At 50.2% G+C, this 71,466-nt stretch overlaps 8 pseudogenes; 2 read left to right on the top strand and 6 right to left on the bottom strand.

The window, feature by feature from the left end:
- Nucleotides 1–17,849: 17,849 nt before the first annotated feature.
- Nucleotides 17,850–18,020, bottom strand: LOC144669209 (U2 spliceosomal RNA; annotated as a pseudogene).
- Nucleotides 18,021–37,735: 19,715 nt separating this feature from the next.
- Nucleotides 37,736–37,911, bottom strand: LOC144669148 (U2 spliceosomal RNA; annotated as a pseudogene).
- A 3,352-nt stretch (nt 37,912–41,263) lies between these two features.
- Nucleotides 41,264–41,443, bottom strand: LOC144669029 (U2 spliceosomal RNA; annotated as a pseudogene).
- A 3,352-nt stretch (nt 41,444–44,795) lies between these two features.
- On the bottom strand, nt 44,796–44,973 carry LOC144669022 (U2 spliceosomal RNA; annotated as a pseudogene).
- Nucleotides 44,974–52,447: 7,474 nt separating this feature from the next.
- LOC144669026 (U2 spliceosomal RNA) lies at nt 52,448–52,628 on the bottom strand (annotated as a pseudogene).
- A 3,354-nt stretch (nt 52,629–55,982) lies between these two features.
- Nucleotides 55,983–56,160, bottom strand: LOC144669020 (U2 spliceosomal RNA; annotated as a pseudogene).
- A 10,650-nt stretch (nt 56,161–66,810) lies between these two features.
- Nucleotides 66,811–66,989, top strand: LOC144669051 (U2 spliceosomal RNA; annotated as a pseudogene).
- Nucleotides 66,990–70,341: 3,352 nt separating this feature from the next.
- Nucleotides 70,342–70,515, top strand: LOC144669040 (U2 spliceosomal RNA; annotated as a pseudogene).
- Nucleotides 70,516–71,466: the final 951 nt, after the last annotated feature.

Below are 71,466 nucleotides of genomic sequence, written 5' to 3' on the forward strand. Positions count from 1 at the left end.
TCCATATGCAAGTCCCTTTTTTGACCCTAATCAACCCTACTCTTTCTTTTACCACCCTTTTATTATTTACATGCTTGTAGAAGACCTTGGGATTTCCTTTTCTGTTCGCTGCCGGCCTCTTTTCATGCTCTCTCTTTGCTTTTCTTATTGGTTTTTAAATTTCCCCCCGGTCCTGCTATATTGAGGCTGATTTTACATTGTATTTTCGACCTGACATCTGTTGTGTGCGCACTTTCTCCTTTTCATCTTCTATCTCTCTCATCATCCATGGTTCTCTGGATTTATTTGTCCTAACTTTCCCCTTCAGGGAATATCCCTTGACATTTGCTGCAATACTTTTTCTTTAAAGGTGGCCCATTGTCGGCCACCGTCTTTTCTGCCAACATTTGATTCCCACTCACTCATCTCAGATGCCTTCTCATCCCACCGAACTTGGCTTTCCCACAATTAATTATCCCCGCTCTGGATTGTTCCCTGTCCTTTTCCATGATTAACCTAAACCTTATGATACAATGGTCACTGTCCCCTAGAGGCTCTCCCATTGATATTTGATCCACTTGGGCCAACTCATTCCCCAGAACCAGGTCCAAAAGTACATGTCCTCTAGTTGGACTGGAAACATACAGATGCAGAAAATTATCTTGAACACATTCCAGGAACTCTTGCCTACTTTTCCCTTTGTACTATTCCTATCCCAGTCCATATTCGGATAATTGAAGTCTCCCATTCTGATTACTCTATAACTCTTGCACCTCTCCATAATTCCTTTGCAAATTTGTTTCCCCATATCCCTTCCACTAGTTTGTGGTCTGTGTCGTATATAATCAATGTTACTGCACCTGTTTCATTCCTTACCTCCAGCCAGAGAGATTCTGTCCTTGACCCCTCTGGAACATCTTCTCTCTCCAATCCTGTAATGCCATCTTTAACCAGAATTGCCACTTCCCACTGCCACCCTAACCCCCACCACCACATTTTCTTCCTTTCCTGTCTCTCCTGAACACCTTGTACCAGGAATATTTAACCCAGTCCTGCCTTTCTTTCAGCCAGGTCTCTGTTATAACAATAGTATCATAATTCCATTTGTTAACCTGTGCCTGCAGTTCACCAATCTTATTAACCACACTCCGTGCTTTCACACACATGCACAATAGTCCTGATTTAGGCTTTTTATCCTCTCCCCCTCATTCTGGCCCCATCTAATGACTTGCTGTTGCCTACTCTAGTTCTAACAAACTCTCCAAGGTTCTATTAACCTTGATACAACTGGCTGATATATCCTTGGTATCAGTTGATGCTTCCCTACTCCCCACTGCCAGTTTTTCTCCTCTCCACTCTGAATTTCCCCTCAGGGTCCCATCCCCATACCAATCTAGTTTAAACCCTCCCCAATAGCACTAGCAAAGCTCCCCGCGAGGACATTCGTCTCAGTCCTATTCAGGTGTAGATCGTCCAGCTTGTACAGGTCCCACCTCCCCCAGAACCTGACCCAATGCCTCAGAAATCTAAAGCCCTCCCTTCTCCTCCATTTCTCCAGCCACGTGTTGAACTGCTCGATCTTCCTATTCTTGTGCTCGTTGGCACGTGGCACTGGGAATAATCCTGTCATTACTGTTCTTGAGGTCCTGCTTTTTAATTATTTTCTTAACTCCCTAAAATCTGGTTTCAGGACCTCATCCCTTTTCCTACCTATATCATTGGTACCAATGGGGACCACAACCTCTGGCTGTTCACCCTCCCCCAAAAGCATGTTCTGCAGCTGCCCTGTGACATCCTTGACCCTGGCACCAGAGAGGCAACGTACCATCCTGGAGTCATGTCTATGGCCACAGAAATGCCTGTTTGCTCCTCTAACTATGGAATCCCCTACTACTTTAGCACTCCCGCCCTTCCTCCTCCCCTCCTGTGCAGCTGAGCCACCTGTGGTGCCATGAACTTGGCTCTTGATATCGTCCTCCGAGGAACCATCTCGCTCACCAGTATCCAAAATGGAAAAGCAGTTAGAGAGTGAGGTAGCCTCAGCAGATTCCTGCACTACCTGCCTGCTTCTCCTAGATACTCTGGCGGTCACCCATTCCCTCTCTGTGTTCTTCGAACCTGCTGTGTGACTACCTCTCTAAAAGTGCTATCCACGTAATCCTCGGCCTTGTGGATGTACTGCAGTGACTCCAGCAGCCACTCAAGCTCCGCAAATCAGAGCTCAACTTTCTGCCACTAGTGACGCTTCCTGCAGATATGATCATTGAGTCCACTCTGTGCCTGCACGACTTCCCACATCCCACAGGATGTACATTCCACATGGCCGAGCTGCGCTGACATACCTTAAACTTTGTATGAAGCATTTACTACGGTATTTATTTCATAATTTATTCTAAATTACTCATTTAAAACAATTATTTTCTTCATTAATTTGGAATATTTCCCACGTATAGTACAGTACTGTGTTTATTAAAGGCTAGCATCACCCACAATTACAACTAAAAGTTACACATTCCTTAATTACACGGGAATGTGTTTTAAGTATTTATTTTAATTATTTTATTTTAGCTATTTTATTTTACTTATTTTGCTGTATATATATTTTTTATTTTAAAGTTTTACTTCTTGTTATTTACAAGACCTACTTTAACTCCTGCATTCTAAGCTGGCTTTTAACACACTAACCCTTACACCAAGCTCTTACCAGCCAATCAGCTTACTGGTTTCATGTGATGTCACAGTTGCTTTTACCACTCAGCTTCTACAGAAGCTGAAATTCTCCTGGTTCCAGACTTGCCTCTGCTCCACTCTCAGGCAGGAAAGGCTGTGCTCTGAGCAGAAGTATCTATTTATGCTGATCCTGGTTCCTGACCGGCCTCTGTTCCGCTCCTATAGCCACACCTTTTAGTTGGAGGAAGTGAGACAAGTTAAAGGAAAAGTTATTCAGTGGGAGAACAAGTTCAGCCAGACAGAGGAGAGTGGTGGTGGATGAGGATTGTTTGGCCCTTGTTTCAATATATGACTGAATTCAATAACAAATGTTAAAACCTTAATAAGTTCTCAATCAAGCTAGCAACATTGCTCTCAACCTGATGTATTTTACCCCACTTTATTTTCCTTCTTCACAGTTAACTTAATGGCGATTCGAATACTGTCTCAGCAAAAGTGTGGTCTCTCCAAATGTGTTACTTGCTACCTGGTGGCCATGGCAGTGGCAGATCTACTGGTCATTATCCTGGACCTGATATTAAGACACATACCAATTGTTTATGGGGAGCAGTTCCGGTTCCTGTTTTCCATTCCCGTGTGTAACATACACGCTGTTTTCCTTTATGCAGCCACTGACTGTTCTGTCTGGTTCACTGTCACTTTCACCATTGACCGATTTGTGGCCATTTGTGGCCAGAAGCTGAAAAGTAAATATTGCACTGAAAAAACAGCGACTGTGGTTCTGGGAACAGTGACTGTGCTGAGCTGTTTAAAGAACATTTTCTGGTATTTTATGTTCATAGGTGAATATTTGCTGTTGAACGTCCCCTGGTTTTGTGATGTAACAGGGGGTATTCAGTATTCTCAAGTCTGGGGATCAATCGAGTTCCTCCATAATATTCTAAACCCAGCGGTCCCATTTGTTCTGATTTTGCTGCTCAATGTTTTCACTGTCAGACACATTTTAGTGAGCAGCAGAGCCCGCAGGAGACTCCGGGCTGACAGCAGTGGGGAGAGTCCCAGAGACCCAGAGATGGAGAGTCGAAGGAAATCCATCATTTTACTGTTTGTTATCTCGGCAAATTTCATCCTGTTATGGACGACGTTAATGGTTTATTCCGTGTGGTACCGGATGTGGGATTTGGGATATGGTTCTGTTTGGATTGATGAAGTTGTGCTGGAACTGGGCTTCATGCTGCAGCTCCTGAGTTGCTGCACAAACACTTGTATTTATGCCGTGACCCAGACTAAGTTTAGAGAACATCTGAAGGATATGCTGAAATATCCCTTCACCCAAATTGTTCGACTCATTCATTGATCAGAAAAACGGAATCACTGAGAGCTTCAAGCACCTTCTCATTTTATTTCACATTTCCAGCAGGGGCCATGTCCTGTTCCCCATGGTGATAGGGAATGGGGGTGGGTCCTGTTTCCCACAGTGACAGTGAAGTGAGGGTACAGCCTGCGGCCAATAGTGATGGGAGACTGAGGGTGGGGCCTGTTCCCATGGTGAAAAAGCATTAGGGGAGAGGCCTGTTGCCAAGGTGACAGGGGACTGGGAATTGGGGGATTTCCACATGGTGACAGGACGTAGGGGAGGGTATTGGGTGATCTCTGGCACGGGATCAGCTCACTCAACACAGGCCCGGGATGGAGCCAGGGCCCATCCTGCTCCGTGTGGCTCGCTATCACACCAGGAGACTTCAGCTAACACAGCATAATCTGGAGCCTGGGCCTGTCCTGCTCTGGGGGCTCAGTAACAAACCCCATGAGATGAACTTTTAATAAACACTGCGGTGTATTTAACTCCTTGTCCAACACTGTGAGGCATCTTTCAGTTTTTAGGTTGATTTCACAGGCGATCTCCAGCTCTGAATTCCTCAGCAGAGAGCTTCTGATCTTCGGATAGTCGGAGTCCGGATGGATGTACCCCGGAAGATGCGCCATGGGACATTATCGGAAGTCCCAACGCACTGACTCTGCGGGAACTGCCAGGGAAGTTTGAACATCTGATGGGCAATTCACCTGCTCACTGGGACCCTCCGCAAAAGTCTCCAACTTCAGACAGTTCCCACGTACTTACCTGAATAGATACCCAGGAAATGTTAGACCGATGAAAACCTAGTCTAACTCCTGGGTAACTGCACAGCTGACCGACCAATCACTCACAATGTCCCCCCAACTTGACTGCCTCGTGACCCCCAACTACCCCCGACCCCTGACTCCCCATTGACCTCCCAAAACCCCCAACTCGACCTGACTAGCTGCTCCACCCGACTCCGCCGACGCACCCTATTCCCCCGACTCAACCTGACCACCCTTTGCCCCAGCTACCCGCTTACCCACCTGCCAAACTACCCACCTCACCCACCTGCCAACCTTCCCAGCTTCCACCTTACCTACCTGACACCCTATCCCCTTACCCATTTACCTCACACAACCTACCCCCTTGCCCGCCCACCCCTATTATTCACTTACCTTCTCTCCGTAGCTTTCCAAAGAAGCTTTGGGACATTTAAACTCTTTACTTACTGGTCAAAGTCCTGGAGCTCCCTTCCTAACAGCGCTGTGCGTGTACCTACACCACGTGAACTGCAGTGGTTCAAGAAGGCAGCTCACCACCTCCCTCTCGAGGGCAACTAGGGATGGGCAATAAATGCTGCCCCGGCCAGTGAAGCCCACATCAAGTGAATGAATAAAAGAAAATCCGGCAGCTGGTGTTGTAAAAAGGGGGCGTGGCCTGTCCTCTCCCAACGATCCGACGCTAGGAAGAAGCAGTTCCATTTCAGACTCGCTCCGCATTTCTGGAGAAGCCGGGATGGGAAGACCTGGTCAGGAACGCCGCGCTCCGGTGTGCTGGAGGAAAGTAGGAGTGGGGTGGCAATCCGACAGTGATTGACATTCCTCGGAAGACTCCGGCCTCATCTTTCAATTCGATACTTTACAGCCTTCCAGAATCAACACTGAGTTCAACCATTACAGACTGGAATCTCTGTCTCCATTTCTTTTCATGTTTCACTCTTACTCTTGTTCTCACATTCGGAATGCAGCACAACTGCTCGAGGCACATCTTTTGTTTCTTTACTTGTCCCATTTCCACTCCCTTTGACTCCGCACGACTAGCTCTTCTGTCATTTAATCTCTCCCTGTCTTACACCCAATCACAGAGCTTCCCTATTGTCCTTTTTCTCACCCTCCTGTTGCTTAAAGTCGATGACATTTCAAACTTGTCCAGTTCTGATGCCTGAAACGTTAACTCGATTTCTCTCTGTACAGATGCTGTCAGACCTGATGAGTATATCCAAGGATTTCTGAATGTATTCAGAGGAATTCTCTGTTACTCCAGCCCGGGATCACGGATGCAATGGATGTTATTGAAAACAAGTTCCCTGGGCCATTTTGTTAGAACTTGTTTGCTTCTAAAATTGTATTTTTACTCTTCTGACATTGTCTCAAATTAACCATTAACCTTCTGACATGGATCCATGTATCCATTTAGCATGGGTGGATGATTGGACAATGGAGAAGTAGCAGAGAGTAGGGATAAACGGGACATTTTCGCTTTCTCAGCCGCTAACTAGGGGATTTCTGCAAGGATCAGAGCTGGGGCCTCAACTATTTACAATCCCTGTTAATGATTTAGACAAAGAGATCAAGCTGAGAGAAGTAGGGAAAGCGGAGGGGTGAAATCAAAAAGGAAATTAGGACAGTAAAGAGAGGGCATGAAAGAATATTGGCAAGCAAAATCAACACAAAGATGATTGATCAATTTAGAGTAAGAGGATCACGAAGGAAAGAATGGAGCTCATAAAACACCGAAAAGGTAACCTGTGGGTGGAGGCGGAGGATGTGGGTTTGGGTCTGAATGAATACTTTGCGTCTGTCTTAACAAAAGAGGGGGAGAATGCTGACATTGTAGTTCAGGAGGAGGAGTGTGAAGTATTGGATGTGATAAACGTAGGGAGAGAGGAAGTATCAAGGGGATTAGCATCGCCAGAAGTGGATAAATCACCAGGGCTGGATGAAATGTACCCCGGGCTGTGTCCGCTCCAGTCAACAAGGATCTGACTACTCTAATCCCATTTTCCAATGCTTGGCACATAGCCCTGGAGGCTATGTCAACGCAAGTGAATATCTAAATACTTCTTAAATGTTACGAGAGTTTCTGACTCAATCACCCTTTCAGGCAGTGAGTTCTAGACTCCCACCACTGTCTGGGTGAAAAAAATATTCCTCAACACCCCTCTTAGCCTTCTACCTCTTACCTTAAATCTATGCCCCCTGGTTATTGACCCCACTACTAATGGAAAAAGTGCCTTCATATCCACCCTATCTATGCTCCTCATAATCTCATACACCTCTATCAGGTCCCTTCTCAACCTTCATTGCTCCTAGGAAAACAACCCCAGCCTATCCAATCTTTCCTCATGGCTCAGACACACCAACACAGGCAGCATCCTGGTAAATCTCCTCTGCGCCCTCTCCAGTGCAATCACATCCTTCCTATAATGTGGTGACCAGAACCGCACACAGTACTCCAGTTGTGGCCTAACCAGCGTTTTATACAGTTCCAGCATAACCTCCCTGCTCTTGTATTCTATGCTTCAGCTAATAAAGGCAAGTATCCCTCATGCCTTCTTAACCACTTGATCTACATGCCCTGCTACCTTCAGGGATCTATAGATATGCTCACCAAGGTCCCTCTGATATTCAGTGCTTTTCAGGGTCCTACCATTCATAGTGTATTCCCTTGCCTTGTTAGCCATCCCCAAGTGCATTACCTCACATTTTTCTAGGTTGAATTCCATTCGCCACTGCTCTGCCCACCTGACCAGTCCATTGATATCCTCCTGCAGTTTATGGCTATCCTCCTCGCTATTTACCACTCTACCAATTTTCCTCTTATCTGCAAACTTCTTGATCATACCCCCTACATTTAAATCTAAATCATTTATGTACACCACAAACAGCAAGGGCCCCAGTACCGAGCTCTGTGGAACCCCACTAGAAATAGACTTCCAGTCACAGAAACATCCCTCTACCATCACACTCTGCTTCCTGCCTCTCAGCCAATTTTGGATCCAACATGCCACTTTGCCATGGACCCCATGGGCTCTTACTTTCATGCCCAGTCTGCCATGAGGGACTTTATCAAAAGCCTTGCTAAAGTAAAATGCATTATCCTCATCAACACTCCTGGTTACCTCCTCAAAAAATTCGGACAAATTTTTCAAACACGACCTTCCCTTAACAAACCCATGCTGACTGTCCCCGATTAATCCTTGTCTCTCCAAGGCCAGATATATTCTGCCCCTCAGAATTCTTTCTAGTAACTTCCCCACCACTGAGGTTAGACTGACTGGCCTGTAATTTCCTGGTCTATCCCTTCCTCCCTTTCTTAATATTGGAACAATTTTAGCGGTCCTCCAGTCCTCTGGCATCACACCTGTGGCCAGAGAGGATTTGAAAATTATTGCCAGGGCCCCTGAAATCTCTTCCCTAGGCTCCCTCAACAGCCTGGGATATATCTCATCCGGGCCTGTGGATTTATCCATTTCTAAGGCCGCTAGACCTGCAAGTGCCCCCTTGCTCTCTATGTTAATTTCCTCTAATATTTCACAGTCCTCCACCCTGATATCTGTATCTGCGTTGTCCTTTTCCATTGTGAAGACCGACGTAAAGGATTCATTGAGGACTGCACCCATGTCTTCCGTGTCCACACACAGATTACCTCTGTTATCCCAAATTGGCCCTACTCTTTCCCTAGTTATTCTCTTCCTCTATATATATTTAAATAACCCCTTTGAGTTTTCCTTTATTCTATCCACCAATGCTTTCTCATGCACTCTCTTAGCTTTCCTAATTTCCTTTCTAAGTTCCCTCTACACTTTTTACATTCCAGGAAGGACTCAGCTGTATTGAGCCCTCGGTATCTGCCATAAGCTTCTCTTGTTTTCTTCATCCTAACCTTTATGCCCCTTGACATCCAGGGTTCTTCAGGATTGGTTCCCCCCACCCGTTGCCTTTATGGGAACATAATTGCCCTGTGCTTTTGCTATTACCTCCTTGAAGAAGCCCCACTGCTCTGACACAGTTTTATCTGCAAGTAGCTGCTCCCAGTCCACTTGTGCCAAATCGCATCTCATCTTAGTAAAATTAGCCTTTCCCCAGTTTAGAACTTTTATTCCTGGCCCAACCTTATTCTTTTCCATAACTATCCGAAATCTAACTGAGTTATGGTCACTATCTCCAAAATGTTCCCCTACTGATATGCCTTCCACCTGCCCGGGCTCAGTTCAGAATATTAGGTCCAGAACTGCCCCTTCCCTTGCTGGGCTTTCTACGCACTGTCTAAGAAAGTTCTCCTGGATGCAACTTCAGAATTTTACTCCCTCCCTACCTTGCACACTGAAACTATCCCAGTTAATATTTGGGTAGTTAAAATCCCCTACCATTACTGCCCTATTATTCTTACACTTCTCTGAAATTTGTCTACATATTTGATCCTCTATCTCTCCCTGACTGTTTGGGGGCCTATAGTACACAGGTCATATCTGACTAATTAGATTGAAGTTTTTGAGGAAGTAACAAGTAGGATTGATGAGGGTGGTGTAGTTGATGTGATACACATTGATTATAACAAGGCTTTCGACAAGGTTCCACATGGCAGACTGCTTAAAAAAATAACAGCCCATAGGATCCAGGGGAACGTAGCGAGCTGGATACAAAATTGGCTCAGTGGCAGGAAACAAAGGATGGATGTTTTTGTGACTGGAAGGCTGTTTCCAGTGGGGTTCTGCCGGGCTCAGTACTGGGCCCCCTGCTTTTTGTGGTCTATATTAATGATTTGGGCATAAAAGTAGAATGATCAAGAAGTTTGCAGACAGCAGAAAAATTGGTTGATAGCGAGGAGAGTTGCTGTGGACTGGAGGAAGATATCAATACACTGGTCAAGTGGGCAGAAAAGTGGCAAATGGAATTCAACCCAGAGAAGTGTGAGGTGATGCAATTGGGGAGGTCAGACAAGGCAAAGGATTACACAATAAATGGGAGGAAACTGAGAGGTGTAGAGGAAGTGAGGGGTCATAGAGTGAATGTCCACAGATCCCAGAAGGTAGCAGGACAGGTTGAGAAGGTGGTTAAGAAGGCAGATGGAATCCTTTCATTTCTTAGCTGAGGCATAGAATATAAGAACAGGGAGGTTATGCTGGAACTATATAAAACATTAGTTAGGCCACGACTTGAGTACTGTGTGCTGTTCTGGTCACCTTGTTACAGAAAGGATGTAATTGCATTCGAGAGGGAACAGAGGAGATTTACCAGGATGTAGCCTGGGCTGGAAAATTGCAAATATGAGGAAAGATTGGAGAGGCTGGGGTTGTTCTCCTTAGAACAGAGGAGGCTGAGGGGAGATTTGATTGAGATGTACAAAATTGTGAAGGGCCTGGATAGACTGGATGGGAAGGGCCTATTTACTTTAGCAGAGAGCACATTGACGAGGGGATATAGATTTTAAGAGATTGATAGAAAGATTAGAGGGGAGATGAGGAAAACCTTTTCTCACCTAGAGGATTGTGTGGGTCTGGAACTCACTGCCTGAAAGGGGAGTAGAGGCCGGAACCCTCAACTCATTGAAAAGGTGTCTGGATATGCACCTCAACTGCCGGAACCTGCAGGGCTACGGACCAAGTGCTGGAAAGTGGGATTTGGCTGGGGGGGGGGGGGGGTTCGTTCTTCAGCCGGGGCAGACACGATGGGCCGAGTGGCCTCTTTCTGTGCTGTAAACATTCTACGATTCTACGGTACATTCAGACGGTTGCTATGCAGCCATTCACACCTCATCTGGACACATCTTTTGTTTCTTTACTTTACCCATTACCACTGCCTCTGGCTTTTGTACCATGAAACCTTTTATCCTTTAATGTCTCCTGCCCTCCACCCTATCACACACCTTCCCTTTTGTTCATCGACATCATTCCCTCCCCAGACCAACTCCTATTGGTCCAAATAAAATCGGCCTTCCTGGTAATAAATCCATGAGTTCTGTCATTGGTGGAGATTGTGGCTGGTTAATTGGTTCAATGTTGCTGCTTCTGGTCTCACTGGTGTCAGGTGAGTGCGGCTTGTGTGTATAAAAGGTGCTGCTCGGTGGCTGAAGGGATGGTTGAGTTGTTTGGTATCATGGGGGATTTTGTAGTGAGGGCTTTGTTCCCAGGGCTGGTGTTAGTTGGAGCTGTTTGTGGCTCTGATACTTGGCAACTGTTTCTCGGCCAGAGGTTTCCATGGAGCAGAGTCAAAGCCACCCCTGTGCCTCAGACATTCTCTCCGCCTGGGCCTCCCTTTGGTTCCCATTTCCGTGTGTCTGAGGGTGGAAGTGTGTCTCCACTGCAGACTGTGATGGTGCAGTGTGGAGAGGACAAGCTGCTGCTCAGGGTCCAGCTGGATTTATTTGGAACCTGGCACCTGATCAAAGCTGCTGACCTGACCCTGGGGACAGCAGGTTGTTGGCCAACCAGGATCTACTCTCAGAACCACACTGTCCTCTTTGACTATGGACTCCATGAGTGTGGCAGCAGGTTGCAGGTAATGGGAATCCTCAGCTCTTGCTCTAAGCTTGGGCTGTAGGTTGTTCCCCACTCTTCATTCCAACACTGGGTGAGATGTCAATGATATTGAGGAGATAGCTGTCTCCTGCTTTATAAAACTACAAATTAGCTTTCTATCTTGTATTGTACTTTACTTTAACTGATCCCTGAGTCTCTCCAACCTATGACATCAGCCCCATTGGTCTTGAACCTTCTCTTTGGATCCTCCAAGCTTTTCCTTTTGTTGTTTTGAGGATTTTCAGCTCTATTCCCCTCATTCAGATCAATCCAACTGGAGGTTTCAGTCCAGTTTAATCGAACCAGGTTTAGCATGAGATGTGATGAAAATTTGCTTTTTCATATAAATTTGGATAGCTTGAATTTCCAAGCAATGGTGGGATGTGACACCCAGCTTTCAGAAACTAAGCTGAAGTGTTAATTTTTTTCAAAAGGTTATTGATAAATTAGTACTAAAGTTTTATATTATGAAAAGTGAAGTTGCAACAAGATATGGGAACAATGGAATTTACCTGTAGAGAGGATGAGGCTGAGTCAGTATTGAAGACATCCTAAGATCTTTCATAAATGTGAGAAGCCTCCAGCCTCTGCATCAAGTTCCTGTCTAAAGGAACCAAGGATGTGTCAACTCGTATTGAATTCTCCTGTCCAGGTGGTGTTGCTTTGCCTGGGTCTGTACAAATCTGTTTTTTAACTGTTGCCTTAATGAAGGTGTCACTGGGAGCCAGATTAATCAGAATTTTGGGAGTTCTTATAGTAATTTGTAGACATAATGGATGTGCTTAATCTTTTCTTTAAATGTTTACATTTTTATCTAAACCTCCTGAATTTGTGGCAGTCTTTGCTGTTCCTGAATTCCGGGCACTGATCTCAAAATAAAATACTAATTGCAAAACAGTTGAGTGCCTGATCAAGTTTCCCTCGTGGATTTGATCCACCTGACTAGCATCATCTGCCACATCATAACATTCCCTTCATTCCCCAAAATAAATCCATCTGTCTCCAATGTACTCGGTGACTGAGCATTCACAGCTCTCTGGGATAGAATCCCAAACATTCACCACCTGCTGTATGAAGTAATTCCCTGTCACATTAATCTTAAGTGACCCCCTGACCTGAGATGCCTACCCCTAATAATCAACTCTCCTCCGGCTGGGGGGAAGCAGCCTCTTCACACTGATCCTGTCCATCCCCCTCAGAATTGTTTTCAGGGGATGGGATGACTTCATTGTTAGCCCCTGTGGAGAACATTCTCATTTCAGATCAGTTCTTCATTCCTTCACCTGATTCTTTCAGATGATTGGAGATTTCCTCATCTACACCACCCACCTGAACCACACCCCAGAGTATCATGGATCTGTCATTGTGAGAACAAATGGAGCTGTCGTTCCCATTGAGTGTCGTTATTTGAGGTGAGAATCTTTATTCGCTTTGTCAATAAGATCTACAGCTGCTGGTGGTCTCTGAAGATGTCCTAAAATGACTCCCCTGCCTTTCCAGGAAGGGCAATGTGAGCAGTGACCCCATCAAGCCCACCTGGATCCCATTCAGCTCCACCAAGTCTGGAGAAGGGCATCTGTCATTCTCTCTGCGCCTAATGAATGGTATGTGATGGGTGGATGGGGAGTGATTTCCTGTAGTCACTCACTGGGAGTTACAGCCACTGTCTCTAACCCTTGTCCTCTTGTACTTCAGGTGACTGGCTTACAGAGCGCACTTCGACTGTCTACTACCTGGGTGAGCTCATTCACATTGAGGCCTCTGTTTCAATGATCAACCACATGCCCCTGAAGCTCTACATTGACCGCTGTGTAGCTACACTGAGCCCAGACAAGGACTCCACCCGGAGATACAGCTTTATTGACCACAATGGGCAAGGATCTCTCTGCTTTCTCCAGCTGGTCCCATCTCAATGGCTTCACTTGATTCACTTCCTGTCCCTTTTTAATCTTTCTTCAGTTGCCTCCTGGACAGCAAAGCTGAGGACTCCTTTTCAACTTTTGTGTTGCCAAGAGACGAGCGGGAGCTGGACAAGCTCCGCTTTGACCTGGATGTGTTCCGTTTCCTTGGAGATGACCGTTCCTTGGTAAGAGGAAGCTGATCATTGGGGTCTCCATGTTGGGAGGGAGTCACTGAATCATGACTTGTGTTGAATGTGTCCCTCAGATTTTCATCACCTGTCACCTGAAAGTTGCTCCATTGGATCAGAGGGATTCCAGGAACAAAGCTTGTACTTTCCAGAAGGTGCAGAATGTGTCAGTTCCCCCTCTCTCTCCCTCAGGGATGTTGTGTGGGGATGTGATGCACAACCTGGTTGATGGGCTCTTTCTCTTGTTTAGCTGGACCCCATTGGAGGAATCGAGCATTGACATTTGTGCCTGTTGCCATGTGGGTAACTGTGGTGCCACAAGGGAGTTGTGGTTAGGTCCCAGAGGAAGGAGAGATCTTGTACCTGAAGCTGGTGGGACATTGATCCTCTAGATGTTGGACGTCCCCCTTTCCCCTCTCTAACTGGAATGTTTGATGTTGCAGAGAGTGAAGCTGGATTGAAGTGGGAGGGTGAGGCCTCACTTGGACCCCTGCAGGAGATGAGAAGTGGTATCGCACACTCCTGCAGAAACAACAGGTCAGCTTTGACCTTGGCAAGGTAGTCCAAGGTCGCAACACATCGAGTAGTAGATTTAATGCTACGCACATTTCTGGATACAATCTTTACACCCATTTTAAAGCATTTAGTGTCTTACCAAACCTGTTGTCTCTGAGAGTCCGAGACCTTTGGTCTGCTCCTGCATACCCATAGTGTTCACAAATTGCCTCACTTTGGATGGGCTGAGGAAACTGTCCTGAACCTCCCCATTGGAGATGTTCTGCTCAGGTGGCATCTGGGGATTCGTGTAGAGGACGGGATTTGAAATGTCCTCTGTTGGAGAAGCTTCCCCAATCCTCTCCCCCTCTGGGGCGTCGCTGCTCCCGGCTTCCCGGAGCTGGGGTGCGCTGAGCGCTTCACTGCTCCCAGATTGCTGGGGTTGGGGTGCACTGGCCTCTTCAGGTTGTGGGCAAAGTCGGGGTGCGCTGGTCTCCTCATTGTCGCCAATGTTCTGGAGCTCGGGTGTCTCGTCCTCCAACTCCCTAGAGCTTTTCCGCTTCTTCTGTAGGTGCCGCCCTTACCTTTCTTCGTCTGAAGAGCAGCTGTCCTTGTCATCCGTGTCGGATAGGAGACGCCTCTTGCCACTTGTCTGGGAAGTGGCTTGGTCCCTTCTTAGCCCCTTCTTCCTTTTGGCTCTCTTCACCAGCTGCCACTCCCCCTGCTGATTTTCCGCTGCTTCCTCCTCCATTGATTCGCTCTCCTGAGGAGTGGGAGGTTCAGGGGGCAGTGCTGTTGATTGGCTGTCTGCTGCCTCAATCTTATCCTCCACCTTGTCTCTCTCTGTGTCCTCCTTTGTCCCGTTGTTCTCACTGGGGGCCATGGTGTTTGGAGTGTTACAAGAGTCCTTGGTAGTAGTGACACGAAGCATTTCTTCTGCTTCCCCCTCATTGGCGTTGGCTGCCCGTGCATAAGTGAGGCAGCGTTTGGGGCAGGTCCTGTAGAGGTGACCTGCCTCGCCACACAGGTTGCAGCACTTAGTCTGTTTGCAGTCCTTTGTCTGGTGCCCTTCCTGTTTGCAGTTCTTGCAGAGGGCGGCGCTGCAGTTGGCCGCCACATGACCAGACTTGCCGCATGAGTGACAAAGTTTGGGTTGTCCAGCGTAGACCAGGTAGCCACGGCTTCCCCCGATAGCAAATCTGGAAGGAGGGTGGAAGACGGCTCCCTTACCGTCGGTCTTGAGCGTGACCTTAACCTGGCGATGGCTGGTCCAAATCCCGAAGGCGTCTCTAACCTTGGTGCAGCTCCCAACCTTGTCGAAGTACCTGGTGAGGAAGGTGAGCACGTCGGCGACAGCGACGTGGGGGTTGTAGAGATGCACCGTCACCACACGGTCCCGTTGCAACGGCAGAGCAAAGAGCGGCTCCACCGTCAGGATCTTCATCTCCGGCTGGTGTCTCTTCTTCTCGAACACCTTCAGGAACTTGACGCAGGCAGCAACATTCCTGAAGGTCACGTCGAAATATCCAGCGCTGGGGAAGTCTTGCAGGGAGTAGATCTCCTCCGCTTCCAATCCAAACGCCTTCAACAGGATCCGCTTGATGAAGAAGGCCCGATCCATGGGTGCTCCTCCTTCACTGTCCTTCACTGTCACCCGAACGGTGTTACGTACCCCCTGGTTTGGGGCTCCTTTGGTTTTAGCCGTCGCTTCACTACAACTGATCTTAGCCAAAAGGCCGAGAAGCGATAACCCAGAAACCCATGCACCCGTCCCGTCTTCCTCGGCCTCCGGCTTCACCGTCCGTTTTGCTGCGTGTGGCCGAACACGGGCTGAAGACCCGACAGCCAGCATTGAGCATCAGGACCTTTCTTGCTTGATGCTGCCTCCCTGAAGCAGCGCCTGCAACAGCTTCAAAACCCAACAGGGGGCATCGTCCAGTCCCGGGCTCCGCCCTGACAAGCAGCACAAGTGCACACCAGCAGCAGCCCTGCAGTTGTACCAATATCCAACAGGGGGCATTTTCCAGTCCAGGATTCCACCCTGACAAGCAGCACAAGTGCACACCAGCAGCAGCCCTGCAGTTGCACCAAAATCCAACAGGGGGCATTGTCCAGTCCCGGGCTCCACCCTGACAAGCAGCACAAGTGCACACCAGCAGCAGCCCTGCAGTTGCACCAATATCCAACAGGGGGCATCGTCTAGTCCCGGGCTCCACCCTGACAAGCAGCACAAGTGCAAACCAGCAGCAGCCCTGCAGTTGCACCAAAATCCAACGGGGGGCATCATTCAGATATAAAAACAAAGAACTGCGGATGCTGGAAATCCAAAACAAAAACAGAATTACCTGGAAAAACTCAGCAGGTCTGGCAGCATCGGTGGAGAAGAATAAAGTTGACGTTTCGAGTCCTCATAACCCTTCAACAGAACTGAGTAAAACTAGGAGAGGGGTGAAATATAAGCTGGTTTAAGGTGGGGGGGTGGGGGGAGAGAAGTCGGGCGGGGGGGGGGTGTGGTTGTAGGGACAAGCAAGCAGTGATAGGATCAGATAACCAAAAGATGTCAGAGACAAAAGAACAAAGAGGTGTTGAAGGTGGTGGTATTATCTAAACGAATGTGCTAATTAAGAATGGATGGGAGGACACACAAGGTACAGCTCTAGTGGGGGTGGGGTGGGGTGATATAAGACTAACAGGGCATAAAAGGTATAAATTTAAAAATAATGGAAATAGGTGGGAAAAGAAAAATCTATATAAATTATTGGAAAAAATAAAAGGGAGGGGGAAGAAACGGAAATGGGGGTGGGGATGGGGGAGGGAGTTCAAGATCTAAAGTTGTTGAATTCAATATTCAGTCCGGAAGGCTGTAAAGTGCCTAGTCGGAAGATGAGGTGCTGTTCCTCCAGTTTGAGTTGGGCTTCACTGGAACAATGCAGCAAGCCAAGGACAGACATGTGGGCAAGAGAGCAGGGTGGAGTGTTAAAATGGCAAGCGACAGGGAGGTTTGGGTCATTCTTGCGGACAGACCGCAGGTGTTCTGCAAAGCGGTCGCCCAGTTTACGTTTGGTCTCTCCAATGTAGAGGAGACCGCATTGGGAGCAACGAATGCAGTAGACTAAGTCAGAGGAAATGCAAGTGAAATGCTGCTTCACTTGAAACGGGTGTTTGGGCCTTTGGACGGTGAGGAGAGAGGAAGTGAAGGGGCAGGTGTTGCATCTTTTGCGTGTGCATGGGGAGGTGCCATAGGTGGGGGTTGAGGAGTAGGGGTGATGGAGTGGACCAGGGTGTCCCGGAGGGAACGATCCCTACGGAATGCCGCCAAGGGGGGTGAAGGGAAGGTGTGTTTGGTGGTGGCAGAACTGTTTTTGAAGGTAGCAGCATCAGAACAGATGCGACGGACGCAAAAGAACTGAGAGAATGGGATGGAGTCCTTACAGGAAGCAGGGTGTGAGGAGCTGTAGTCAAGGTAGCTGTGGGAGTCGGTAGGCTTGTAATGGATATTGGTGGACAGTCTATCACCAGAAATTGAGACAGAGAGGTCAAGGAAGGGAAGGGAAGTGTCAGAGATGGACCATGTGAGAATGATGGAGGGGTGGAGATTGGAAGCAAAATTAATAAATTTTTCCAGTTCCCGACGAGAGCATGAAGCAGCACCGAAGTAATCATCGATGTACCGGAGAAAGAGTTGTGGGAGGGGGCCGGAGTAGGACTGGAACAAGGAATGTTCCACATACCCCATAAAGAGACAGGCATAGCGGGGGCCCATGCGGGTACCCATGGCCACACCTTTTATTTGGAGGAATTGAGAGGAGTTAAAGGAGAAATTAAAGGTAAAGGGGGCATCACTCAGTCTGGCACCAATGAGCCTGTCCTGCCACTCAGCACAAGTTCAGTTCAACCAGATCAATGATGGAAAGCAGGACAATGCTCTGAATGACTTTTTCTTCTTTTCAGTTTCCCTTTCACCCTGTAGAGGGCAAAACTGCACCATTCCTGAAGACGCTGCAATACCAGGTCGATGTGTGGAATGGACGGAGAAAGATCCTGTTCCATCTCCCTGCTCCAAAAATAAATTTAATATTTGGTCCCCAGATAAAGGACGTATCGGATATTAAACTGATAAGAACAGATTTTTTTTTGAAAAATATACTTTATTCATAAAATATCTGGAGGAACATTCCAAAACATTTCAAAATCACCATCACAAAACTACAATCAGATTCAACTTTTACACATTGATCACAAGGTGCATCGATACAATCAATGAATATTACAATCATTTCAATATGGTCAATGCAGACAATCAGACAAAAGTATTGGAGTTATCAACATACATCATGTTGCTCTCTGAGGTGCTTCAATATAATTAGTATTCACTGCAGACATTCATTTGGAGCTGTACAGCCCGAGGGGCTCTCAACATTTCCCAGTCCCTGGGTGCACTGTGGCAGAAAGGTCTTAGACAGCGACCCTTCCCCATTGCGCCTTTGCGGTGGCTGCCCCAAGCTTTAGTGCGTCCCTCAGCACGTAGTCCTGGACCTTGGAACGTGCCAGTCTGCAACACTCGGTCGGGGACAACTCTTTGCGCTGGAAGTCCAACAAGTTTCAGGCAGACCAAAGAGCGTCTATCACCGACGTCCAGACCTTCTTTGCAAAGGCACAACCACAAGGAGGTGAACAACGGTCTTGTCCCCACCACAGCCACCTCAAGGGGAACGTGCAGAGGGGGTGAGACTCCTGCCGTGTTGCGGAATCCCTCCCCAAATCTCATTTTGAGAGCACATCCACCATGTTTGTCCAGACTCTCCCATGTACTGTCATCAAAGCCCTTTGTAATGGAGGACAGGAAGGACTGGGACTCCGTACTGTCTGTGGGCTTCACGTCATACAATCCGACATAAAAGGATTTGCTGATCCTCAAAATGTCGGACTGCGATGACTTTACTGAGCCGTCTTCTTCCTTCAGGCTGCTGATCACAGAGCTCTCTCTGTGTACCTTTTGGAAGAAGAAACGTGAGCACGTCTCATCCTGCTCCACGGAGCGGACTCTGGACCGGAAGATGATCTTGGAGGCCTCCGAGGCAAAGAGCGAGGCTTGCTGGCCCTTCACCTCTTGGAGCTCCTCCTTGACATCGACCCCCATCGACTGCAGCTGGAGCAGGTTTTTCTGGAGACAGGAAACGTTCCCCCAGCCTCTCCCTCTCTCTCTTGCCTTCTGAATACCTTTGAGGGTGAAAACCTCTTCATGTTACTAACAAAAACACATGAACATATGAATTAGCAACAGGAGTCGGCCTCTCAGCCCTTCAAGCCCACTTTGCCACTCAATAAGCTCCCGGCTGATCTGATTGTAATCTCATTTCCACATTACCCCCTACCCTCGATAACCTTTCACCCACTTACTTCTCAATAATTAAAAATATTCAACGATTCTGCTTCCATCGCCTGTTGAGGAAGAGAATTCCAAAGTCTCACGACCCTCTGAGAGAAAAGAATTTCCCCTCACCTCTGTCTTAAACAGTGGCCCCAAATACAAGATTCTCCCACAAGAGGAAACATCCTCTCCACATCCACCCTCTCAAGGCCCCTCAGCTTCTTGTATGTTTTAATCAGGTCGCCTCTTACTCTTCTGAACTACAGCAGATACAGGCCTAGCCTGTCCAATCCTTCCTCATAAGGCAATCCGCCCAATCCAGGTACTAGTTGGGTAAACCGTATCTGAATGGCTTCCAACGCATTGACATTCTTCCTCAAATAAGGAGACCAATAGTGTACACAGTGCTCCAGATGGGGTCACACCAATGCCCTGAATAACTGAAGCATCAGCTCTCTACTTTTCTATTCAACAGTGAGGCCCGAGTGCGCAGGCGCAACTGTTGCTGACGCCTTTCCAGTCAGCGGAAGGAGTTACAGTATTTTCAGTGGTAGCAATAGAATCAACATCAGTGCTGCCTCTATTAAATAGCTCAAGGAACGCTGCTTATGGAAAACAAAGAAAAGATTGCTTTCTATTATTCTGCCTGATTGCGTTGGTTGATCTTAGATTTTTCCTTTCTGATTGTGCAATTTAATTAACGGTAACTCGAAGCATAACCATACCAGTGCACTTTCAAACGCTATTTGGGCCCAATTTCCAGATGACAGTCGAACCGGAATTGTCCCGGCCTGTTTCTGTGCTGTAAACTTGTGTGCAGACGACTGAGATGATATTTACACCAGGGAATGGAAAGAAACATTAAAGAATTTCAAGACATCAGCAAAAAAAATGTCAATGTGAAAAGCTAAGACACTGATGTGAGGGGGGCAGTGAGACAACTGAAAACAAAGAGGACATGTCGCTAAAGTCTGAATTTAAAATAGAAAATTCTGGTCAAACAGGTTAGGGACAGTTGTAAAAAACAACACAGCTTCCCCCCCTCCCCCACCCACCCAGCCAAAAGCTGTTTACAGAATGTCTGTGAAAAGAGCTACGCAGAGATTTAAAGAGACACTCCATTCAGCTGACTAAAAGTATCTTCACTTACATCAGTATAGCTCCAAACTCACGATCCAGCTCCATTTACTCCTGTGCTTCACTTGCTGACTCTGTAGCCTCTCAAGCAGAAGGTTGTGGGTTCAAATCTCACTCCAGAGATTTGTGCACTTAATCCAAGCTGACAGTCCTGTTGGAGGAGATCGGAAATCAAGGCTTTAACAAGTAGCTGAAAAAGATCCCAGGTACGATTCAAGCTGGGGAATTCTCCCTGGTTTCCTGCTGAACATTTATTCTTCAACCAACATCAGTTAAAAGAGGTTATTTGTCATTATCCCGCTGTTGTATATGGGTCCTTGCTGGGTACAAAATAACTGCCACACTTACAACAGCAAAACACATTTCAACACTTCAAAAGTGCTTCATGGAGTAAAGTGTTTGGAATATTCAGTAATGAGCAGAAACAGAATATCTCTGTGATAATACACACAGAAAATGATGGAAATACACAGCAGGTTTTCAGCCTCTGTGTGGAGTAACAGAGTTAACGTTTCAGGTTGTGATGAAAGGTCATTCACCTGAAAAGTTCACTCAGTTTCTCTCTCCAAAGTGATCAAGGGAAGCATCAAGAGGTTTTTCATCCTCAAAGGCACCCAGAAAGCTAGAAAGGAACAGAGGGAAATGTCCCGACTCCAGAAAAACATGCAGAATCTGCTCTGGCTGCAGTCGATGGGGGTCGATGTCAAGGAGGAACTCCAAGAGGTGAAGAGCCAGCAAGCCTCGCTCTTTGCCTCGGAGGCCTCCAAGATCATCTTCTGTTCCAGGGACTAAGGCCCTTGAGTCCTTCGAGAAGAGTAAAACTCCTGGAAGCGACGGCTTGCTGGCGGAGTTGTATTCGGCTCTGTGGGACTTGATCGGCCCAGACCTGCTAGGGGTGTACGAGAGTATGCTCCTGGCCGGCAGTATGTCAGAATCCATGAGGAAAGGCATCATCACCCTCATCTACAAGCACAAGGGGGAAAGGGAGGAAATTAGAAATTGGTGACCCATTTCACTGTTGAATGTGGACTATAAGCTTCTGTCCAAGGTCATCGTCAATCGGGTCAAATCCGCTCTGGAATTGGTGATCCACCCTGACCAGACCTGCACTGTGCCGGGCAGGAAGATCTTTGACAGCCTGGCGCTGCTCAGGGATACGATTGCCTATGTACAGGACAGGGGTGTGGATACCTGCCTCATCAGCTTGGATCAGGAGAAGGCCTTTGACAGAATATCGCACACCTACATGGTGGATGTGCTCTCCAAAATGGGGTTTGGGGACGAAATTCGCAACTGGATCCAACTGCTCTACACTAACATCAGTAGCGCAGTCTCAATCAATGGGTGGGAAACAGATAGCTTTCCCATTAAATCTGGAGTCAGGCAGGGCTGTCCTCTCTCGCCTGTCCTGTTTGTGTGTTGCATAGAACCCTTTGCTGAGTCCATCAGGAAGGATCCGGGCATAAGAGGAGTGACGATCCCAGGCAGTGGAGGCACTCAGGTCAAAGCCTCCCTGTACATGGACGATGTCGCCGTCTTCTGCTCGGATCCACTGTCGGTGCGCAGACTGATCCACATCTGCGACCAGTTTGAACTAGCCTCGGCAGCCAAGGTAAATCGTGGGAAGAGCGAGGCCATGTTCTTTGGGAACTGGGCTGACCGATCCTTTGTCCCCTTCACCGTCAGGGCTGACGGCCTGAAGGTGCTGGGGATATGGTTCGGAGGGTCCGGGGCATGTGTTAGAAACTGGAAGGAATGAGTGGCAATGGTAATAAGAGCACTGGGCATGCACCCAAACCCATTCTTAGGAAGGATGAGTGCCCATGAGTAGCATGTTGGCATGGGTCAGTGTGGAGAACAGTTAGGGGCTGGCCATCCCCCATGGACCTCAGGGGTGTTACAGTCAGTGGCAGCTGCCAATGATGCCGAAGTTCGCCAAGGGGGTGAGCCCTGGCTGCATGGACTGAGTGCCTTGCGGGTCGAGTGCCACGAATCGGATGTGCCCTGCGAGATGGTCCTCAGCTGGGGTTGGACTGGCTGCAATGGCGCTGCAGGTAGAGAGTGGACTCACTGCTCCTCTATACTTTCAGGAGAAGACATCCCATAACAATATTGAGAGGTCACAGACTGGCGGGGAACCCCACACCTCCTCATCCTCACTCACTATAAGCAGAAGGCCTTGGAACTCGAGGGGCAGCAAGTACCTCGGTCAACCAGCCATGGTGAGGTTGGGGTATCAGACGAAGGTCAGAGTGCAGCGCACTGAGGTGAGAACTTCAGCTTGTGCAACCATTCTAGTGTAGCCTCTTCATTGATGTGCGCCTCGAACCTGGAGTCCCCATTGACAATCAAAAGACGAGGGCACCATGAAGCAGATCTCCGTTGTCTCACCAGGGTGCCTGGCATGTACAGTGAGAGTCTGATGACTTTCACTAACAACATGTTCATCTTCTCCCTTTTGGGTTCAGCAGCAGGCGCTCGCACTCAGGACCCTGAAGGGCCACCCCTGACCCCGGAAGATCACCATGTTCCCCACGCGCCTGCCTCACACCCGCTCTGTCAAGCAGGCACCAGCGCAGATACCAGCATTAAATGGCCGTCCAGTATCTCAGTGCACATTGGTGAGGGAACTTCACACTCGTTTGAGGTGCAGGCAGAGGCAGAGAGTGCCCAGGGTGCTGGCAGTCGGAGGACTGCTGGAGACCAGGACGATGCTCAGTCGAAGGCTGATGATGAGCCTCTGGAGTCGTCCATTAGGAAGCAGATGCTGGACGTCCAGCGGGGTGTGCGGGAGGATCTAGCGGAGATCTATGAGGGTATGTGCGCCATGGTCTCCGTTATGGAGGAGTCCATGCGGAGCATGACCACTGAGCGCACTGCCTCAGCCAAGGAGAGAGTGGCGACTGTCAGGGAGAGGCTGCCCCAGGGACAGGATCAGGGGTCCCTGGGGATACACTCGGACCTGCAAGCGCTCACACCGGCAATGACCTCAGGTGGTCAGTGTCCGTGTGTGAGATGGATGGGGTACCCAGTATACCAGCTAGGTGCCCGTCCATCAATGGTGAGCAGGGAGGTCCTGAGTGACCTCACGTTGGCGCACGAGCTGCCTGTTGTCTCTGCGGGCTCCTCTCAGGGCTCTACGGATGATGGCAGCAGCCCCTCTGCCCCTCTGCCAGTGACCGTGGCATCTGATGAGGCTGCGGCGACTGGGGAGATGGCAGCCATGGCACTGGCCGCTCCCTCCCAGGTGGGGACAGCACAGGCTCCACTGGCCAGAGGACGACCGCCAAGGTCACCCAGGCCAACAAGGCAGCAGAGTCAGCAGGCTGCCTCCAATGCCAGTGCCAGCGAGGGGGCAGCACCTAGACATAGCACCCACAAATGTAAATTTAAAGCACCTTAAGCACAAGATGGTCTTGTCACGGGTGATGTTTTGTTCCCCCATTTTGCTTTGAGTTTTTTAATGGTGTGACAAACAACACCGGTTAATGTTCAGTTCAGGAATCTGTCACCTGCAACATTAAATGACATTTGATTTTGTGTTATTGGCCTGAGTTTGCTTCATTTGTTCTGCAGGTGCAGCGTAGGCCAATGTTTAATGATGCACCGAAATATCGCGAGAGTGCGCGTTGACGTTGGGACGCTCGGCTGATGTCAACATGTTTCATTTCAGGCTCGAGCGAATCGGACACGCGCCCGCCCACCAAGCCAAAAATTCTGCCCATTGAGTTCAGTCTTTAACCTATTTTGGGCAGTGAAAGAAGTTGTTTTGGACAATGGAGCCCCAAATCCTGGAAAACCGTTCATACAAAAGCACCATTCACTTGCAAATACACCTCTCCACCACTCTCTCTCTCTCTCTCTCACTCCACTGCAGCTTTTACCTCACAACATTTTAAACCAGTTCTCTGCTGCCGCTGCTGATACCGCTCTTAAAAGTACAGCAAGCTCCCAGCTCAAAGCTCATAGACTTTACACAGCTGCTGACAAGCGTCTAAATTCACGATCACACAATGGTTACGGTGCATAAGCAGGCCAATCGGCCCATCGTGTCTGTACTGGCTCTCTGAATGAGCATCTCAATACCCAGTGCCATTCTCCTGCCCTCACCCAATAACCCTACAGATTGTTTCTTTTCAACTAATTATCTAATTCCCTCTTGAATGCTTTGATTGAACCACACTCTCAGTCAGTGCATTCCGGACCCTAGCCACTCACGGTGTGAAATCGGTTTCTCTTATGTCACTTCTGCTTCTTTTACCCGTTGCTTTAAATCTGTATCCCCTCATTTTCGATCATTTCACAAGTGGGGACAATTTCTCCCTATCTACTCTCTCCAGACCTCTCATGACTTTCAATACCTCTATCAACTCTCTTCTCAGCCTTCTTTTCTCTCAGGAAAACAGTCTCAACGTCTCCAATCTTACTCCGTAACTGATCTTCCACATCCCTCTTCGGCACTCTCTCCAATGCCTTCACATCCTCCCTAAAATGTGGTGCCCAGAACTGTACGCAGTACTCCAGCTGTGGTCTAACTCGTGTCTTATACAAGCCCCTATTAATAAAGCCTAGGATACTGAACGCTGTGTTAACTGCTCTCTCAACTTGTCCTGCCACCTTTAATGACTTATGCAAATACACACCCAGGTCCATCTGTGTCGACGCCCCCTTTATTTTGTGCTGTCTCTCTATGTTCTTCCTACCAAAATGCATCAGCTCATATTTCTCCACACTGAACTTCATCTGCCACATATCCGCCCATTCGACCAACTAGTCTGTGTCCTTTTCAAGTTCTCCACTGCCCTCTTCACGGTTCACAGTTGCTTCCAAGTTTTGTATCGTCTGCAAATTTTGAAAAATTTTCCTCTACTCTAAGGTCTAAACCATTCATATATATCAGGAAAAGCAAGGGTGCAATACTGACCCCTGGGGAACTCCACTACAAACCCGCCTCCAGCCCTAAAATCATCCATTAACTATTACTCTCTGTTTCTTGTCACTCAGTCAATTTTCTATCCACATTGCTACTGTCTGTTTTATTCCATGAGATATAACTTTTCTCACAAGTCTGTGTGGCACTGTATCAAATGCCTTTTGGAAGTCCATGTACACCACATCAACAGCATCACCTTCACCAACCCTCTCTGTTACCTCTTCAGAAAATTTCAGCAAGTTAGGGAAACGCCATTTTCCCTTAAGAAATCCATGCTGGCTCTTCTTAATTAACCCGCATTTGTCCCTGAATTTTCCGTGCCCGCTGGTGGTGGGCATGATAGGTGGCGCGATCGGTTTCACGATGGTGGGAAGGCAGGTTGTGATTGTCCGCTCAGCCCGCCAACGACAGGCCGCGTTTCCCACCATCGGTCATCGGGAACCTCATTGTAATACACCAGCATATCATTATCAGGCCATCCCGCCAGGCTCTTGCACCCCCGCTGGATCATCCGTCCACGTCAGCGGGAAAGCACGCTGACGTGTTTCACAACAGCACAGAGGTGACGTGCACTTGGCGGCTGCACTTTGGGTAAACTGGAGGTGAGTGAACAGCTCACTGGGGTTGCCTGTTGCTTTCCAGGCTTCAGGGGCACAGGGGGGGTCGGGGGTGTGTGCTGCCCTGCCTCGGAGGCGACTTTTGTGGGTGAGGGGGAGTGGGGGGCAAGTGCAGCCTTGCCGTTGAGGTGACTGGTGGCTGAGGGTCATCGTTTGCTGTGCCCTTTACAACCTGGCGCTCCAACAGGGAGACGAGCTGGCTGAGGAGGAGCTGGAGGAGCTGCAGACCTCCTCCGATGAGGAGGACGCCGAAGGGGATGAGGCTGAGGAGGTCCTCGGAGGCGGCGATGACGGGGATGAGGACCTCGCACAGGCTAGACGAGGCAGGCACGCTCGGGAGGCCCTCATAGTTGCTAGATTTGTGGAGGATGATGATGACATGCAGTGAGGAGACACCATAGTCCCTCACATCACATTTGTGAACGTTTGGCTTCCATCTGGCTTATGGCAGAATGTGAGAATGCTTCTGTCATGGAGACGCAGGGGAGGCCCTAATAGTCACTCAATTGCAGGGAGATGATGATGACCATGCACTGCGCACACTCCATAAATCTTCACACAGCTTCTGAGAATGTTGCTCCAGCAACTGTGACATGAACGAGTCCTTTGCAGCCCCTGCCCTGAGCTTTAGTGCGTCCCTCAGCACATATTCCTAGACCTTGGAATGTGCCAGTCTGCAACAATCCGTCGGGGACAACTCTTTGCACTGGAAGACCAATAGGTTTCAGGCCAAAGAGCATCCTTCACCGAGTTGATGATCCTCCAGCTGCAGTTGATGTTTGTCTCAGTGTGTGTCCCTGGGAACAGCCCGTAGAGCACAGAGTCCTGTGTCACAGAACTGCTCGGCATGAACCTCGACAGAAACCACTGCATCTCTCTCCAGACCTTCTTTGCAAAGGCACAATCCACAAGGAGGTGAACAACGGTCTCTTCCCCACCACAGCCACCTCGAGGGCAACGTGCAGAGGGGGTGAGAATGCAGGCGTTTGGGAAGGATGTGACTTGGGGGAGGTTGTGACAAAGCGGTATTGTCACTGGACTAGTTATCCAGCGACTCAGCATAGTGCTCTGGGGAGCCGGGATCAAATCCCATCACGGTAAATGGTGGAATTTGAATTCAATAAAAATCTGGAATTATAATTCTAATGATGACCATGAAACCATTGTTGATTGTTGTAAAAACCCACCTGGTTCACTAATGTCCTTCAGGGAATGAAACCCGCTCTCCTTAGTGCTCTGGCCTACATGTCACGCCAGATCCACAGCAATGTGACTCTTAAATACCCTCTGAAATGGCCCAGCAAGACACTCATTGTATCAAACCGCTAAAATGTCAAAACAGAATGAAGCGGGACTGACCACCCGGCATGGACCTAGACACCGGAAATGACAATGGCAATCTCAGCGCTGTCGACCTGGCAAAGTTCCCCTTAGTAACCTGCGGGGGCTGGTGCCAAGATTGGGATAGCTGCCTCACAGACGAGTCAAGCAACAATCTGACATGGTCATACTCTGAATCATAGCTTACAGGTAATGTCCCAGACACCAGCATCACCATCCCTGGTTATGTCCTGTCCCACTGGCAGGATTATACCCAGTAGAGGCAGTAGCACAGTGGTATACAGTCAGGATGGAGTTGGTCTGGGAGTTCTCAACATTGACTCTGGACTCTGAAGTCTTATGGCATCAGGTCAAACATGGACAAGGAAACCTCCTGCTGATTAGCACCTACCACCCCTCTCAGCTGAAGAATCAGTGTTCACCAATGTTCAGCACCACTTGGAAGAAGCACTGAGGGTGGCAAGGGTGCAGAATGTACTCTGGGTAGGAGACGGCAATGTCCATTTCGCCAAGAGTGGCTCGGTAGCACCACTACTGACCGAGCTGGCCGAGTCCTAAAGGACATAGCTGCTAGACTGGGTCTGTGGCAGGTGGTGAGGGAACCAACAAGAGGGGAAAGCATACTTGACCTCATCCTCACCAACCTACCTGCTGCAGAAGCATCTGTCCATGACAGTATCAGTAGGAGTGAGCACCACACGGTCCTTGTTGAGACAAAGTCCCATCTTCACATTGAGGATACCCTCTATTGTGTTGTGTAGCACTACCACTGTGCTAAATGGGATGGATTTCAAACAGACCTAGCAACTCAAGACTGCATCCATGAGGCTCTGTGGGCCATCAGCAGCAGTAGAATTGTACCCGAAACAATCTCTAACCTCATAAACCGGCAAGTTCCCTGCTCTGCCATTACCATCAAGCCAGGGGTTCAACCCAGGTTCATTGAAGAGTGCAGGGGGGCATGTCAGGAGCAGCTCCAGGCATACCTAAAAATGAGGTGTCAACCTGGTGAAGCTACATCACAGGACGACTTGCGAGCCAAACAGCATAAGCAGCAAATGACAGACAGAGTCAAGTGACTGACCTTGATATCAAGACAGCATTTGACCAAGTGTGGAGCGGAGCACATCAGTGTAAAAGATAAGGCTGAAGCACTTGCAATAATCTTCAGCCAGAAATGCCGAGTGGATGATCCATCTCGACCTCCTTCTGAGGTCCTCAGCATCACAGATGCCAGTTTTCAGCCAAAGCGATTCACTCCACTTGATATCAAGAAATGGCTGAAGACACTGGATACTGCAAAGGCTATGGGCCCTGACAATATTGCGGTAATGGTACTGAAACTTGTGCTCCGGAACATGCCGTGCCCCTAGCCAAGCTGTTCTAGTACAGCTACCACACTGGCATCTACCCGTCAATGTGGAAAATTGCCCAGGTATGTCTTGTACAGACAAATCAGGGCAAACGCAACCCAGCCAGTTACCGCCCCATCACTCTACTCTCGTTCATCAGTAAAGTCATGGAAGGGGGTCATCAACTGCGCAATCAAGCGGCCATTGCTTAGCAATAACCTGCTCACTGACAGGTTTGGGTTTGGCCAGGGTCACTCAGCTCCTGGCCTCATTACAGCCTTGGTTCGAGCATGGACAAAAAAGCTGAACTCCTGAGGTGACGTGAGAGTGACTGACCTTGATATCAAGACAGCATTTGACCGAGTGTGGAATCAAGGAGCCCGATCAAATCTGGAGACGATGGGAAATGGGGGGAAGCTCTCCGCTGGTTGGAGTCATACCCAGCACTAGGGAAGATGGTTGTGGTTGTTGGAGGTCAATCATCTCAGTTCCAGGACAACAGTGCAGGAGTTCCTCAGGGTAGTATCCTCAGCTCAACCATCTTCAGCTGCTTCATCAATGACCTTCCGTCCATCAAAAGGTCAGAAGCGGGGACGTTCGCTGATGATTTCACAATGTTCAGGACCGTTCGTGTCTCCTCAGTTACTGAAGCAGCCCATGTCCAAATGCAGCAAGACCTGGACAATATCCAGGCTTGGGCTGACAAGTGGCTAGTAACATTTACGCCACATAAGTGCCAAGAAATTACCACCTCCAACAAGAGAGAATCTAACCATCACCCCTTGACATTCAATGGCATTGCCATCGCTGAATCACCCACTATCAATGTGCTGGGGGTTACCATTGACCAGAAAATGAACTGGACTACCATCTCAATACTGTGGCTGCAAGAGCAGGTCAGAGGCCAGAAATCCTGCGCCGAGTAACTCACCTTCTGACTCCCCAAAGTCTGTCCACTACCTACAAGGCATAAGTCAGGAGTGTGATGGAATACGCTCCAATTGCCTGGGTGAGTGCCGCTCCAACAACACTCCAGAAGTTTGACACCATCCAGGACAAAGCAGACCGCTTAATTGGCACCCCATCCACAAACATTCACTCCCAACACCACCAACGCACAGCGGCACCAGTCTGTACCTTCTGCTAGATGCACAGCAGGAACTCCCCAAAGTTTCTTAGGCAGCACCTTGCAAACCCACGACCACTACCATCTGAAGGACAAGGACAACGGACACATGGGAACACCCCCACCTACAGATTCCCCTCCAATCCACTCACCATCCTGGCTTGGAAATATGTCACCGTTCCTTCACTGTCGCTGGATCCAAATCCTGGAAGCGCTCCCTAACACAATGTGGGTGTATCCACAGCACATGGACTGCAGCGGTTCAAGAAGGCAGCTCAGCACCACCTTCTCAAGGGCAATTAGGAATGGGCAATAAATGCTGGTCTAGCCAGTGATACCCACGTCCTGTGTAAATGAATGAAAAAAGACTGGAAGAGCCTTTCTCACCACCGGCCAAGCCAAGTCTTGCTGGAAGCTGTGTAAAACCCCTCGGGCTGTATGTTTAACATGAAATGAATGCTGTAATGTAACCTGTAACTCTAAGTGTAGTGAGGCACCCTGTATGGAATGAAACTGATGTGTTAAATTTGAACTGTTCTGGAATGTAGCTTTACACATTTTATGAAACAAAATGTACTTTTTCACAAGCTTAGAGATCAACAGCAAATCAAGTACAGTGACTGTTGTTTACTGGGCTGAGGGGAGGAGTCAAGGTGTTGGGCTTCTCTCTGTCCCTGATATCTGATCGATTCAGCAGCCTGGAATGTTTATTCAAATTCAGTGTGAGGAAAAGACCAGACTAGGAGCAGTGAGCGAAGAGAGTAGCGGCATTTTAATTTCCGCATGGATGTTACTGATACAAGCCTTGATTGAAACAATCAAAGGTGAGCAGCCACTGCTGAGGACAGAAATACCGAGTGTTGATCTATCACGGAGCACTCACAAGAATTGACCAGCCCAGTGCATTGCCAGGAGGAACCTGAAAACTGTGCTAAGCACAAGAGACCAAGACAAATTCAATTGAAAAGAGGAAAGCTGAGATCTGGGAGAATTGAGCAGCAAAGACACTCAGGTAAGCATGCTAGTTTGAAGATCAAGTTCAAAATGTTGTGCAAGATGTATTTACAGCGCAGATAATTTTCACTTTCCTAGAACAAGCCTTTTCCTTTCTGCAAGTTGCTCAATCTGCACGGTTGTTCTTTTCTGCTGCCCCTTCCCACTCACCTTGCCTGTCGCACAGGGGCTTCATGAAATGATGGGGAGATGATTAAAAGTAAAGTGAGAGGAAATTGGTGCAACCTGGCAGATATTGTTCTGTGCTCACAAGTGATTTTGTTCCCAAGTTTGCCTTGCATTCAAATGCAGGTTGAGGTTGAAAAATTCCTAAAATGTTGTAGAAAATAACCTTGGAGAAGGACGGATAAACATTGTAAAAATGGAATCTCAAGTGATTGTGAAGGAAATAATGGTGTGACGGCAAAAGTTGATAATTTGTCTCATTGTATTGCACGGCCTCAATTGGGCTGAGCTGTGTCATGTTGCAGCTTCTGTAATTTTGAGATTGTTTTCCGAATGTCCGGCAGTAAAGCTTTTTTTAATAGTTTACTGTCGGCCCCACATGAAGCGTCTGGGTCCTGATTTGCACATGTAAGGGAGCCATCCACTCCAACAGGTCTTGTCTCGCTTTAGCTGTTGCCCCCATCCCCCACCAGGTTCCACCTCATGGCTAGGGGAGGGGTGCTGCTGAGGTGGGATTCTTTTGAAGAACCGAAACGTTTTTTGTGAAAAATATACTTTATTCATAAAATATCTGGAAGAACATTCCAAAATATTTCAAATTCACCATCACAAAAAGTACAGTCAGATTCAACTTTTACACATGGATCACCAGGTGCATCAATACGATCAATGAATATTACAATCATTTCAATCTGGTCATTACAGACAATCAGACAATGGGGTTGGAGTTATCAACATCCATCAAGTTGCTCTCTGAGGTGCTTCAATACAATTATAATACAATTAGCATTCAATGCATTCAATGCATTGTGAGCTGGACAGCCCGAGGGGCTCTGATTTAAAGCAACTGGCAGAAGAAGCAAAAACGATTTGAGAGAAAGCTTTTTCACACAGAGTGGCTAGGGTCCAGAACGCACTGACTGAGAGTGTGGTTCAATCAAAGCATTCAAGAGGAAATTAGATAATTAGTTGAAAAGAAACAATCTGTAGGGTTACTGGGAGAAGGTAGGAGAATGACACTCGGTATTGAGATGCTCATTCAGAGAGCCAGTACAGACACGATGGGCCGATTGGCCTGCTTATGCACCGTAACAATTGTGTGATCGTGAATTTAGACGCTTGTCAGCAGCTGTGTAAAGTCTATGAGCTTTGAGCTGGGAGCTTGCTGTACTTTTAAGAGCGGTATCAGCAGCGGCAGCAGAGAACTGGTTTAAAATGTTGTGAGGTAAAAGCTGCAGTGGAGTGAGGGAGAGAGAGAGAGAGAGAGAGTGTATTTGCAAGTGAATGGTGCTTTTGTTTGAACGGTTTTCCAGTATTTGGGGCTCCATTGTCCAAAACAACTTCTTTCACTGCCCAAATGAGGCTAAAGACTGAACTCAATGGGCAGAATTTTTCGCTTGGCGGGCGGGCGCGTGTCCCATTCACTCGAGCCTGAAATGACACATGTTGACATCAGCCGAGCGTCCCAACGTCAACGCGCACTCTCGCGATATTTCGGTGCATCATTAAACATTGGCCTACGCTGCACCTGCAGAACAAATGAAGCAAACTCAGGCCAATAACACAAAATCAAATGTCATTTAATGTTGCAGGTGACAGATCCCTGAACTGAACATTAATTACCGTGAATTAAATTGCACAATCAGAAAAGTAAAATCTAAAATAAACCAACGCAATCAGGCAGAATAATAGAAAGCAATCTTTTCTTTGTTTTCCATAAGCAGCGTTCCTTGAGCTATTTAATAGAGGCAGCACTGATGTTGATTCTATTGCTACCACTGAAAATACTGTAACTCCTTCCGCTGACTGGAAAGGCGTCAGCAACAGTTGCGCCTGCGCACTCGGGCCTCACTGTTGAATAGAAAAGTAGAGAGCTGATGCTTCAGTTATTCAGGGCATTGGTGTGACCCCATCTGGAGCACTGTGTACACTATTGGTCTCCTTATTTGAGGAAGAATGTCAATGCGTTGGAAGCCATTCAGATACGGTTTACCCAGCTAGTACCTGGATTGGGCGGATTGCCTTATGAGGAAGGATTGGACAGGCTAGGCCTGTATCTGCTGTAGTTCAGAAGAGTAAGGGGCGACCTGATTAAAACATACAAGAAGCTGAGGGGCCTTGAGAGGGTGGATGTGGAGAGGATGTTTCCTCTTGTGGGAGAATCTTGTATTTGGGGCCACTGTTTAAGACAGAGGTGAGGGGAAATTCTTTTCTCTCAGAGAGTCGTGAAACTTTGGAATTCTCTTCCTCAACAGGCGATGGAAGCAGAATCGTTGCATATTTTTAATTATTGAGAAGTAAGTGGATGAAAGGTTATCGAGGGTAGGGGGTAATGTGGAAATGAGGTTACGATCAGATCAGCCGGGAGCTTATTGAGTGGCGAAGTGGGCTTGAAAGGCTGAGAGGCCGACTCCTGTTGCTAATTCATATGTTCATGTGTTTTTGTTAGTAACATGAAGAGGTTTTCACCCTCAAAGGTATTCAGAAGGCAAGAGAGAGAGGGAGAGGCTGGGGGAACGTTTCCCGTCTCCAGAAAAACCTGAACAAAAACAAAAATACCTGGAAAAACACAGCAGGTCTGACAGCATCTGCGGAGAGGGACACAGTTAATGTTTCGAGTCCGAATGACCCGTCAACAGAACTTCTCTGTTGAAGGGTCATTCGGACTTGAAACGTTAACTGTGTCCCTCTCCGCAGATGCTGCCAGAACTGCTGAGTTTTTCCGGTCTTTTTGTTTTAGTTTTGGATATCCAGCGTCCGCAGTTTTTTGCTTTTATCCAGAAAAACCTGCTCCGGCTGCAGTCGATGGGGGTCGATATCAAGGAGGAACTCCAAGAGGTGAAGAGCCAGCAAGCCTCGCTCTTTGCCTCGGAGGCCTCTCTAGATGATCTTCCGGTCCAGAGTCCGCTCCGTGGAGCAGGATGAGACGTGCTCACGTTTCTTCTTCCAAAAGGTACACAGAGAGAGCTCTGTGATCAGCAGCCTGAAGGGAGAAGACAGCTCAGTAAAGTCATCGCAGTCCGACATTTTGAGGATCAGCAAATCCTTTTATGTCGGATTGTATGATGTGATGCCCACAGACAGTACGGAGTCCCAGTCCTTCCTGTCCACCATTACAAAGGGCTTTGATAACAGTACATGGGAGAGTCTGGACAAACATGGTGGATGTGCTCTCCAAAATGGGATTTGGGGAGGGAATCCGCAACACGCCTGGAGTCTCACCCCCTCTGCATGTTGCCCTCGAGGTGGCTGTGGTGGGGACAAGATCGTTGTTCACATCCTTGTGGATTGTGCCTTTGCAAAGAAGGTCTGGAGAGAGATTTTTTTTGCAAAAATATACTTTATTCATAAAATATCTTCAATCACATTCCAAACCATTTCAAAAACACCATTACAAGGGTACAATCCAGGTTAAACTTTTACAAAATGTATCACCAGGTGCATCAGTACAAACAATATTACAATCATTTACAGCCTTTCATTTTGAGCTGTACAGCCCGAGGGGCTCTAAACAGTTCCCAGTCTCTCGGTGCGCTGTAGCACAAAAGGTCTTAGACAGCGACCCTTCCCCATTGTGCCTTTGCGGCGGCTGCCCCAAGCTTTAGTGCGTCCCTCAGCACGTAGTCCTGGACTTTGGAATGTGCCAGTCTGCAACACTCAGTCGGGGACAACTCTTTGCGCTGGAAGACCAACAAGTTTCGGGCAGACCAAAGCGCCTCTTTCACCGAGTTGATGATCCTCCAGCTGCAGTTGATGTTCCTCTCGGTGTGTGTCCCTGGGAACAGCCAGCAGAGCACAGAGTCCTGTGTCACAGAACTGATCGGGATGAACCTCGACAGAAACCACTGCATCTCTCTCCAGACCTTCTTTGCAAAGGCACAATCCATAAGGAGGTGAACAACGGTCTCGTGCCCAACACAGCCACCTCGAGGGCAACATGCAGAGGGGGTGAGACTCCTGGCGTGTAGGAAGGATCTGACCGGGAGGGCGTTTCTCACCACCAGCCAAGCTACGTCTTGGTGCTTGTTGGAAAGTTCTGGCGATGAGGCATTTTGCCAAATGACTTTCACAGTCTGCTGGGGAACCATCCGACAGGATTCTCCCTTTCTTTTTCCCGCAGGGCCTCTAAGACGATATGTGCCGACCACTGCCTGATGGACTTGTGGTCAAAGGTGTTTCTCTGCATACATTTTTCCACCAGGGACGGGTGGTACGGCACGGTCCAACTACTTGGAGCGTTCCGCGGCAGCGTGGCCAGACCCATCCTTCGCAACACTGAGGACAAGTAGAACCTCAACACATAGTTACACTTGGTGTTTGCGTACCAAGGGTCTACGCACAGCGTGATGCAGCCGCACACAGTTTGAGGGCATGTTGGGAACGTATTCTCCCCCTTTATCCAGAGGCTTGTACATCACGTTCCTGCGGACACGATCCATTTTCGACCTCCAGATAAAGCTAAAGATGGCTCGGGTGATCGCCATCGCGCAAGAGTCTGGAATGGGCCAGACGTGCGCCACGTACAGGAACAGCGAGAGTGCCTCACACCTGATGACCAGGTTCTTACCCGCAAATGAGAGGGAGCGTCGCTCCCACATGCCCACTTTTCTTTCCACTATTGATACTCGCTCTTTCAAGTTTCTAACACATGCCTCGGTCCCTCTGAACCATATCCCCAGCACCTTCAGGCCGACAGCCCTGACGGTGAAGGGGACAAAGGATCGGTCAGCCCAGTTCCCAAAGAACATGGCCTCGCTCTTCCCACGATTTACTTTGGCTCCCGAGGCCAGATCGAACTGGTCGCAGACCTGGATCAGTCTGCGCACCGACAGCGGATCCGAGCAGAAGACAGCGACATCGTCCATGTACAGGGAGGCGTTGACCTGAGTGCCTCCACTGCCTGGGATTGTCACTCCTCATATGCCCGGATCCTTCCTGATGGACACAGCAAAGGGTTCTATGCAACTCACAAACAGGACAGGGGAGAGAGGGAAGCCCTGCCTGACTCCAGATTTAATCGGAAAGCTATCTGATTCCCAGCCATTGATTGAGACTGCGCTGTTAGTGTACAGCAGTCGGATCCAATTGGGTTTTGAAACATGTACATGTTGGAAAGTAAAGAAAGCTTCGCTGTCCTTCACCGTCACCCGAACGGTGTTACGTACCCCATGATATGGGGCTCGACTGGTTATAGCCATTGCTTCACGACTACACTTGATCTTTGCCAAAAGGCCGAGAAGCGATTCCATTTGCCTTCCTTGTTACCTGCTGTACCTGCATACTAGCTTACAGCGATTCATGCGCGAGGACACCCAGATCCCTCTGTGCTGAAGCATTTCTGAAGTTTCTCTCCATTTAAATAATAAGTCACCTTTTTATTCTTCTGACCAAAATGGATAACCTCACACTTATCCACGTTAAACTCCATCTGCCAAATTTTGCCCCATTCACCTAACCTGTCCAAATCCATTTGTAAATTTCTTATTTCTTCATTGCAACTTACTTTCCCACCTATTTTGGTGTCATCTGCAAAGTTAGCTATAGTACCTTCTACCCCTGAATCCAAGTAAATAGTTGGGGCCAAAGGACCGAACCCTGTGGCACCCCACTAGTTACAGCTTGCCATCCACAAAAGACCCATTAATCCTGACTCTCTGCTTTCTGTTGGTTAGCCAATCCTCTATCCAAGCTAATATATTACCCTTAGCTGCGTGTGATCTTATCTTGTGTATTAATCTTTTGTGCGGCACCTTATCAAATGCCTTCTGGAAGTCCAGACATGCTACATCTACAGGATCCCCATTATCCACTTTGCTTGTCACATCTTCAAAGAACTCCAGCAAATTAGTCAAACACGATTCACTCTTCGTAAAGCCATGCCGACTCTGACGGATTGCAATTTGACTTGCATTTTAGGAAGGTAGTGAAGGCATTGGAGAGAGTGCAGAAGAGGTTTACGAGTTTGGTTCCAGGGGCGAGGAAGTTGAGTTATGAAGTAAGATTGGGGAAGCTGGGAATGTATTCCTTGGGGAAAAGAAGTCCGAGAGGAGACTTGATAGAGGTATTGAAAATCATGAGGGGTCGGGAGAGAGTAGATAGGGAGAAACTGTTTGCACCGGGGAAAGGATCGAGAAGGAGAGGGCACAGGTTTAAAGTAACTGGCAAAAGAAGCAAAAGTGACAGGAGCAGCGAGTGGCCAGGGTCTGGAATGCACCGCCTGATAGCGCGGCGGAGGCAGGTTCAATTGAAGAGGGAATGAGATGATTATTTGAAAAGAAAGCATGTGCCGGGTTACGTGGAGAAGGCAGGAGAAAGGCGCGAGGTGGAATGTTCATTGGGAGAACTGGTGCAGGCACGACGGGGGGAATGGGCTCCTTGTGCAATGTAAGGATTGTGTGAATGTGGATGTAGAGGTTTCGGAGTAGCTGTGTAAAGTGTGTGAGGTTTGAGGTGTGAGTTTTGATTGTTGCTGTATCAGCAGCAGCGGCAGCGGCAGCAGAGAGCTGGTTTAAAATGTTGTGAGGCGAAAGGTGCAGCTGAGAGAGTGTTTGAGAGGTGTATTTGCAAGTGAAAGATGTTTTTATATGAGTGAGTTAGAGTGTTTGTGAGATGAGAGTGCTGTCTGTGAGTGTTGGGTGAGCGTGCATGTTTTTTGTGTGTAGCTGCTGCGGGTGAGTGAGTGAGTGAGAGAGAGAGAGAGAGAAAGAAAGAAAGTTGGGTTTTGGAACATGTACATGTTGAAAAGTAAAGATAGCAGATGTTTGTAAGAAAGCTATTTTTAGCATTGAAAATCCCCTGGAAAGGGGAGGGTGCACCGTTCCCAGAGATACTGCAATACCGGGTCGATGCGTGGAGTGGACGGAGCAAGCCCCTATTCCATCTCTCTGCTCCAAAAATCAATTTAATATATGGTCCCCAGATAAAGGACGTATCAGATATTAAACTGATAAGAACAGATTATTTTTTTTTTGTAAAAATATACTTTATTCATAAAATATCTTCAATCACATTCCAAACCATTTCAAAAACAACATTACATGGGTACAATCCAGGTTAAACTTTTACAAAATGTATCACCAGGTGCATCAGTACAAACAATATTACAGTCATTTACAGCCTTTCATTTTGATCTGTACAGCCCGAGGGGCTCTAAACAGTTCCCAGTCTCTCGGTGCGCTGTGGTAGAAAGGTCTTAGACAGCGACCCTTCCCCATTGCGCCTTTGCGGCAGCTGCCCCAAGCTTTAGTGCGTCCCTCAGCACGTAGTCCTGGACTTTGGATTGTGCCAGTCCGCAACAATCGGTCGGGGACAACTCTTTGTGCTGGAAGACCAACAAGTTTTGGGCAGACCAAAGCGCCTCTTTCACCGAGTTGATGATCCTCCAGCTGCAGTCGATGTTTGTCTCGGTGTGTGTCCCTGGGAACAGCCCGTAGAGCACAGAGTCCTGTGTCACAGAACTGCTTGGGATGAACATCGACAGCAACCACTGCATCTCTCTCCAGACTTTCTTTGCAAAGGCACAATCCACAAGGAGGTGGACAACGGTCTCTTCCCCACCACAGCCACCTCGAGGGCAACGTGCAGAGGGGGTGAGCTTCCTGGCGTGTAGGAAGGATCTGACGGGGAGGGCCTTTCTCACCACCAGCCAAGCTACGTCTTGGTGCTTGTTGGAAAGTTCTGGCGATGAGGCATTCTGCCAAATGACTTTGACAGTCTGCTCGGGGAACCATCCCACAGGGTCCACCCTCTCCTTATCCCTCAGGGCCTCTAGGACGTTACGTGCTGACCACTGCCTGATGGACTTGTGGTCAAAGGTGTTTTTCTGCATCAATTTTTCCACCAGGGACAGGTGGTACGGCACGGTCCAACTACTTGGAGCGTTCCGCGGCAGCGTGGCCAGACCCATCCTTCGCAACACCGGGAACAGGTAGAACCTCAGCACGTAGTGACACTTGGTGTTTGCGTAGTGAGGGTCTACGCACCGCTTGATGCAGCCGCACACAAAGGTGGCCATCAGTATGAGGGCGATGTTGGGCACGCTTTTTCCCCCTTTATCTAGAGGCTTGTACATCGCGTCCCTGCGGACACGATCCATTTTCGACCTCCAGATAAAGCGGAAGATGGCTCGAGTGATCGCCGTCGCGCAGGAGTCTGGAATGGGCCAGACCTGCGCCACGTACAGCAACAGCGAGAGTACCTCACACCTGATGGCCAGGTTCTTACCCGCAATGGAGAGGGAGCGTCGCTCCCACATGCCCAGTTTCCTCTTCACCATAGCCACTCGCTCCTTCCAGTTTCTAACGCATGCCCCGGTCCCTCCGAACCATATCCCCAGCACCTTCAGGCCGTCAGCCCTGACAGTGAAGGGGACAAAGGATCGGTCAGCCCAGTTCCCAAAGAACATGGCCTCGCTCTTCCCACGATTTACCTTGGCTCCCGAGGCCAGTTCGAACTGGTCGCAGATGTGCATCAGTCTGCGCACCGACAGCGGATCCGAGCAGAAGACGGCGACGTCGTCCATGTACAGGGAGGCTTTTACCTGAGTGCCTCCACTGCCTGGGATCGTCACTCCTCTTATGCCCGGATCCTTCCTGATGGACTCGGCAAAGGGTTCTATGCAACACACGAAAAGGACAGGCGAGAGAGGACAGCCCTGCCTGACTCCAGATTTAATCGGAAAGCTATCTGTTTCCCACCCATTGATTGAGACTGCGCTACTGATGTTAGTGTAGAGCAGTTGGATCCAATTTCGAATTCCCTCCCCAAAGCCCATTTTGGAGAGCACATCCCCCATGTAGGTGTGCGATATTCTGTCAGAGGCCTTCTCCTGATCCAAGCTGATGAGGCAGGTATCCACACCCCTGTCCTGTACATAGGCAATCGTATCCCTGAGCAGCGCCAGGCTGTCAGAGATCTTCCTGCCTGGCACAGAGCAGGTCTGGTCAGGGTGAATCACCAATTCCAGAGCGGATTTGACCCGATTGGCGATGACCTTGGACAGAATCTTATAGTCCACATTCAACAGTGAAATGGGTCGCCAATTTCTAATTTCCTCCCTTTCCCCCTTGTGCTTGTAGATGAGGGTGATGATGCCTTTCCTCATGGATTCTGACATACTACCGGCCAGGAGCATACTCTCGTACACCCCTAGCAGGTCTGGGCCGATCAAGTCCCACAGAGCCGAATACAACTCCGCCGGCAAGCCGTCGCTTCCGGGGGTTTTATTCTTCTCGAAGGACTCGAGGGCCTTAGTCAGTTCGTCAGGAGTTAGCGGTTTGTCCAGGCTCTCCCGCGTGCTGTGGTCTAAGACCTCCGTGATAGAGGACAGGAAGGACTGGGAGGCCGTGCTGTCCGTGGGCTTCACGTCATACAATCCGGCATAAAAGGATTTGCTGATCCTCAGAATGTCGGACCGTGATGACTTTACTGAGCCGTCTTCTTCCTTCAGGCTGCTGATCACAGAGCGCTCTCTGTGTACCTTTTGGAAGAAGAAACGTGAGCACGTCTCATCCTGCTCCACGGAGCGGACTCTGGAACGGAAGATGATCTTGGAGGCCTCCGAGGCAAAGTGCGAGGCTTGCTGGCCCTTCACCTCTTGGAGCTCCTCCTTGACATCGACCCCCATCGACTGCAGCCGGAGCAGATTCTGCATCTTTTTCTGGAGTCGGGACATTTCCCTCTGTTCCTTTCTAGCTTTCTGGGTGCCTTTGCGGATGAAAAACCTCTTGATGCTTCCCTTGATCACTTCCCACCAGTGTGTCAGGGACTCAAAGAGGGGTTTCACGGTTCTCCAACCTTTGTAATCCCTCTTGAGCTCCTCAATGTTCTCTGGGGTCAGCAGTTGCACATTTAGCTTCCATGCCCCCCTGCCCACCCTCAGGTCTTCCTCCAAGTGGCAGTCCGCCAGTAAGAGGCAGTGGTCAGAGAAGAACACCGGCTTGACCTCGGTGGATCTGACTGTGAATGCACGGGACACAAACAGGAAGTCTATCCTGGAACGAATGGACCCGTCTGGCCGCGACCAGGTGTATCTACGCTGCGCTCGGTCTGCAGGGTTGCTGAAGACGTCGTGCAGCTTGGCATCCTTAACTGTTTCCATCAGGGATCTGGACGTAGCGTCCAATCTGCTGCCGGCCCTGCCGGCGAGTGTTGGGTGAGAGTGCGTGTTTTTTGTGTGTAGCTGCTGCGGGTGAGTGAGTGAGTGAGAGAGAGAGAGAGAGAGAGAGAGAGAAAGAAAGAAAGTTGGATTTTGGAACATGTACATGTTGAGAAGTAAAGAAAGCAGATGTTTGTAAGAAAACTATTTTTAGCATTGAAAATCCCCTGGAAAGGGGAGGGTGCACCGTTCCCAGAGATACTGCAATACCGGGTCGATGCGTGGAGTGGACGGAGCAAGCCCCTATTCCATCTCCCTGCTCCAAAAATCAATTTAATATATGGTCCCCAGATAAGGGACGTATCAGATATTAAACTGATAAGAACAGATTTTTTTTTTTTTTTTTGTAAAAATATACTTTATTCATAAAATATCTTCAATCACATTCAAAACCATTTCAAAAACAACATTACAAGGGTACAATCCAGGTTAAACTTTTACAAAATGTATCACCAGGTGCATCAGTACAAACAATATTACAATCATTTACAGCCTTTCATTTTGATCTGTACAGCCCGAGGGGCTCTAAACAGTTCCCAGTCTCTCGGTGCGCTGTGGTAGAAAGGTCTTAGACAGCGACCCTTCCCCATTGCGCCTTTGCGGCAGCTGCCCCAAGCTTTAGTGCGTCCCTCAGCACGTAGTCCTGGACTTTGGATTGTGCCAGTCCGCAACAATCGGTCGGGGACAACTCTTTGTGCTGGAAGACCAACAAGTTTCGGGCAGACCAAAGCGCCTCTTTCACCGAGTTGATGATCCTCCAGCTGCAGTTGATGTTTGTCTCGGTGTGTGTCCCTGGGAACAGCCCGTAGAGCACAGAGTCCTGTGTCACAGAGCTGCTCGCGATGAACCTCGACAGCAACCACTGCATCTCTCTCCAGACTTTCTTTGCAAAGGCACAATCCACAAGGAGGTGGACAACGGTCTCTTCCCCACCACAGCCACCTCGAGGGCAACGTGCAGAGGGGGTGAGCTTCCTGGCGTGTAGGAAGGATCTGACGGGGAGGGCCTTTCTCACCACCAGCCAAGCTACGTCTTGGTGCTTGTTGGAAAGTTCTGACGATGAGGCATTTTGCCAAATGACTTTGACAGTCTGCTCGGGGAACCATCCCACAGGGTCCACCCTCTCCTTATCCCTCAGGGCCTCTAGGACGTTACGTGCTGACCACTGCCTGATGGACTTGTGGTCAAAGGTGTTTTTCTGCATCAATTTTTCCACCAGGGACAGGTGGTACGGCACGGTCCAACTACTTGGAGCGTTCCGCGGCAGCGTGGCCAGACCCATCCTTCGCAACACCGGGGACAGGTAGAACCTCAGCACGTAGTGACACTTGGTGTTTGCGTACTGAGGGTCTACGCACCGCTTGATGCAGCCGCACACAAAGGTGGCCATCAGTATGAGGGCGATGTTGGGCACGTTTTTTCCCCCTTTATCTAGAGGCTTGTACATCGCGTCCCTGCGGACACAATCCATTTTCGACCTCCAGATAAAGCGGAAGATGGCTCGAGTGATCGCCGTCGCGCAGGAGTCTGGAATGGGCCAGACCTGCGCCACGTACAGCAACAGCGAGAGTACCTCACACCTGATGACCAGGTTCTTACCCGCAATGGAGAGGGAGCGTCGCTCCCACATGCCCAGTTTCCTCTTCACCATAGCCACTCGCTCCTTCCAGTTTCTAACGCATGCCCCGGTCCCTCCGAACCATATCCCCAGCACCTTCAGGCCGTCAGCCCTGACAGTGAAGGGGACAAAGGATCGGTCCGCCCAGTTCCCAAAGAACATGGCCTCGCTCTTCCCACGATTTACCTTGGCTCCTGAGGCCAGTTCGAACTGGTCGCAGATGTGCATCAGTCTGCGCACCGACAGCGGATCCGAGCAGAAGACGGCGACGTCGTCCATGTACAGGGAGGCTTTTACCTGAGTGCCTCCACTGCCTGGGATCGTCACTCCTCTTATGCCCGGATCCTTCCTGATGGACTCGGCAAAGGGTTCTATGCAGCACACGAAAAGGACAGGCGAGAGAGGACAGCCCTGCCTGACTCCAGATTTAATCGGAAAGCTATCTGTTTCCCACCCGTTGATTGAGACTGCGCTACTGATGTTAGTGTAGAGCAGTTGGATCCAATTTCGAATTCCCTCCCCAAAGCCCATTTTGGAGAGCACATCCCCCATGTAGGTGTGCGATATTCTGTCAAAGGCCTTCTCCTGATCCAAGCTGATGAGGCAGCTATCCACACCCCTGTCCTGTACATAGGCAATCGTATCCCTGAGCAGCGCCAGGCTGTCAGAGATCTTCCTGCCTGGCACAGAGCAGGTCTGGTCAGGGTGAATCACCAATTCCAGAGCGGATTTGACCCGATTGGCGATGACCTTGGACAGAATCTTATAGTCCATATTCAACAGTGAAATGGGTCGCCAATTTCTAATTTCCTCCCTTTCCCCCTTGTGCTTGTAGATGAGGGTGATGATGCCTTTCCTCATGGATTCTGACATACTACCGGCCAGGAGCATACTCTCGTACACTCCTAGCAGGTGTGGCCCGATCAAGTCCCACAGAGCCGAATACAACTCCGCCGGCAAGCCGTCGCTTCCGGGGGTTTTACTCTTCTCGAAGGACTCGAGGGCCTTAGTCAGTTCGTCAGGAGTTAGCGGTTTGTCCAGGCTCTCCCGCGTACTGTGGTCTAAGACCTCCGTGATAGAGGACAGGAAGGACTGGGAGGCCGTGCTGTCCGTGGGCTTCACGTCATACAGTCCGGCATAAAAGGATTTGCTGATCCTCTGAATGTCGGACCGTGATGACTTTACTGAGCCGTCTTCTTCCTTCAGGCTGCTGATCACAGAGCGCTCTCTGTGTACCTTTTGGAAGAAGAAACGTGAGCACGTCTCATCCTGCTCCACGGAGCGGACTCTGGAACGGAAGATGATCTTGGAGGCCTCCGAGGCAAAGTGCGAGGCTTGCTGGCCCTTCACCTCTTGGAGCTCCTCCTTGACATCGACCCCCATCGACTGCAGCCGCAGCAGATTCTGCATCTTTTTCTGGAGTCGGGACATTTCCCTCTGTTCCTTTCTAGCTTTCTGGTTGCCTTTGAGGATGAAAAACCTCTTGATGCTTCCCTTGATCGCTTCCCACCAGTGTGTCAGGGACTCAAAGAGGGGTTTCACGGTTCTCCAACCTTTGTAATCCCTCTTGAGCTCCTCAATGTTCTCTGGGGTCAGCAGTTGCACATTTAGCTTCCATGCCCCCCTGCCCACCCTCAGGTCTTCCTCCAAGTGGCAGTCCGCCAGTAAGAGGCAGTGGTCAGAGAAGAACACCGGCTTGACCTCGGTGGATCTGACTGTGAATGCACGGGACACAAACAGGAAGTCTATCCTGGAACGAATGGACCCGTCTGGCCGCGACCAGGTGTATCTACGCTGCGCTCGGTCTGCAGGGTTGCTGAAGACGTCGTGCAGCTTGGCATCCTTAACTGTTTCCATCAGGGATCTGGACGTAGCGTCCAATCTGCTGCCGGCCCTGCCGGCGAGTGTTGGGTGAGAGTGCGTGTTTTTTGTGTGTAGCTGCTGCGGGTGAGTGAGTGAGTGAGAGAGAGAGAGAGAGAGAGAGAGAGAAAGAAAGAAAGTTGGATTTTGGAACATGTACATGTTGAGAAGTAAAGAAAGCAGATGTTTGTAAGAAAACTATTTTTAGCATTGAAAATCCCCTGGAAAGGGGAGGGTGCACCGTTCCCAGAGATACTGCAATACCGGGTCGATGCGTGGAGTGGACGGAGCAAGCCCCTATTCCATCTCCCTGCTCCAAAAATCAATTTAATATATGGTCCCCAGATAAGGGACGTATCAGATATTAAACTGATAAGAACAGATTTTTTTTTTTTTTTGTAAAAATATACTTTATTCATAAATTATCTTCAATCACATTCAAGACCATTTCAAAAACAACATTACAAGGGTACAATCCAGGTTTAACTTTTACAAAATGTATCACCAGGTGCATCAGTACAAACAATATTACAGTCATTTACAGCCTTTCATTTTGATCTGTACAGCCCGAGGGGCTCTAAACAGTTCCCAGTCTCTCGGTGCGCTGTGGTAGAAAGGTCTTAGACAGCGACCCTTCCCCATTGCGCCTTTGCGGCAGCTGCCCCAAGCTTTAGTGCGTCCCTCAGCACGTAGTCCTGGACTTTGGATTGTGCCAGTCCGCAACAATCGGTCGGGGACAACTCTTTGTGCTGGAAGACCAACAAGTTTCGGGCAGACCAAAGCGCCTCTTTCACCGAGTTGATGATCCTCCAGCTGCAGTCGATGTTTGTCTCGGTGTGTGTCCCTGGGAACAGCCCGTAGAGCACAGAGTCCTGTGTCACAGAACTGCTCGGGATGAACCTCGACAGCAACCACTGCATCTCTCTCCAGACTTTCTTTGCAAAGGCACAATCCACAAGGAGGTGGACAACGGTCTCTTCCCCACCACAGCCACCTCGAGGGCAACGTGCAGAGGGGGTGAGCTTCCTGGCGTGTAGGAAGGATCTGACGGGGAGGGCCTTTCTCACCACCAGCCAAGCTACGTCTTGGTGCTTGTTGGAAAGTTCTGGCGATGAGGCATTCTGCCAAATGACTTTGACAGTCTGCTCGGGGAACCATCCCACAGGGTCCACCCTCTCCTTATCCCTCAGGGCCTCTAGGACGTTACGTGCTGACCACTGCCTGATGGACTTGTGGTCAAAGGTGTTTTTCTGCATCAATTTTTCCACCAGGGACAGGTGGTACGGCACGGTCCAACTACTTGGAGCGTTCCGCGGCAGCGTGGCCAGACCCATCCTTCGCAACACCGGGGACAGGTAGAACCTCAGCACGTAGTGACACTTGGTGTTTGCGTACTGAGGGTCTACGCACCGCTTGATGCAGCCACACACAAAGGTGGCCATCAGTATGAGGGCGATGTTGGGCACGTTTTTTCCCCCTTTATCTAGAGGCTTGTAGATCGCGTCCCTGCGGACACGATCCATTTTCGACCTCCAGATAAAGCGGAAAATGGCTCGAGTGATCGCCATCGCGCAGGAGTCTGGAATGGGCCAGACCTGCGCCACGTACAGCAACAGCGAGAGTACCTCACACCTGATGACCAGGTTCTTACCCGCAATGGAGAGGGAGCGTCGCTCCCACATGCCCAGTTTCCTTTTCACCATAGCCACTCGCTCCTTCCAGTTTCTAACGCATGCCCCGGTCCCTCCGAACCATATCCCCAGCACCTTCAGGCCGTCAACCCTGACAGTGAAGGGGACAAAGGATCGGTCAGCCCAGTTCCCAAAGAACATGGCCTCGCTCTTCCCACGATTTACCTTGGCTCCCGAGGCCAGTTCGAACTGGTCGCAGATGTGCATCAGTCTGCGCACCGACAGCGGATCCGAGCAGAAAACGGCGACGTCGTCCATGTACAGGGAGGCTTTTACCTGAATGCCTCCACTGCCTGGGATTGTCACTCCTCTTATGCCCGGATCCTTCCTGATGGACTCGGCAAAGGGTTCTATGCAGCACACGAAAAGAACAGGCGAGAGAGGACAGCCCTGCCTGACTCCAGATTTAATCGGAAAGCTATCTGTTTCCCACCCGTTGATTGAGACTGCGCTACTGATGTTAGTGTAGAGCAGTTGGATCCAATTTCGAATTCCCTCCCCAAAGCCCATTTTGGAGAGCACATCCCCCATGTAGGTGTGCGATATTCTGTCAAAGGCCTTCTCCTGATCCAAGCTGATGAGGCAGGTATCCACACCCCTGTCCTGTACATAGGCAATCGTATCCCTGAGCAGCGCCAGGCTGTCAGAGATCTTCCTGCCTGGCACAGAGCAGGTCTGGTCAGGGTGAATCACCAATTCCAGAGCGGATTTGACCCGGTTGGCGATGACCTTGGACAGAATCTTATAGTCCACATTCAACAGTGAAATGGGTCGCCAATTTCTAATTTCCTCCCTTTCCCCCTTGTGCTTGTAGATGAGGGTGATGATGCCTTTCCTCATGGATTCTGACATGCTGCCGGCCAGGAGCATACTCTCGTACACTTCTAGCAGGTCTGGGCCGATCAAGTCCCACAGAGCCGAATACAACTCCGCCGGCAGGCCGTCGCTTCCGGGGGTTTTACTCTTCTCCAAGGACTCGAGGGCCTTAGTCAGTTCGTCAGGAGTTAGCGGTTTGTCTAGGCTCTCCCGCGTACTGTGGTCTAAGACCTCCGTGATAGAGGACAGGAAGGACTGGGAGGCCGTGCTGTCCGTGGGCTTCACGTCATACAGTCCGGCGTAAAAGGATTTGCTGATCCTCAGAATGTCGGACCGTGATGACTTTACTGAGCCGTCTTCTTCCTTCAGGCTGCTGATCACAGAGCGCTCTCTGTGTACCTTTTGGAAGAAGAAACGTGAGCACGTCTCATCCTGCTCCACGGAGCGGACTCTGGAACGGAAGATGATCTTGGAGGCCTCCGAGGCAAAGTGCGAGGCTTGCTGGCCCTTCACCTCTTGGAGCTCCTCCTTGACATCGACCCCCATCGACTGCAGCCGCAGCAGATTCTGCATCTTTTCCTGGAGTCGGGACATTTCCCTCTGTTCCTTTCTAGCTTTCTGGGTGCCTTTGCGGATGAAAAACCTCTTGATGCTTCCCTTGATCACTTCCCACCAGTGTGTCAGGGACTCAAAGAGGGGTTTCACGGTTCTCCAACCTTTGTAATCCCTCTTGAGCTCCTCAATGTTCTCTGGGGTCAGCAGTTGCACATTTAGCTTCCATGCCCCCCTGCCCACCCTCAGGTCTTCCTCCAAGTGGCAGTCCGCCAGTAGGAGGCAGTGGTCAGAGAAGAACACCGGCTTGACCTCGGTGGATCTGACTGTGAATGCACGGGACACAAACAGGAAGTCTATCCTGGAACGAATGGACCCGTCTGGCCGCGACCAGGTGTATCTACGCTGCGCTCCGTCTGCAGGGTTGCTGAAGACGTCGTGCAGCTTGGCATCCTTAACTGTTTCCATCAGGGATCTGGACGTAGCGTCCAATCTGCTTCCGGCCCTGCCGGATCGTCCAGCCGCATCGATGATGCAGTTGAAGTCCCCGCCCAGAATGACCGGCCTGGAGGTCGCCAGCAGCAGTGGGAGCTGCTGAAAAACCTCCAGCCGCTCAGCCCCTTGTGCCGGGCCATACACGTTAATTAACCGGAGTGGAGCGTTCTTGTACATTACGTCTGCTACCAGGAGTCGCCCGCCCACCACCTCCTTGACCTCGGAGACGGTGAAGTTGCCTCCCCGCAGCAGAATACCCAGGCCGGAGGAACGAGAGTCGTTTCCGCCCGACCAGATCGATGGCCCGTGGGACCACCATCGTGACCATTGCCTGTAGGAGCTGAGGTGCGGTATCGCACACTCCTGCAGAAACAACAGGTCAGCTTTGACCTTGGCTAGGTAGTCCAAGGTCGCAACACATCGCGTAGTAGATTTAATGCTACGCACATTTATGGATACAATCTTTAAACCCATTTTAAAGCATTTATTCTCCTACCAAACCCACTGTCTCTGAGAGTCCCAGACCTTTAGTCTGCTCCTTCATACCCGTAGTGAGCTCAAATTCCTTCACTTTGGATGGGCTGAGGTAGATCTCCTTGGCCGTGTTCTGCTCCGGTGGCATCTGGAGGTTCACGTAGAGAGCGGGTTTTGAGATGACCTTTGCTGGAGAAGCTTCTCCAAAACTCACCCCCTCTGGGGTGTTGCTGTTCCCGGCTTCCTGGAGCTGGGGTGCGATGATTGCCTCACTGCTCCCAGATTCCAGGGGCTGTGGTGCACTGGCCTCCTCAGGTTGCAGGCAAAGTTGGGGTGCGCTGGTCTCCTTGTTGTCTCCAATTTTCTGGAGCTCGGGTGTCTCGTCCTCCAACGCCCTGGAGCTTTGCCGCCTCTTCTGTCGGTGCCGCTCTGGCACTTCATCATCCGAAGAGCTGCTGCCCTTGTCATCCGTGTCGGATGGGAGACGCCTCTTGCCGCTTCTCTGGGAAACGCCTTTGCTTCTTCTTCGCTCCCTCTTACTTTTCTTGTTCTTCACCGTCCGCCACTCCCCCTGCTGCTTTTCCACTGCTGCCTCCTCCTCCATTGATTCGTTGTCCTGAGGACTGGAAGGTTCAGGGGGTAGTGCTGTTGATTGGCTCTCTGTTGCCTCAATCTCTTTCTCCACCTTGTCTCTCTCTGTGTCCTCCTTTGTCCCGTTGAGCTCCCTGGGGGCCTTGGTGGTTGGAGTGACACGGAACCTTTCTTCTGCTTCCCCCTGGTCGGCTTTGGCTGCCTGTGCGTAAGTACGGCAGCGTTTGGGGCAGGTCCTGTAGAGGTGACTTGCCTCGCCACACAGGTTGCAACACTTGGCCTGTTTGCAGTCTTTTGTCTGGTGCCCTTCCTGTTTGCAGATCTTGCAGAGGGAGGCGCTGCAGTTGGCCGCCACATGACCAGCCTTGCCGCATGAGCGACAATGCTTGGGTTGCCCAGCGTAGACCAGGTAGCCACGGTTTCCCCCGATAGCGAAACTGGAAGGAGGGTGGAAAATGGCTCCCTTACCATCGGTCTTTAGCGTGACCTTAAACAGGCGTTTGCCTGTCCAGATCCCCAAGTCGTCTCGAATCTCGGTGCCGCTCCCCACCTTATCGAAGTACCTGGTGAGGAAGGTGACCACGTCGGCGACAGGGACGAAGGGGTTGTACACATGCACCATCACCTCACGTTCCCGTTGCAACGGCAGAGAGAAGTGCGGCTCCGCCGTCAGGATCTTCATCTCCGGCAGGTCTCTCTTCTCCTCGAACACCCTCAGGAGCCGGACGCAGTCTCCCACCCGCTTGAACGTCACGTCAAAATAACCGCCTTTGCGGGAGTCGTGCAGGGTGAAGATCTCCGTAGCTTGGAAGCCGCACGCCTTCAACAGGATCCTCCTGGTGAAGAAGCCCCGATCCATAGGTGATCCTCCTTCGCTGTGGTTCACCGTGACTCGGACGGTGATAGGTAACCCACGGTATGGATTTCGATTGCGATTGGTTATAGCCCTTCCATCCCGACCTTGCCTTGGTAGGACCATGGTGTCGCCCCTGCAACACTTGATCTTAGCCAAAAGGCCGAGAAGCGATTCCATTTGCCTTCCTTGTTACCTGCTGTACCTGCATACTAGCTTTCAGCGATTCGTGCGCGAGGACACCCAGATCCCTCTGTGCTGAAGCATTTCTGAAGTTTCTCTCCATTTGAATAATAAGTCGCCTTTTTATTCTTCTGACCAAAATGGATAACCGCACACTTATTAAACTTATTTAACTTAGTTAAACTCCATCTGCCAAATTTTGGCCCATTCACCTAACCTGTCCATATCCATTTGTAAATTTCTTATTTCTTCATTGCAACTTACTTTCCCACCTATTTTGGTGTCATCTGCAAATTTAGCTATAGTACCTTCTACTCCTGAATCCAAGTAAATAGTTGGGGCCCGAGGACCGAACCCTGTGGCACCCCACTAGTTACAGCTTGGCATCCACAAAAGACCCATTTATCTTGACTCTCTGCTTTCTGTTGGTTAGCCAATCCTCTATCCAAGCTAATATATTACCCTTAGCTGCGTGTGATCTTATCTTGTGTATTAATCTTTTGTGCGGCACCTTATCAAATGCCTTCTGGAAGTCCAGACATACTACATCTACAGGATCCCCGTTATCCACTTTGCTTGTCACATCTTCAAAGAACTCTAGCAAATTAGTCAAACACGATTTACTCTTCGTAAAGCCATGCCGACTCTGAGGGATTGCATTTTGACTTGCATTTTAGGAAGGTAGTGGAGGCATTGGAGAGAGTGCAGAAGAGGTTTACGAGTTTGGTTCCAGGGGCGAGGAAGTTGAGTTATGAAGTAAGATTGGAGAAGTTGGGACTGTATTCCTTGGGGAAAAGAAGTCTGAGAGGAGACTTGATAGAGGTATTGAAAATCATGAGGGGTCTGGAGAGAGTAGATAGGGAGAAACTGTTTGCACCGGGGCAAGGATCGAGAAGGAGAGGGCACAGGTTTAAAGTAACTGGCAAAAGAAGCAAAAGCGATAGGAGCAGCGAGCGGTCAGGGTCTGGAATGCACCACCTGATAGCGCGGCGGAGGCAGGTTCAATTGAAGAGGGAATGAGATGATTATTTGAAAAGAAAGCATGTGCCGGGTTACGTGGAGAAGGCAGGAGAAAGGCACGAGGTGAAATGTTCACCGGGAGAGCTGGTGCAGGCACGACGGGCGGAATGGGCTCCTTGTGCAATGTAAGGATTGTGTGAATGTGGATGTAGAGGTTTCGGAGTAGCTGTGTAAAGTGTGTGAGCTTTGAGGTGTGAGTTTTGATTGTTGCTGTGTCAGCAGCAGCAGCGGCAGCGGCAGCAGAGAGCTGGTTTAAAATGTTGTGAGGCGAAAGGTGCAGCTGAGAGAGTGTTTGAGAGGTGTATTTGCAAGTGAAAGCTGTTTTTGTATAAGTGAGGTAGAGTGTTTGTGAGATGAGAGTGCTGTCTGTGAGTGTTGGGTGAGCGTGCGTGTTTTTTGTGTGTAGCTGCTGCGGGTGAGTGAGTGAGAGAGAGAGAGAGAGAGAGAGAGAGAAAGAAAGAAAGTTGGATAAAAACAAAAAGCTAAAAGCTACTGCGGATGCTGGAAATCCAAAACAAAATAAAAACAGAATTACCTGGAAAAACTCAGCAAGTCTGGCAGCATCGGCGGAGAAGAAACCAGTCAACGTTTCGAGCCCTCATGGCCCTTCAGCAGAACTGAAGCATAGTTTCAACAAGGGAGAAATATAAATTGGTTTAAGGTGGGTGGGGGGGGGAAGAGACACATTGAGGGTGTAGTGTGAGCAGATAATCAAAAGATGTCAGAGACAAAAGGGTCAAAGAGGTGTTGAAGGTGGTGGTCTTTGTCTGAGAAAAGTGCTAATTAAGAATGACTAAAGACCTTTAGTCTTTCCACCCCACCCCCACTAGAGCTGTACTTTGAATATCCTGTCTTGCATTCTTAATTAGCACTTTTCTCAGACAAAGACCACCACCTTCAACACCTCTTTGACCCTTTTGTCTCTGACATCTTTTGATTATCTGCTCACACCACACCCTCAATGTGTCTCTTCCCCCCCACCCACCTTAAACCAATTTATATTTCTCCCTTGTTGAAACTATGCTTCAGTTCTGCTGAAGGGCCATGAGGGCTCGAAACGTTGACTGATTTCTTCTCCGCCGATGCTGCCAGACTTGCTGAGTTTTTCCAAAGAAAGTTGGATTTTGGAACATGTACATGTTGAGAAGTAAAGAAAGCAGATGTTTGTAAGAAAACTATTTTTAGCATTGAAAATCCCCTGGAAAGGGGAGGGTGCACCGTTCCCAGAGATACTGCAATACCGGGTCGATGCATGGAGTGGACGGAGCAAGCCCCTATTCCATCTCCCTGCTCCAAAAATCAATTTAATATATGGTCCCCAGATAAGGGACGTATCAGATATTAAACTGATAAGAACAGATTATTTTTTTTTTTTATTGTAAAAATATACTTTATTCATAAAAAATCTTCAATCACATTCAAAACCATTTCAAAAACAACATTACAAGGGTACAATCCAGGTTAAACTTTTACAAAATGTATCACCAGGTGCATCAGTACAAACAATATTACAATCATTTACAGCCTTTCATTTTGATCTGTACAGCCCGAGGGGCTCTAAACAGTTCCCAGTCTCTCGGTGCGCTGTGGTAGAAAGGTCCTAGACAGCGACCCTTCCCCATTGCGCCTTTGCGGCAGCTGCCCCAAGCTTTAGTGCGTCCCTCAGCACGTAGTCCTGGACTTTGGATTGTGACAGTCCGCAACAATCGGTCGGGGACAACTCTTTGTGCTGGAAGACCAACAAGTTTCGGGCAGACCAAAGCGCCTCTTTCACCGAGTTGATGATCCTCCAGCTGCAGTCGATGTTTGTCTCGGTGTGTGTCCCTGGGAACAGCCCGTAGAGCACAGAGTCCTGTGTCACAGAACTGCTCGGGATGAACCTCGACAGCAACCACTGCATCTCTCTCCAGACTTTCTTTGCAAAGGCACAATCCACAAGGAGGTGGACAACGGTCTCTTCCCCACCACAGCCACCTCGAGGGCAACGTGCAGAGGGGGTGAGCTTCCTGGCGTGTAGGAAGGATCTGACGGGGAGGGCCTTTCTCACCACCAGCCAAGCTACGTCTTGGTGCTTGTTGGAAAGTTCTGGCGATGAGGCATTCTGCCAAATGACTTTGACAGTCTGCTCGGGGAACCATCCCACAGGGTCCACCCTCTCCTTATCCCTCAGGGCCTCTAGGACGTTACGTGCTGACCACTGCCTGATGGACTTGTGGTCAAAGGTGTTTTTCTGCATCAATTTTTCCACCAGGGACAGGTGGTACGGCACGGTCCAACTACTTGGAGCGTTCCGCGGCAGCGTGGCCAGACCCATCCTTCGCAACACCGGGGACAGGTAGAACCTCAGCACGTAGTGACACTTGGTGTTTGCGTACTGAGGGTCTACGCACCGCTTGATGCAGCCGCACACAAAGGTGGCCATCAGTATGAGGGCGATGTTGGGCACGTTTTTTCCCCCTTTATCTAGAGGCTTGTACATCGCGTCCCTGCGGACACGATCCATTTTCGACCTCCAGATAAAGCGGAAGATGGCTCGAGTGATCGCCATCGCGCAGGAGTCTGGAATGGGCCAGACCTGCGCCACGTACAGCAACAGCGAGAGTACCTCACACCTGATGACCAGGTTCTTACCCGCAATGGAGAGGGAGCGTCGCTCCCACATGCCCAGTTTCCTTTTCACCATAGCCACTCGCTCCTTCCAGTTTCTAACGCATGCCCCGGTCCCTCCGAACCATATCCCCAGCACCTTCAGGCCGTCAGCCCTGACAGTGAAGGGGACAAAGGATCGGTCAGCCCAGTTCCCAAAGAACATGGCCTCGCTCTTCCCACGATTTACCTTGGCTCCCGAGGCCAGTTCGAACTGGTCGCAGATGTGCATCAGTCTGCGCACCGACAGCGGATCCGAGCAGAAGACGGCGACGTCGTCCATGTACAGGGAGGCTTTTACCTGAGTGCCTCCACTGCCTGGGATCGTCACTCCTCTTATGCCCGGATCCTTCCTGATGGACTCGGCAAAGGGTTCTATGCAACACACGAAAAGGACAGGCGAGAGAGGACAGCCCTGCCTGACTCCAGATTTAATCGGAAAGCTATCTGTTTCCCATCCATTGATTGAGATTGCGCTACTGATGTTAGTGTAGAGCAGTTGGATCCAATTTCGAATTCCCTCCCCAAAGCCCATTTTGGAGAGCACATCCCCCATGTAGGTGTGCGATATTCTGTCAAAGGCCTTCTCCTGATCCAACTGATGAGGCAGGTATCCACACCCCTGTCCTGTACATAGGCAATCGTATCCCTGAGCAGCGCCAGGCTGTCAGAGATCTTCCTGCCTGGCACAGAGCAGGTCTGGTCAGGGTGAATCACCAATTCCAGAGCGGATTTGACCCGGTTGGCGATGACCTTGGACAGAATCTTATAGTCCATAATTCAACAGTGAAATGGGTCGCCAATTTCTAATTTCCTCCCTTTCCCCTTTGTGCTTGTAGATGAGGGTGATGATGCCTTTCCTCATGGATTCTGACATACTACCGGCCAGGAGCATACTCTCGTACACTTCTAGCAGGTCTGGGCCGATCAAGTCCCACAGAGCCGAATACAACTCCGCCGGCAAGCCGTCGCTTCCGGGGGTTTTACTCTTCTCGAAGGACTCGAGGGCCTTAGTCAGTTCGTCAGGAGTTAGCGGTTTGTCCAGGCTCTCCCGCGTACTGTGGTCTAAGACCTCCGTGATAGAGGACAGGAAGGACTGGGAGGCCGTGCTGTCCGTGGGCTTCACGTCATACAGTCCGGCATAAAAGGATTTGCTGATCCTCAGAATGTCGGACCGTGATGACTTTACTGAGCCGTCTTCTTCCTTCAGGCTGCTGATCACAGAGCGCTCTCTGTGTACCTTTTGGAAGAAGAAACGTGAGCACGTCTCATCCTGCTCCACGGAGCGGACTCTGGAACGGAAGATGATCTTGGAGGCCTCCGAGGCAAAGTGCGAGGCTTGCTGGCCCTTCACCTCTTGGAGCTCCTCCTTGACATCGACCCCCATCGACTGCAGCCGGAGCAGATTCTGCATCTTTTTCTGGAGTCGGGACATTTCCCTCTGTTCCTTTCTAGCTTTCTGGGTGCCTTTGAGGATGAAAAACCTCTTGATGCTTCCCTTGATCGCTTCCCACCAGTGTGTCAGGGACTCAAAGAGGGGTTTCACGGTTCTCCAACCTTTGTAATCCCTCTTGAGCTCCTCAATGTTCTCTGGGGTCAGCAGTTGCACATTTAGCTTCCATGCCCCCCTGCCCACCCTCAGGTCCTTCTCCAAGTGGCAGTCCGCCAGTAGGAGGCAGTGGTCAGAGAAGAACACCGGCTTGACCTCGGTGGATCTGACTGTGAATGCACGGGACACAAACAGGAAGTCTATCCTGGAACGAATGGACCCGTCTGGCCGCGACCAGGTGTATCTACGCTGCGCTCCGTCTGCAGGGTTGCTGAAGACGTCGTGCAGCTTGGCATCCTTAACTGTTTCCATCAGGGATCTGGACGTAGCGTCCAATCTGCTGCCGGCCCTGCCGGCGAGTGTTGGGTGAGAGTGCGTGTTTTTTGTGTGTAGCTGCTGCGGGTGAGTGAGTGAGTGAGAGAGAGAGAGAGAGAGAGAGAGAGAGAAAGAAAGAAAGTTGGATTTTGGAACATGTACATGTTGAGAAGTAAAGAAAGCAGATGTTTGTAAGAAAACTATTTTTAGCATTGAAAATCCCCTGGAAAGGGGAGGGTGCACCGTTCCCAGAGATACTGCAATACCGGGTCGATGCGTGGAGTGGACGGAGCAAGCCCCTATTCCATCTCCCTGCTCCAAAAATCAATTTAATATATGGTCCCCAGATAAGGGACGTATCAGATATTAAACTGATAAGAACAGATTTTTTTTTTTTTTTGTAAAAATATACTTTATTCATAAATTATCTTCAATCACATTCAAAACCATTTCAAGAACAACATTACAAGGGTACAATCCAGGTTAAACTTTTACAAAATGTATCACCAGGTGCATCAGTACAAACAATATTACAATCATTTACAGCCTTTCATGTTGATCTGTACAGCCCGAGGGGCTCTAAACAGTTCCCAGTCTCTCGGTGCGCTGTGGTAGAAAGGTCTTAGACAGCGACCCTTCCCCATTGCGCCTTTGCGGCAGCTGCCCCAAGCTTTAGTGCGTCCCTCAGCACGTAGTCCTGGACTTTGGATTGTGCCAGTCCGCAACAGTCGGTCGGGGACAACTCTTTGTGCTGGAAGACCAACAAGTTTCGGGCAGACCAAAGCGCCTCTTTCACCGAGTTGATGATCCTCCAGCTGCAGTCGATGTTTGTCTCGGTGTGTGTCCCTGGGAACAGCCCGTAGAGCACAGAGTCCTGTGTCACAGAACTGCTCGGGATGAACCTCGACAGCAACCACTGCATCTCTCTCCAGACTTTCTTTGCAAAGGCACAATCCACAAGGAGGTGGACAACGGTCTCTTCCCCACCACAGCCACCTCGAGGGCAACGTGCAGAGGGGGTGAGCTTCCTGGCGTGTTGGAAGGATCTGACGGGGAGGGCCTTTCTCACCACCAGCCAAGCTACGTCTTGGTGCTTGTTGGAAAGTTCTGGCGATGAGGCATTCTGCCAAATGACTTTGACAGTCTGCTCGGGGAACCATCCCACAGGGTCCACCCTCTCCTTATCCCTCAGGGCCTCTAGGACGTTACGTGCTGACCACTGCCTGATGGACTTGTGGTCAAAGGTGTTTTTCTGCATCAATTTTTTCACCAGGGACAGGTGGTACGGCACGGTCCAACTGCTTGGAGCGTTCCGCGGCAGCGTGGCCAGACCCATCCTTCGCAACACCAGGGACAGGTAGAACCTCAGCACGTAGTGACACTTGGTGTTTGCGTACTGAGGGTCTACGCACCGCTTGATGCAGCCGCACACAAAGGTGGCCATCAGTATGAGGGCGATGTTGGGCACGTTTTTTCCCCCTTTATCTAGAGGCTTGTACATCGCGTCCCTGCGGACACGATCCATTTTCGACCTCCAGATAAAGCGGAAGATGGCTCGAGTGATCGCCATCGCGCAGGAGTCTGGAATGGGCCAGACCTGCGCCACGTACAGCAACAGCGAGAGTACCTCACACCTGATGACCAGGTTCTTACCCGCAATGGAGAGGGAGCGTCGCTCCCACATGCCCAGTTTCCTCTTCACCATAGCCACTCGCTCCTTCCAGTTTCTAACGCATGCCCCGGTCCCTCCGAACCATATCCCCAGCACCTTCAGGCCGTCAGCCCTGACAGTGAAGGGGACAAAGGATCGGTCAGCCCAGTTCCCAAAGAACATGGCCTCGCTCTTCCCACGATTTACCTGGGCTCCCGAGGCCAGTTCGAACTGGTCGCAGATGTGCATCAGTCTGCGCACCGACAGCGGATCCGAGCAGAAGACGGCGACGTCGTCCATGTACAGGGAGGCTTTTACCTGAGTGCCTCCACTGCCTGGGATCGTCACTCCTCTTATGCCCGGATCCTTCCTGATGGACTCGGCAAAGGGTTCTATGCAACACACGAAAAGGACAGGCGAGAGAGGACAGCCCTGCCTGACTCCGGATTTAATCGGAAAGCTATCTGTTTCCCACCCGTTGATTGAGACTGCGCTACTGATGTTAGTGTAGAGCAGTTGGATCCAATTTCGAATTCCCTCCCCAAACCCCATTTTGGAGAGCACATCCCCCATGTAGGTGTGCGATATTCTGTCAAAGGCCTTCTCCTGATCCAAGCTGATGAGGCAGGTATCCACACCCCTGTCCTGTACATAGGCAATCGTATCCCTGAGCAGCGCCAGGCTGTCAGAGATCTTCCTGCCTGGCACAGAGCAGGTCTGGTCAGGGTGAATCACCAATTCCAGAGCGGATTTGACCCGGTTGGCGATGACCTTGGACAGAATCTTATAGTCCACATTCAACAGTGAAATGGGTCGCCAATTTCTAATTTCCTCCCTTCCCCCCTTGTGCTTGTAGATGAGGGTGATGATGCCTTTCCTCATGGATTCTGACATACTGCAGGCCAGGAGCATACTCTCGTACACTCCTAGCAGGTCTGGGCCGATCAAGTCCCACAGAGCCGAATACAACTCCGCCGGCAAGCCGTCGCTTCCGGGAGTTTTACTCTTCTCCAAGGACTCGAGGGCCTTAGTCAGTTCATCAGGAGTTAGCGGTTTGTCCAGGCTCTCCCGCGTACTGTCGTCTAAGACCTCCGTGGTAGAGGACAGGAAGGACTGGGAGGCCGTGCTGTCCGTGGGCTTCACGTCATACAATCCGGCATAAAAGGATTTGCTGATCCACAAATTGTCCGACCGTGATGACTTTACTGAGCCGTCTTCTTCCTTCAGGCTGCTGATCACAGAGCTCTCTCTGTGTACCTTTTGGAAGAAGAAACGTGAGCACGTCTCATCCTGCTCCACGGAGCGGACTCTGCAACGGAAGATGATCTTGGAGGCCTCCGAGGCAAAGAGCGAGGCTTGCTGGCCCTTCACCTCTTGGAGCTCCTCCTTGACATCGACCCCCATCGACTGCAGCCGGAGCAGATTCTGCATCTTTTTCTGGAGTCGGGACATTTCCCTCTGTTCCTTTCTAGCTTTCTGGGTGTCTTTGAGGATGAAAAACCTCTTGATGTTTCCCTTGATCGCTTCCCACCAGTGTGTCAGGGACTCAAAGAGGGGTTTCACGGTTCTCCAACCTTTGTAATCCCTCTTGAGTTCCTTAATGTTCTCTGGGGTCAGCAGTTGCACGTGTAGCTTCCATGCCCCACTGCCCACCCTCAGGTCTTCCTCTAAGTGGCACTCAGCCAGTAGGAGGCAGTGGTCAGAGAAGAACACTGGCTTAACGTTGGTGGATCTGACTGCGAGTGCTCGGGACACAAACAGGAAGTCTATCCTGGAACGGATGGACCCCTCTGGCCGCGACCAGGTGTATCTACGCTGCGCTCCGTCTGCAGGGTTGCTGAAGATGTCGTGCAGCTTGGCATCCTTTACTGTTTCCATCAGGGATCTGGACGTAGCGTCCAATGTGCTGTTGGCCCTGCCGGATCGTCCAGCCGCATCGATGATGCAGTTGAAGTCACCGCCCAGAATGACCGGCCTGGAGGTCGCCAGCAGCAATGGGAGCTGCTGAAAAACCGCCAGCCGCTTGCCCTTTTGTGCCGGGGGGTACATGTTAATTAACCGGAGTGGAGCATTCTTGTACATTGCGTCTGCTACCAGGAGGCGCCCGCCCACCACCTCCTTAACCTCGGAGACGGCGAAGTTGCCTCCCTGCAGCAGAATACCCAGGCCGGAGGAACGAGAGTCGTTTCCTCCCGACCAGATCGATGGCCCGTGGGACCACCATCGTGACCGTTGCCTGTAGGAGCTGAGGTGCGGTATCGCACACTCCTGCAGAAACAACAGGTCAGCTTTGACCTTGGCAAGGTAGTCCAAGGTCGCAGCACATCGTGTAGTAGATTTAATACTACGCACATTTATGGATACAATCTTTACACCCATTTTAAAGCATTTAGTCTCTTACCAAACCTGTTGTCTCCGAGAGTCCCAGAACTTTGGTCTGCTCCTGCATACCCATGGTGTTCACAAATTGCCTCACTTTGGATGGGCTGAGGAAACTGTCCTGAACCTCCCCATTGGAGATGTTCTGCTCAGGTGGCATCTGGGGATTCGTGTAGAGGACGGGATTTGAAATGTCCTCTGTTGGAGAAGCTTCTCCAATCCTCTCCCCCTCTTTGGCGTCGCTGCTCCCGGCTTCCCGGAGCTGGGGTGCGCTGAGCGCTTCACTGCTCCCAGATTGCTGGGGCTGGGGTGAGCTGGCCTCTTCGGGTTGTAGGCAAAGTCGGGGTGCGCTGGTCTCCTCATTGTCTCCAATGTTCTGGAGCTCGGGTGTCTCGTCTTCCAAATCCCTAGAGCTTTTGCGCTTCTTCTGTAGGTGCCGCCCCGGCACATCTTCGTCCGAAGAGCAGCTGCCCTTTTCATCCGTGTCGGATGGGAGACGCCTCTTGCCCCTTGTCTGGGAAGTGGCTTGGTCCCTTCTTAGCCCCTTCTTCCTTTTGGCTCTCTTCACCAGCTGCCACTCCCCCTACTGATTTTCCGCTGCTGCCTCCTCCTCCATTGATTCGCTCTCCTGAGGAGTGGGAGGTTCAGGGGCAGTGCTGTTGATTGGCTATCTGCTGCCTCAATCTTTTCCTCCACCTTGTCTCTCTCTGTGTCCTCCTTTGTCCCGTTGTTCTCACTGGGGGCCATGTTGCTTGGAGTGTTGCAAGTGTCTTTGGTAGTAGTGACACGAAGCATTTCTTCTGCTTCCCCCTCATTGGCTTTGGCTGCCCGTGCATAAGTGAGACAGCGTTTGGGGCAGGTCCTGTAGAGTTGACCTGCCTCGCCACACAGGTTACAGTACTTAGTCTGTTTGCAGTCCTTTGTCCGGTGCCCTTCCTGTTTGCAGTTCTTGCAGAGGGCGGCGCTGCAGTTGGCCGCCACATGACCAGACTTGCCGCATGAGCGACAAAGTTTGGGTTGCCCAGCGTAGACAAGGAAGCCACGGCTTGGAAGATGGCTCCCTTACCGTCGGTCTTGACCGTGACCTTAACCTGGCGTTTGCATGTCCAAATCCCGAAGGCGTCTCTAACCTCGGTGCAGCTCCCAACCTTGTCGACGTACCTGGCGAGGAAGGTGAGCACGTCGGCGACAGGGACGTAGGGGTTGTAGAGATGCACCGTCACCACACGGTCCCGTTGCAACGGCAGAGCAAAGAGCGGCTCCACCGTCAGGATCTTCATCTCCGGCTGGTCTCTCTTCTCCTCGAACACCTTCAGGAACTTGACGCAAGCTGCCCCTCGCTTGAAAGTCACGTCGAAATATCCAGCGCTGGGGAAGTCTCGCAGGGAGTAGATCTCCTCCGCTTCAAATCCACACGCCTTCAACAGGATCCGCTTGATGATGAAGGCCCGATCCATGGGTGCTCCTCCTTCGCTGTCCTTCACCGTCACCCGAACGGTGTTACGTACCGCATCATATGGGGCTCGGCTGGTTATAACCATCGCTTAACGACCTTGTCCTGGGAGAACGGCTTTTTTTGGAAAAATTTACTTTATTCGTAAAATATCTGGAAGAACATTCCAAACCATTTCAAAATCACCATCAGAAAAGTACAATCAGATTCAACTTTTACACATGGATCACAAGGTGCATCGATACAATCAATGAATATTACAATCATTTGCAGACATACATTTTGCGCTGTACAGCCCGAGGGGCTCTAAACAGTTCCCAGTCTCTCGCTGCACTGTGGCAGAAAGGTCTTAGACAGCGACCATTCTCCATTGCGCCTTTGCGGCGGCTGCCCCAAGCTTTAGTGCGTCCCTCATCACGTAGTCCTGGACTTTGGAATGTGCCAGTCTGCAACACTCGGTCGGGGACAACTCTTTGCACTGGAAGACCAACCAGTTTCGGGCAGGCCAAAGAGCGTCTTTCACCGAGTTGATGATCCTCCAGCTGCAATTGATGTTTGTCTCGGTGTGTGTCCCTGGGAACAGCCCGTAGAGCACAGAGTCCTGTGTCACAGAACTGCTCGGGACGAACCTCGACAGAAACCACTGCATCTCTCTCCGGACTTTCTTTGCAAAGGCACAATCTACAAGGAGGTGAACAACGGTCTCGTCCCTACCACAGCCACCTCGAGGGCAACGTGCCGAGGGGGTGAGACTCCTGGCGTGTAGGAAGGATCTGACGGGGAGGGCCTTTCTCACCACCAGCCAAGCTACGTTTTGGTGCTTGTTGGAAAGTTCTGGCGATGAGGCATTCTGCCAAATGGCTTTGACAGTCTGCTGGGGGAACCATCCCACAGGATCCACCCTCTCCTTTTCCCGCAGGGCCTCTAAGACGTTACGTGCCGACCACTGCCTGGTGGACTTGTGGTCAGAGGTGTTTCTCTGCATAAATTTTTCCACCAGGGACAGGTGGTACGGCACGGTCCAACTACTTGCAGCGTTCCGCGGCAGCGTGGCCAGACCCATCCTTCGCAACACCGGGGACAGGTAGAACCTCAGCACGTAGTGACACTTGATGTTTGCGTACTGAGGGTCTACGCACCGCTTGATGCAGCCACACACAAAGGTGGCCATCAGTGTGAGGGCAATGTTGGGCATGTTTTTCCCCCCTTTATCTAGAGGCTTGTACATCGCGTCCCTGCGGACACGATCCACTTTCGACCTCCAGATAAAGCGGAAGATGGCTCGAGTGATCGCCATCGCGCAGGAGTCTGGAATGGGCCAGACGTGCGCCACGTACAGCAACAGCGAGAGTGCCTCACACCTGATGACCAGGTTCTTACCCGCAATGGAGAGGGAGCGTCGCTCCCACATGCCCACTTTTCTTTCCACCATAGACACTCGCTCCTTCCAGTTTCTAACACATGTCCCGGTCCCTCCGAACCCTATCCCCAGCACCTTCAGGCCATCAGCCCTGACGGTGAAGGGGACAAAGGATCGGTCAGCCCAGTTCCCGAAGAACATGGCCTTGTCTGAACATATCAACGGACAGGCCTCCTGGGGAGCAGATTGAAAGACCTCCCAACATGCCAGGGGTGGAGTCTGCAAACTGCTCGTTCAGGGTATACCTGGCTAGGAACCCAATCCGAAGACCGCCTCCAGAGTGCGGAGCTAGTCCCCACTCTGGCTTAATGTGTGTGTGTTCCCTCTGTCTCAATCTGCTTTATAACTTTTTGACTTGTTTGTATTTGAATGTTGCTGAGTTGCAACTGAGAGTGAATCATTGGCTCTTGTGCTATTTTGTTTGAAAATGATCTTTGCTTTCTGTTTTAATGAAATTAATTTTCTCCCCCACCCCTCAAGGAATTTTTATTTTGAAACTTGCAATCTGAAGATCCAGATCGGGACAAGGACTCTTCCTCTTCAGGAGCTTCCTCCAGAGGGGACGGACTGAGACCTTCTCCAAGGCTGCGCCCCATGGGCCCACGTGAGTTTGTGTCGGTTTCTTACCCTGAGATTTCATTTCCTCTCCGGGACCCTGGTTTTCGGTGGCTCCGGTTAACCAGTTCCTGTTGGACTGCGGGCCTGGAGTTTCAAAAAGATAATCCTGGGGTTAAAGTAGCCCGGCCTTGCAATCTAAAACTTACATGTTAGCCTCTGGTGCGTGAGGAACAGGAGCCCCACAAGAGGAAATGAAAAGTCCTAATGTGAAGCTGCCTAAAATCTTGTTATAATTCAGGGATAATGCGTGTATTTTGGGCTGTGCGATCATTCTGACGGTTAAACGGGATTGCCGGTGGTCATTTTACTGAGGGTTTAGATTTCTATCTGCCTTTCTCCAGTTTTCTTTCTGTTTATTTCTTCGCTTTGCGCTATTTAAGTCTTCAAGGAATAATCACAGGTGAATTGATGGACCCACAGCAGGGGAAGTGAGCTGCAGAAGGGGCAGGGAAAGACTTTACACATGGGGAGAGGGGGCAGGAGTTTCAGAAGGTAGGAGTGACAGAGGGGGCTGATCAAGGGGGAGGGAGGCTGCTGTTCGTTTCGGAGGGGGGTAATTAGAATGAACATGGGGACAGGGTGCTTGTTCATGTTTGAAGTAGTGAGGGGTCGCTGCTACATGTTTTAAATGGTGAATGCATATGAGTTAATAGCTGACTGATATGAGTTTGTATTTACACAAAAGTCCAGAGAGGTAGGGGGTGGAGGGCGCTGCTGGGAGTCGGGGGACTGTTGTGATGGTGGGTTGGGAGTTACATGGGGGTTTGAGAGAGATTTTTGAGTGGGCAAATGCGGGGTTAAAAATGGCGCGAGTAATTTGGTGGCGACAAAACAAATGGTCGGGCGAAAATGACGTGACAGAAAAACATGCAGAATCTGCTCCGGCTGCAGTCGATGGGGGTCGATGTCAAGGAGGAGCTCCAAGAGGTGAAGGGCCAGCAAGCCTCGCACTTTGCCTCGGAGGCCTCCAAGATCATCTTCCGTTCCAGAGTCCGCTCCGTGGAGCAGGATGAGACGTGCTCACGTTTCTTCTTCCAAAAGGTACACAGAGAGCGCTCTGTGATCAGCAGCCTGAAGGAAGAAGACGGCTCAGCAAAGTCATCACGGTCGGACATTTTGAGGATCAGCAAATCCTTTTATGCCGGATTGTATGACGTGAAGCCCACGGACAGCACGGCCTCCCAGTCCTTCCTGTCCTCTATCACGGAGGTCTTGGACCACAGTACGCGGGAGAGCCTGGACAAACCGCTAACTCCTGATGAACTGACTAAGGCCCTTGAGTCCATGGAGAAGAGTAAAACTCCCGGAAGCGACGGCTTGCCGGCGGAGTTGTATTCGGCTCTGTGGGACTTGATCGGCCCAGACCTGCTAGGAGTGTACGAGAGTATGCTCCTGGCGGGTAGTATGTCAGAATCCATGAGGAAAGGCATCATCACCCTCATCTACAAGCACAAGGGGGGAAGGGAGGAAATTAGAAATTGGCGACCCATTTCACTGTTGAATGTGGACTATAAGATTCTGTCCAAGGTCATCGCCAATCGGGTCAAATCCGCTCTGGAATTGGTGATTCACCCTGACCAGACCTGCTCTGTGCCAGGCAGGAAGATCTCTGACAGCCTGGCGCTGCTCAGGGATACGATTGCCTATGTACAGGACAGGGGTGTGGATACCTGCCTCATCAGCTGGGATCAGGAGAAGGCCTTTGACAGAATATCGCACACCTACATGGGGGATGTGCTCTCCAAAATTGGGTTTGGGGAGGGAATTCGAAATTGGATCCAACTGCTCTACACTAACATCAGTAGCGCAGTCTCAATCAATGGGTGGGAAACAGATAGCTTTCCGATTAAATCTGGAGTCAGGCAGGGCTGTCCTCTCTCGCCTGTTCTTTTCGTGTGTTGCATAGAACCCTTTGCCGAGTCCATCAGGAAGGATCCGGGCATAAGAGGAGTGACGATCCCAGGCAGTGGAGGCACTCAGGTAAAAGCCTCCCTGTACATGGACGACGTCGCCGTCTTCTGTTCGGATCCGCTGTCGGTGCGCAGACTGATCCACATCTGCGACCAGTTCGAACTGGCCTCGGGAGCCAAGGTAAATCGTGGGAAGAGCGAGGCCATGTTCTTTGGGAACTGGGCTGACCGATCCTTTGTCCCCTTCACTGTCAGGGCTGACGGCCTGAAGGTGCTGGGGATATGGTTCGGAGGGACCGGGGCATGCGTTAGAAACTGGAAGGAGCGAGTGGCTATGGTGAAAAGGAAACTGGGCATGTGGGAGCGACGCTCCCTCTCCTTTGCGGGTAAGAACCTGGTCATCAGGTGCGAGGCACTCTCGCTGTTGCTGTACGTGGCGCAGGTCTGGCCCATTCCAGACTCCTGCGCGACGGCGATCACTCGAGCCATCTTCCGCTTTATCTGGAGGTCGAAAATGGATCGTGTCCGCAGGGACGCGATGTACAAGCCTCTAGATAAAGGGGGAAAAAACGTGCCCAACGTCGCCCTCATACTGATGGCCACCTTTGTGTGTGGCTGCATCAAGCGGTGCGTAGACCCTCAGTACGCAAACACCAAGTGTCACTACGTGCTGAGGTTCTACCTGTCCCCGGTGTTGCGAAGGATGGGTCTGGCCACGCTGCCGCGGAACGCTGCAAGTAGTTGGACCGTGCCGTACCACCTGTCCCTGGTGGAAAGATTTATGCAGAAAAACACCTTTGACCACAAGTCCATCAGGCAGTGGTCAGCACGTAACGTCCTAGAGGCCCTGAGGAAAAAGGAGAGGGTGGACCCTGTGGGATGGTTCCCCGAGCAGACTGTCAAAGTCATTTGGCAGAATTCCTCATCGGCAGAACTTTCCAACAAGCACCAAGACGTGGCATGGCTGGTGGTGAGAAAGGCCCTCCCCGTCAGATCCTTCCTACACGCCAGGAAGCTCACCCCCTCTGCACGTTGCCCTCGAGGTGGCTGTGGTGGGGAAGAGACCGTTGTTCACCTCCTTGTGGATTGTGTCTTTGCAAAGAAGGTCTGGAGAGAGATGCAGTGGTTTCTGTCGAGGTTCATCCCGAGCAGTTCTGTGACACAGGACTCTGTGCTCTACGGGCTGTTCCCAGGGACACACACCGAGACAAACATCGACTGCAGCTGGAGGATCATCAACTCGGTGAAAGAGGCGCTTTGGTCTGCCCGAAACTTGTTGGTCTTCCAGCACAAAGAGTTGTCCCCGACCGATTGTTGCGGACTGGCACAATCCAAAGTCCAGGACTACGTGCTGAGGGACGCACTAAAGCTTGGGGCAGCTGCCGCAAAGGCGCAATGGGGAAGGGTCGCTGTCTAAGACCTTTCTACCACAGCGCACCGAGAGACTGGGAACTGTTTAGAGCCCCTCGGGCTGTACAGATCAAAATGAAAGGCTGTAAATGATTGTAATATTGTTTGTACTGATGCACCTGCTGATACATTTTGTAAAAGTTTAACCTGGATTGTACCCTTGTAATGTTGTTTTTGAAATGGTTTGGAATGTGATTGAAGATATTTTATGAATAAAGTATATTTTTACCAAAAAAAAAAAAAAATCTGTTCTTATCAGTTTAATATCTGATACGTCCCTTATCTGGGGACCATATATTAAATTGATTTTTGGAGCAGGGAGATGGAATAGGGGCTTGCTCCGTCCACTCCACGCATCGACCCGGTATTGCAGTATCTCTGGGAACGGTGCAGCCTCCCCTTTCCAGGGGATTTTCAATGCTAAAAATAGTTTTCTTACAAACATCTGCTTTCTTTACTTTTCAACATGTACATGTTCCAAAATCCAACTTTCCTTCTTTCTCTCTCTCTCTCTCTCTCTCTCTCTCTCTCACTCACTCACCCGCAGCAGCTACACACAAAAAACACGCACTCTCACCCAACACTCGCCGGCAGGGCCGGAAGCAGATTGGACGCTACGTCCAGATCCCTGATGGAAACAGTTAAGGATGCCAAGCTGCACGACGTCTTCAGCAACCCTGCAGACCGAGCGCAGCGTAGATACATCTGGTCGCGGCCAGACGGGTCCATTCGTTCCAGGATAGACTTCCTGTTTGTGTCCCGTGCATTCACAGTCAGATCCACCGAGGTCAAGCCGGTGTTCTTCTCTGACCACTGCCTCCTACTGGCGGACTGCCACTTGGAGAAGGACCTGAGGGTGGGCAGGGGGGCATGGAAGCTAAATGTGCAACTGCTGACCCCAGAGAACATTGAGGAGCTCAAGAGGGATTACAAAGGTTGGAGAACCGTGAAACCCCTCTTTGAGTCCCTGACACACTGGTGGGAAGTGATCAAGGGAAGCATCAAGAGGTTTTTCATCCGCAAAGGCACCCAGAAAGCTAGAAAGGAACAGAGGGAAATGTCCCGACTCCAGAAAAAGATGCAGAATCTGCTCCGGCTGCAGTCGATGGGGGTCGATGTCAAGGAGGAGCTCCAAGAGGTGAAGGGCCAGCAAGCCTCGCACTTTGCCTCGGAGGCCTCCAAGATCATCTTCCGTTCCAGGGTCCGCTCCGTGGAGCAGGATGAGACGTGCTCACGTTTCTTCTTCCAAAAGGTACACAGAGAGCGCTCTGTGATCAGCAGCCTGAAGGAAGAAGACGGCTCAGTAAAGTCATCACGGTCCGACATTCTGAGGATCAGCAAATCCTTTTATGCCGGATTGTATGACGTGAAGCCCACGGACAGCACGGCCTCCCAGTCCTTCCTGTCCTCTATCACGGAGGTCTTAGACCACAGTACGCGGGAGAGCCTGGACAAACCGCTAACTCCTGACGAACTGACTAAGGCCCTCGAGTCCTTCGAGAAGAATAAAACCCCCGGAAGCGACGGCTTGCCGGCGGAGTTGTATTCGGCTCTGTGGGACTTGATCGGCCCAGACCTGCTAGGGGTGTACGAGAGTATGCTCCTGGCCGGTAGTATGTCAGAATCCATGAGGAAAGGCATCATCACCCTCATCTACAAGCGCAAGGGGGAAAGGGAGGAAATTAGAAATTGGCGACCCATTTCACTGTTGAATATGGACTATAAGATTCTGTCCAAGGTCATCGCCAATCGGGTCAAATCCGCTCTGGAATTGGTGATTCACCCTGACCAGACCTGCTCTGTGCCAGGCAGGAAGATCTCTGACAGCCTGGCGCTGCTCAGGGATACGATTGCCTATGTACAGGACAGGGGTGTGGATACCTGCCTCATCAGCTTGGATCAGGAGAAGGCCTTTGACAGAATATCGCACACCTACATGGGGGATGTGCTCTCCAAAATGGGCTTTGGGGAGGGAATTCGAAATTGGATCCAACTGCTCTACACTAACATCAGTAGCGCAGTCTCAATCAACGGGTGGGAAACAGATAGCTTCCCGATCAAATCTGGAGTCAGGCAGGGCTGTCCTCTCTCGCCTGTCCTTTTCGTGTGTTGCAAAGAACCCTTTGCCGAGTCCATCAGGAAGGATCCGGGCATAAGAGGAGTGACGATCCCAGGCAGTGGAGGCACTCAGGTAAAAGCCTCCCTGTACATGGACGACGTCGCCGTCTTCTGCTCGGATCCGCTGTCGGTGCGCAGACTGATGCACATCTGCGACCAGTTCGAACTGGCCTCGGGAGCCAAGGTAAATCGTGGGAAGAGCGAGGCCATGTTCTTTGGGAACTGGGCTGACCGATCCTTTGTCCCCTTCACTGTCAGGGCTGACGGCCTGAAGGTGCTGGGGATATGGTTCGGAGGGACCGGGGCATGCGTTAGAAACTGGAAGGAGCGAGTGGCTATGGTGAAGAGGAAACTGGGCATGTGGGAGCGACGCTCCCTCTCCATTGCGGGTAAGAACCTGGTCATCAGGTGTGAGGTACTCTCGCTGTTGCTGTACGTGGCGCAGGTCTGGCCCATTCCAGACTCCTGCGCGACGGCGATCACTCGAGCCATCTTCTGCTTTATCTGGAGGTCGAAAATGGATCGTGTCCGCAGGGACGCGATGTACAAGCCTCTAGATAAAGGGGGAAAAAACGTGCCCAACATCGCCCTCATACTGATGGCCACCTTTGTGTGCGGCTGCATCAAGCGGTGCGTAGACCCTCACTACGCAAACACCAAGTGTCACTACGTGCTGAGGTTCTACCTGTCCCCGGTGTTGCGAAGGATGGGTCTGGCCACGCTGCCGCGGAACGCTCCGAGTAGTTGGACCGTGCCGTACCACCTGTCCCTGGTGGAAAAATTGATGCAGAAAAACACCTTTGACCACAAGTCCATCAGGCAGTGGTCAGCACGTAACGTCCTAGAGGCCCTGAGGGATAAGGAGAGGGTGGACCCTGTGGGATGGTTCCCCGAGCAGACTGTCAAAGTCATTTGGCAGAATGCCTCATCGCCAGAACTTTCCAACAAGCACCAAGACGTAGCTTGGCTGGTGGTGAGAAAGGCCCTCCCCGTCAGATCCTTCCTACACGCCAGGAAGCTCACCCCCTCTGCACGTTGCCCTCGAGGTGGCTGTGGTGGGGAAGAGACCGTTGTCCACCTCCTTGTGGATTGTGCCTTTGCAAAGAAAGTCTGGAGAGAGATGCAGTGGTTGCTGTCGAGGTTCATCCCGAGCAGTTCTGTGACACAGGACTCTGTGCTCTACGGGCTGTTCCCAGGGACACACACCGAGACAAACATCGACTGCAGCTGGAGGATCATCAACTCGGTGAAAGAGGCGCTTTGGTCTGCCCGAAACTTGTTGGTCTTCCAGCACAAAGAGTTGTCCCCGACCGATTGTTGCGGACTGGCACAATCCAAAGTCCAGGACTACGTGCTGAGGGACGCACTAAAGCTTGGGGCAGCTGCCGCAAAGGCGCAATGGGGAAGGGTCGCTGTCTAAGACCTTTCTACCACAGCGCACCGAGAGACTGGGAACTGTTTAGAGCCCCTCGGGCTGTACAGATCAAAATGAAAGGCTGTAAATGATTGTAATATTGTTTGTACTGATGCACCTGCTGATACATTTTGTAAAAGTTTAACCTGGATTGTACCCTTGTAATGTTGTTTTTGAAATGGTTTGGAATGTGATTGAAGATATTTTATGAATAAAGTATATTTTTACAAAAAAAAAAATCTGTTCTTATCAGTTTAATATCTGATACGTCCCTTATCTGGGGACCATATATTAAATTGATTTTTGGAGCAGGGAGATGGAATAGGGGCTTGCTCCGTCCACTCCACGCATCGACCCGGTATTGCAGTATCTCTGGGAACGGTGCACCCTCCCCTTTCCAGGGGATTTTCAATGCTAAAAATAGTTTTCTTACAAACATCTGCTTTCTTTACTTTTCAACATGTACATGTTCCAAAACCCAACTTTCTTTCTTTCTCTTTCTCTCTCTCTCTTACTCACTCACTCACCCGCAGCAGCTACACACAAAAAACATGCACGCTCACCCAACACTCACAGACAGCACTCTCATCTCACAAACACTCTACCTCACTCATATAAAAACATCTTTCACTTGCAAATACACCTCTCAAACACTCTCTCAGCTGCAGCTTTCGCCTCACAACATTTTAAACCAGCTCTCTGCTGCCGCTGCCGCTGCTGCTGATACAGCAACAATCAAAACTCACACCTCAAACCTCACACACTTTACACAGCTACTCCGAAACCTCTACATCCACATTCACACAATCCTTACATTGCACAAGGAGCCCATTCCCCCCGTCGTGCCTGCACCAGTTCTCCCAATGAACATTTCACCTCGTGCCTTTCTCCTGCCTTCTCCACGTAACCCGGCACATGCTTTCTTTTCAAATAATCATCTCATTCCCTCTTCAATTGAACCTGCCTCCGCCGCGCTATCAGGCGGTGCATTCCAGACCCTGGCCACTCGCTGCTCCTGTCACTTTTGCTTCTTTTGCCAGTTACTTTAAACCTGTGCCCTCTCCTTCTCGATCCTTTCCCCGGTGCAAACAGTTTCTCCCTATCTACTCTCTCCAGACCCCTCATGATTTTCAATACCTCTATCAAGTCTCCTCTCGGACTTCTTTTCCCCAAGGAATACATTCCCAGCTTCCCCAATCTTACTTCATAACTCAACTTCCTCGCCCCTGGAACCAAACTCGTAAACCTCTTCTGCACTCTCTCCAATGCCTTCACTACCTTCCTAAAATGCAAGTCAAATTGCAATCCGTCAGAGTCGGCATGGCTTTACGAAGAGTAAATCG

This window comes from Cetorhinus maximus, chromosome 28 (assembly GCF_964194155.1).
Source record: "Cetorhinus maximus chromosome 28, sCetMax3.hap1.1, whole genome shotgun sequence".
NCBI classification, from domain to species: Eukaryota; Metazoa; Chordata; class Chondrichthyes; order Lamniformes; family Cetorhinidae; genus Cetorhinus; species Cetorhinus maximus.